Source organism: Talaromyces amestolkiae (genome assembly GCF_001896365.1).
Source record: "Talaromyces amestolkiae strain CIB chromosome Unknown scaffold33.1, whole genome shotgun sequence".
In the NCBI taxonomy this organism is placed as follows: Eukaryota; Fungi; Ascomycota; class Eurotiomycetes; order Eurotiales; family Trichocomaceae; genus Talaromyces; species Talaromyces amestolkiae.
In genome coordinates this window covers 1-70,256 of record NW_024468069.1, presented here as the reverse complement: position 1 = coordinate 70,256, position 70,256 = coordinate 1, and the positions used below count along the sequence as shown (strand labels likewise).

The 70,256-nt window shown below is 45.2% G+C and overlaps 15 protein-coding genes across 15 annotated transcripts; 9 read left to right on the top strand and 6 right to left on the bottom strand.

Moving 5' to 3' along the window:
• Positions 1–3,367: 3,367 nt before the first annotated feature.
• Positions 3,368–3,907, bottom strand: BHQ10_010328 (uncharacterized protein; the record flags this gene model as incomplete). The annotated part of the gene is made up of 1 exon (XM_040872946.1): positions 3,368–3,907. The coding sequence occupies one exon, from the start codon at positions 3,905–3,907 to the stop codon at positions 3,368–3,370; it is 540 nt and encodes a 179-aa protein (XP_040738830.1).
• Positions 3,908–5,115: 1,208 nt separating this feature from the next.
• BHQ10_010327 (uncharacterized protein) lies at positions 5,116–5,958 on the top strand (the record flags this gene model as incomplete). Its single annotated transcript, XM_040872945.1, has 1 exon — positions 5,116–5,958. One exon carries the CDS (start codon positions 5,116–5,118, stop codon positions 5,956–5,958), a length of 843 nt encoding a protein of 280 aa, XP_040738829.1.
• Positions 5,959–7,134: 1,176 nt separating this feature from the next.
• Positions 7,135–8,452, top strand: BHQ10_010326 (uncharacterized protein; the record flags this gene model as incomplete). Its single annotated transcript, XM_040872944.1, has 4 exons — positions 7,135–7,227; positions 7,280–7,401; positions 7,464–8,005; positions 8,070–8,452. The coding sequence occupies 4 exons, from the start codon at positions 7,135–7,137 to the stop codon at positions 8,450–8,452; spliced, it is 1,140 nt and encodes a 379-aa protein (XP_040738828.1).
• Positions 8,453–13,344: 4,892 nt separating this feature from the next.
• Positions 13,345–15,111, top strand: BHQ10_010325 (uncharacterized protein; the record flags this gene model as incomplete). Its single annotated transcript, XM_040872943.1, has 6 exons — positions 13,345–13,402; positions 13,481–13,897; positions 14,092–14,322; positions 14,419–14,643; positions 14,722–14,894; positions 14,956–15,111. 6 exons carry the CDS (start codon positions 13,345–13,347, stop codon positions 15,109–15,111), a joined length of 1,260 nt encoding a protein of 419 aa, XP_040738827.1.
• Positions 15,112–20,288: 5,177 nt separating this feature from the next.
• BHQ10_010324 (uncharacterized protein) lies at positions 20,289–21,074 on the top strand (the record flags this gene model as incomplete). Its single annotated transcript, XM_040872942.1, has 2 exons — positions 20,289–20,654; positions 20,727–21,074. The coding sequence occupies 2 exons, from the start codon at positions 20,289–20,291 to the stop codon at positions 21,072–21,074; spliced, it is 714 nt and encodes a 237-aa protein (XP_040738826.1).
• Positions 21,075–27,116: 6,042 nt separating this feature from the next.
• Positions 27,117–30,267, top strand: BHQ10_010323 (uncharacterized protein; the record flags this gene model as incomplete). Its single annotated transcript, XM_040872941.1, has 6 exons — positions 27,117–27,491; positions 27,549–27,594; positions 27,664–27,780; positions 27,838–28,008; positions 28,064–29,418; positions 29,467–30,267. The coding sequence occupies 6 exons, from the start codon at positions 27,117–27,119 to the stop codon at positions 30,265–30,267; spliced, it is 2,865 nt and encodes a 954-aa protein (XP_040738825.1).
• Positions 30,268–33,546: 3,279 nt separating this feature from the next.
• Positions 33,547–34,593, bottom strand: BHQ10_010322 (uncharacterized protein; the record flags this gene model as incomplete). The annotated part of the gene is made up of 1 exon (XM_040872940.1): positions 33,547–34,593. One exon carries the CDS (start codon positions 34,591–34,593, stop codon positions 33,547–33,549), a length of 1,047 nt encoding a protein of 348 aa, XP_040738824.1.
• A 779-nt stretch (positions 34,594–35,372) lies between these two features.
• On the top strand, positions 35,373–35,856 carry BHQ10_010321 (uncharacterized protein; the record flags this gene model as incomplete). The annotated part of the gene is made up of 2 exons (XM_040872939.1): positions 35,373–35,419; positions 35,478–35,856. The coding sequence occupies 2 exons, from the start codon at positions 35,373–35,375 to the stop codon at positions 35,854–35,856; spliced, it is 426 nt and encodes a 141-aa protein (XP_040738823.1).
• Positions 35,857–36,465: 609 nt separating this feature from the next.
• BHQ10_010320 (uncharacterized protein) lies at positions 36,466–38,191 on the top strand (the record flags this gene model as incomplete). The annotated part of the gene is made up of 3 exons (XM_040872938.1): positions 36,466–37,161; positions 37,233–37,522; positions 37,582–38,191. 3 exons carry the CDS (start codon positions 36,466–36,468, stop codon positions 38,189–38,191), a joined length of 1,596 nt encoding a protein of 531 aa, XP_040738822.1.
• A 973-nt stretch (positions 38,192–39,164) lies between these two features.
• Positions 39,165–39,854, bottom strand: BHQ10_010319 (uncharacterized protein; the record flags this gene model as incomplete). The annotated part of the gene is made up of 1 exon (XM_040872936.1): positions 39,165–39,854. One exon carries the CDS (start codon positions 39,852–39,854, stop codon positions 39,165–39,167), a length of 690 nt encoding a protein of 229 aa, XP_040738821.1.
• Positions 39,855–48,595: 8,741 nt separating this feature from the next.
• On the bottom strand, positions 48,596–49,942 carry BHQ10_010318 (uncharacterized protein; the record flags this gene model as incomplete). The annotated part of the gene is made up of 1 exon (XM_040872935.1): positions 48,596–49,942. The coding sequence occupies one exon, from the start codon at positions 49,940–49,942 to the stop codon at positions 48,596–48,598; it is 1,347 nt and encodes a 448-aa protein (XP_040738820.1).
• A 1,617-nt stretch (positions 49,943–51,559) lies between these two features.
• On the bottom strand, positions 51,560–53,409 carry BHQ10_010317 (uncharacterized protein; the record flags this gene model as incomplete). Its single annotated transcript, XM_040872934.1, has 6 exons — positions 51,560–51,740; positions 51,792–51,955; positions 52,012–52,122; positions 52,185–52,511; positions 52,573–53,108; positions 53,199–53,409. The coding sequence occupies 6 exons, from the start codon at positions 53,407–53,409 to the stop codon at positions 51,560–51,562; spliced, it is 1,530 nt and encodes a 509-aa protein (XP_040738819.1).
• Positions 53,410–54,017: 608 nt separating this feature from the next.
• On the top strand, positions 54,018–54,898 carry BHQ10_010316 (uncharacterized protein; the record flags this gene model as incomplete). The annotated part of the gene is made up of 2 exons (XM_040872933.1): positions 54,018–54,156; positions 54,216–54,898. 2 exons carry the CDS (start codon positions 54,018–54,020, stop codon positions 54,896–54,898), a joined length of 822 nt encoding a protein of 273 aa, XP_040738818.1.
• A 1,105-nt stretch (positions 54,899–56,003) lies between these two features.
• Positions 56,004–64,706, top strand: BHQ10_010315 (uncharacterized protein; the record flags this gene model as incomplete). The annotated part of the gene is made up of 15 exons (XM_040872932.1): positions 56,004–56,364; positions 56,420–56,525; positions 56,581–56,743; positions 56,804–57,044; positions 57,101–57,208; positions 57,263–57,504; positions 57,569–58,262; positions 58,361–58,515; positions 58,582–59,991; positions 60,070–61,394; positions 61,462–61,547; positions 61,603–63,087; positions 63,143–63,411; positions 63,479–63,799; positions 63,858–64,706. 15 exons carry the CDS (start codon positions 56,004–56,006, stop codon positions 64,704–64,706), a joined length of 7,815 nt encoding a protein of 2,604 aa, XP_040738817.1.
• A 633-nt stretch (positions 64,707–65,339) lies between these two features.
• Positions 65,340–66,512, bottom strand: BHQ10_010314 (uncharacterized protein; the record flags this gene model as incomplete). The annotated part of the gene is made up of 3 exons (XM_040872931.1): positions 65,340–65,879; positions 65,934–65,985; positions 66,055–66,512. The coding sequence occupies 3 exons, from the start codon at positions 66,510–66,512 to the stop codon at positions 65,340–65,342; spliced, it is 1,050 nt and encodes a 349-aa protein (XP_040738816.1).
• Between the last annotated feature and the right edge of the window lie 3,744 nt (positions 66,513–70,256).

Genomic DNA, 70,256 nt, shown 5'->3' with positions numbered 1-70,256 from the left:
ATGAATCATTGGTGGTAAAGCGCCGTCCCTAGCCATCATCTTTGGGTAACACTTTAGAACCTGCGTCATGAACCGGGCCGAGGCTTCGTTCACGGAGACTGTTCTATTCGGAGGTTTGAATAACGGGTTGACCCATCTACTGCGAATGGGTGAAAGCTTATCTTTACCGCCTAGAAAGATTAGTTTTGAAAGGGGTTTTGATTCGATGATGGGAGTACCAGAATCTCTTTGCCTCCAAGGGCAATAAATTAGCATCTGCGAAGATGGGTCCGAAAGAGTCGTGGTCTCTGAGGGGAGAGGAAGGGGTGATAAAAAAAATGGCGCCTGAAGTTGATACGASGAGCCATAAATCTCTGACATGCCCAGGGAGGACAAGGTGGAAGGGAAAGAAGTCCCTAATGAGACTAATGAGGTTTCTCCGAGCGCCGTAAGAGAATTGTCTGTTATCGTTTGCCTTCCATCCAAAATTAGTCGATATGTCCATGACTCTAATGCCTCCGACGATATTGCATCCCAATGCTCCGGTGCAATACCAGCCGACCGATCTGTAGAGACAGAGGAGGGATATCTACACTCCAAATTCTTCTCGCTACATCGCGAACAAGAAGGTTGTCGTAAGTCACAACGTGTCTTGTCACTTACACAATGGTAACAGGACTTCTGTCGTGGTGGTGTGGGCTGCTTTCGTCGGCAACGTCTAACGTGGCGTTTGTATGACGATTCTACCGTATCCAGTAAGCCTAGTTCTCGATACACGGACTGGAATACAACCTTGCTCGAAAGATTTTCGACAGATCGAACACTTAAAAGCTGACGGGTGGTCCGTAATCTCAGCCATAGAGGAATGTATCTAGAGTTTTATGTGACTGTGGTGGCCTGTTGTTAGTGAATTTGGGAAATTTGAACGAGGCAGAGTGCCTCGAAATAGGGTTTTCATGGCGCTTGCTCCTGGCCACGGAGTTCCGTGGTCACCTCTTTTAAAGATTCCGGAGTTCCGACAATATTGCCCAGTCCCTACCTAGCTCACCGCCTTCGCTGTGTTAGCAAAAGACACCTAGAGGGGCCGCTCAAGCCTGACCCACTAATTTTACACGTCACTGCTGAGGATGTATACGTACAGAATCTACGTAGTATACCTGTTCAGCGTCTCTTGTGGCCCATTTCATGACTGTATCGCTGCAGCCTAGTTCCCTAGTGAAAACTGTTACAGCTGAGAACCTGGCATGTTCACCGGGAGTGTGTACGCCGTCAGACAAGAGGACCGTGAATAGAGCTCCGAAATGAATAAATATGATCATTGACCTTGTTCATATTCATGAATTGATATCTCGGGGTGGACAATTTTCCGCACTAGCAAACMCCCGCCGCTATGTAGATATTTATCAACCGCCGCGGAAATAGCAGAATGCGATGCGAGTTTCTTCAGTTTATCTCATTTTAGCCATAATGGTATTAATTACTCCTAAACACAGATATAATACTCATTGTATGAGGTCTTTTCCTTATAACAACGAGAATCTCGGCCTAAGGACTCAGCGAAAAATATATCTGGAGTCCTCAAATTCAAAATAAATCTAGTCTATGGTATATATAATCATTGCATATAGTTTAGGTAGAGATAACCTAGGAAATGCTTTCTTACTTTGCAAGCATTGATTTCTGCTGAGATCTTCTAGAATGATTACTCTACCCATTTGTCATATAGCACGTAACAGTAGCACTAATACATTATGTGTATTGAAGTTTAACAGGTTGTTTACCTTCTTTGTTTACTTTATAGCTATGAATGGATTAGACTATTCAGATATGCCACGGACTAGCAATCTTCAGGTCCGAATCTGAATATTATTTAGTATATACATTGGGGGAATTGAGCTCTTTTAGGTTCCTAACCATCATTCCCAAATATCTGTCTCAAGTACTTTGCTTGATCTTGGAATAGTAGAAAGCGAATGCCCCCAACTATCCCTAACATTGACAGCTGCACGATATTATCTTCCTATTCCGTTTGTTGAAGTAGGTGTCGAGAGACTGTTCAGCAACACACGAGATGTTCTGGGTATTCGGAGGCATTATCTTACGTTATGTTACGGGCTAGTCCCGTCTGATACTCATTACAAGGGCATACCTGAACAGAAAATATGACATGAGAGAAGGAATGAGAAAGAAAGAAAAAGTTTCTTCACACGCATACACTCTTATATAGATGAGGGGTATCAGGAGCTTCCGACGGACTTTTCTGGGAATCCGGGATTGCTAGATATCGAGTATCTACTCGTAATTTACATGTGATCTAGGGATTGCTTCATGTTCGTGGTTGTCGGGGATCGGCGAAAGGCGCTATTGTCAACATCCGTGAGGGCTTCACCCGAACATGCTTATGAGGTCAGCCCATAAGACGTTGCCTGAATTCTGAGACGTTCAGATGGCTGATATTCCCTAAGGGGCAAGATGGTAAGAAATGCCGGAACTCGGCATAAAGACACTTAGAGACGGATTTCATCGATTTTAGCAGGTTTACTGTTTGTATATAGACTTTCTGTGATTTTTTCACATTTATTCTTAGGAGCAAGTTCAAACTTCAGATGCTTCCTTCACCATTTCCGAATATTCATGAATGATCATGAATTTAGTAAATATGAGTRSGAGCCATATCCATATTCGTTTCGGAGCTCTAACCGTTGATCCATATTACAGCATTGAATTTCTCTTGGGAATCTCTTCCGAGGGACACAATTCAATTATATTTTCAATTTCTGCTTCATTAAACTCGAAATTAGAAGCATTCTACTATATTAGGAAACATAATTTCCTTCACATAATGCGGAGTTCAAAACCATTCTGGAGGATCCTTCTCAACACCCTTCCAAAGCTCCTCATAAGCCTCCAGCAGCCGCTTATCCAAACGTCCCTTTTTGCAAAACTCGACATTACTCCTCAGTTGATGGAGCCTCGACGCCCCAAGAATAATCGCATCTCCCTCTCCTAAAGCTGAATGATGCATAATCCATCTCAAACTTACTTCCGTCGGCGTTACACCTGCAGCATCACATTTCTTACAAAATGCAACCATAGCAGTGTGAATAGCCGGCTTATCGAATGCTTTAACATAAAATGGAAAGCGGCCTAGTTCCCAGCGACCTCCAGAAAGTGTCCCTGCTTTGGTAGCCAGACTTACCTTTCCTGTTAGAAAACCTCCTGCGAGTGGGCTGCGAGAAATCAGCACTGCAATCAATGAATCAAGGGTGCAGCGGACCTGTAAGCATGGATTCGGATATTATGCTCTTTCAAGAATGGAAAAAGTTCTGTTTCAGGCGCTCTCCTGATGGCGTTGTAATGACCTTGCCAGACGGTGGGTTTAACGTAATTATGTCTCTTGCAAACTAGCAACCATTCTCTCACTTGCTCGTAGGAGTGATTGCATAAGCCAAGCTACAAAATTGTTAGATGCCCAAAAGGTAATGGTGAGCTGGGGATGCACCTCTTTGAAAAGTCCCGCTCGGTAATGGTTATCAAAAGCCCGAGCACTCTCCTCGACGGGAGTGTTTGGGTCTGGAAAATGCGCATACAGAATGTTGCATTGCTTCACATCCAGTAATTCCAAACTTTTCTTCAAGCTCGAATCAATGGCAACCCCGGACAACCCACCGCTGATGGCTGTCCGCTCGATTTTTGTGTCAATCACAAATCCCTTCCCAGCTGCACGGCTCTCACCCAACAATCGTTCACTGACCCGTGGACTTCCCGGTGGAGATGACGCCGCCGAGTCCAATTCCGTGATCTGTAGCTCCTTCAATACATCGAGAAGTTCGGAAGTTTGCTCGCTAGTGGTCCAGGCGTGAGTTATGGTACCCTCCCCGATACCTCCAGCACCAAAAATGAGTTGAACTTGCGGATGAGTTGTCATAGTTTGTAGTTGCAGCTTTTGGTGATTGCTGAATGATAGGATGGCGGGGCTGATCCGGTGAACATAAATCAAGATGACAGAGAGTGGCAGAGATGTAACCTTGCACTCCATGCTTGACTGCCGGAGATGGAATTTCCTGACTTAATATACTCCCGCTTTCTAGTGGCTATGCCGATCGATCGTAACTTCGACTGACGGAATTACTCACGTTTCGGACGAAGTCTATTCGACTCGCATAAGGTCGCGGCGTAACTATCCAGCCGATTTACTTCCTAACAAACGCATCCCTGCTTTATTGTATTTTGTCTCTCCTGCTAAAGTAGTTTGATGTAAATCGAGGAACTCAGGTTCTATTCCATGATCCTCATCCGAGCTGGGCGCCCCGGAACTCCATGTCCGCAAAATCCGACAATACTTAGCGGGAAAATCTAGGCACATCTCTTCATATCGAGTTGCTGTTTTTTTTTTCGGCCGACGGCTTCTGCATGTTAGAAGATTGAATTATCAAAGCCGTTCGATTTCTATTATGTGAAACAGCGCACCCGCAAGGTGAAGCCAGCTGGTCCCAGCTCCGAGGACAGACGAAGTACGTAAACTGTGGATGACTTCATCCTGTCTGGGACCGCCAGTGCCTTGGAGTTCTTGGTTTAAGGAGGCACATGTGGCGTACCAACGTCGACCCCCACAATTCGAAGTGTCGGAGTCCACCATGGTAGTAGTGGATCTAAGACTAACAGTTTCACACGTAGTCCCATACCAGCATTATTCGTAGACATCGAAGATGGATTCCAAGTTTCCTTCATTAAGAGAATTGGGCTGATTTAGCTGGTTCAATTTACGCACAAGAAATTGAAGAAGTGTCGCGTCATGCTTCCGGAGAGGCTATGTAACCAGAAAGATCAGATGTGCATATCAACGTACATTAGAGCCTATGGGTAATCGCAAATGGCCCTCCCTCGTTCGTGGTCCCGGAGTACCGTGGTCAACACTTCGATTTGGGAATCGCAACGATGCCGCTGGCGCCTTTGGCTTGCAGTCTTCGCTACCTCTGCAAATGAGGATAGGCAGCTTAAGTACAGCTATTCTCAGGACCGCCTCGAGTCATTAATTTCATGCATGCCCCAATTGCTCTGCTCGAAGCCATTCAGAGATAGCTAGCTCATCACGACGTCAACCCAGGGTGTTATTCATCTCTTTCCCACAACCAAATGACCTCCCCTCTCAAAGACCTGGATGAGTCGAAGCTCTCTGCGACCTACAGCAGCGGCAGTAACATTCATATTCTGGTGGTTGACAGCATGTCAAAGCTTCCTCCAGAAGCTAACGGCGCCGTCGTTGTTGGCGGTTCGAATGCCGCGATATACGCGACGTTCATTTCGGCTAAAGCCGGCGCCCGGGCCGCTATTCATCATGATTGCGGCATCGGTCGAGATGGAGCAGGGGTCAGAGGCTTGCTTTGGGCGGAAAGACACGGCATGGCTACGGCGGCTGTCGCGACTGACAGCGCCCGCGTCGGCGACGGTGCAGACATGTACCAACGCGGGGTCATCAGCAGTGTCAACAGAATTGCGGCCATGTGTGGTGTAGAGAATGGTCAAACCGTCGCACAAGCAGCGGAGCTTTTGAAAACCGCGCCTTGGCCTCACGCAGATGTGCAGCCGCCGGTCGAGGGACGCACCTTTATTCACGGCGTCCTCTGCATAGACTCCCTCTTACTTGGAAATCCAGAAGATTCAGGTTTGGTCGTGGCGAGCGGTAGTCATGGCGGTGCAATTGCGGCCAGAATGACGAGTTCATTTAGGCCACGCCTCGCTTTCTTCAATGATGCCGGATTCGGCGCTGATCGTGCGGGGGTAGCCTGCCTTCCTATTCTCGATTCTGAGGGCATTGCCGCCGCTACGGTTGCCGCAAGCTCGGCGTGTATTGGTGACGGTAAGTCAACTCTGACACAGGGTATTGTCTCGGCCGTGAATGAAACAGCCTACAGACTCGGCGCAAGAGTCGGGGAGACGGCCCTTAAAGTGGCACACACTGTGGTGGAGGTAGCCTGAATAGTTCTCTCAGAACAATCCAAATTGAAGCTGGAATGATATCATCGGCCAAGGCCGATTGATCCCTCTGTGTTAACGTACTTGATAAGTCATTGGCCATACAGAGTAGGATGGACACGCCCCACCAAAGCCACCTCTACACTACATCAACTTAAACTAACATTGGTAAATCAATCTATTGAGGGAGTAACCCGATTTGGGCACGTATAAGCTATTTATATAGGCGATTTACGTATACGTATTCTAGACGTCTGCGTTGCAGAGCGCATAAAAACCTGGCAGTCTTGACTAGATATTGAACTATACAGTCTGTAGTGTTCGAAGAGCCAGCCTTTTCGAAGTCCGTCGAACCGTCGCCGTTGCCTGCACAAGAAGCCAGACCGTCCGATGAGCGCAGGCAAGACGATGCGACTCCTAGATATTATCACCATCATGGATAGAAATTGCCAATTAGCGCGATATCAATCAATTCAAGCATTTATACCCTTTCGGATAAGTAACACACGCCATATTAACACATTCCTAATCATTTTCCAGGAGTTGATAGAATATATAAATGTGACAGGATTACTTTACCGCTATCTCGAATGTGGTGACGCAGCGCATAAATACCCTCACCTGCTCTCTGGATAGCGAGCATGCCCCGCGATCCGATATAGCTGAGAATTTCCTTTACTAGACTAGCGAGCACGGCTTAACATAACATTCCTGTATGGCAGCCTATGCCGGATATTTTCTCTCTTTTATTTACAATGTAGACGCACAATACAATACATCACGCGTTCACACTCAATTTCTAAATATGGTTAGCATAGACCCTAATACGACGTAGGGACGGCAATGGCTAGGCCAGTATATGGAGACAATCCTGTAAGGCACTAGAAACAAAAAGCCGTAACGCGGTCTCAGCCGACTCGCCCTGGTGGTGGGCCCGAGACACTTCTCAAAGGGGAAAGATAAGCCAAATTAGAATGAAACATGTCATAGCTTGTGTCTCAATTAACTCCCAATCAGTGATTTCTTATTTTAATTACATCCTTCAAACTGACCAAATGCTACACCGAAGGTCCTCCGAGCAGTACTCCGTACTAATTATAAATTGAATGACTCTCCTCGGTTTTTTAATATCACAAATAGCGCGATTAAAATTATGATTAGCACTTGGAATATACCAAAATGTCGCCTTTGTCTCTGCTTCTAGTCCCTTTCTTCGGCTCCGCATGCCTTGCGAGCGTTTGGAATTTTGATATCAGTATTAGAAATACCTACGTATGCACTGCAACTCCTTAATCTCGCGTGCACGACTGACAGGTATTGATAGAGGACTGTTCAGTTGGATCTAGGAACCCCAGCAACTGCTTATGACCTTCTCTTCGACACTGGTTCTGCTAGCCTATGGGTTCTGAGTGGTAACTGTACCGATCAGTGTCCGAATGCAAGCGGGTAAGTGAACACATTAATATGACGCGATCTAACAGGAGTAGAACGTTGACTATATGAATTAGATTACCACGGACTACATATAATCTTACATCCACCGGTGAGGCGTTCTACAACACTACGGACTCCATTGTTTATGATGGAGGCAAAGTCTTTGGCTATCTCGTCTCAGATATTGCTGGAGTCCCTGGTACCAACGTTTCCTTTTGCCAGAAATTCGCTTCTATCACATCTAGTACTTGGGCTGCGCTTGGAGCAGACGGATTCTTGGGTCTGGCATCAAGCACAATTGCGTTTCCTAACACCACTGCGCCGTTTGAGAATGCAATGCAGTTTGGCCTCCTGGAACAACCCCGGTTTGCCATATATCAGGGCACCGGGATTTCCACGATAGCAAACCCAAGTCCTGAAAATAATGGCGTCTTGACGATGGGTGGGAGTCATGAAGACGTCTACGCACATGGCGAGGTTGAGTTTGTTCCCATCAACACGCCATTCCAGGTCTACAAAGCACAATTCCAGGGCTTGAGTGGGAACAACCACTTTGCTAATCAAAATGAGCAACATGGATCACTAAAATGGGAGGGTGACGTAGTTTTCGATACAGGTAAAGCTCATGTCACAGCTCTATTTGCTTGCGACTATAAGCTAACGTGTGGTGGGTATGATAGGTTCGGATCTCATTAACCTACCAGAGAGTCAAATTGCGGCAGTATACAACATGACTCCATGGTCTTACGACCAACTTTTGACTGGATACCGACCACTGTGTTCCGATTTCAATGACACATGGTCCCTCTCTTTTACCTTCGGCACTGATGACATTCAAAAAACTTTCACAGTTACGGGTGATCAATTGACGACTCCTGGGTATGTGGACGATGATCACTGCTTCCCACCATTCAACCCATGGGGTAGCAACAATATCATTCTCGGAGCACGGTGGATGAGCAATTTTTATTCCGTCTTCGATTTAGGATCGTTTGAGCCGTCGGAATATGATCTTCGCATTGGGTTTGCGCCATTGAAGAAGGAGTACCAGCCCATATTCTAGGAATCTCACCATTCGAATAGAAGGTGATATTAGGTATCTTGCATAGTATGATCTCGCTGTACCCTATTTTGACTATGTTGGGTTGACAATATCGCTCTTGTACCGATGTCCCGGACTAGACCCAGGCTCAGTGTAGAAGCAGTTTAGATAGTCAGAACAAGGGAGAATAGAAATATTGTACAATGATGGGGAACTTTATCAAAGAATCATATCTGTGATTTCCAGCTTTCACGGTAAAGAATCATACGCACTGCATTTGGTCAATCATTGGAACGTCTTTTCTTTGGGTCGGTATGCTCGTGGCAACCGTGTGCCCTGCGATTGGCCTTTTTCATTTCAATAACGTGATACTAACATTCTGGACCAGTTGTGCACGTTAATCTACCCCGTAGATGCATATACAATGTACACAGTCTCGGCGGATCCCGCTAGCATCGTCTTCCGTTCTCCGTTCGAAGTGATCCTACCGCTCGCAAAAAATAAGATGTAGGCCAACCTAGGTAGGTCTACGTACCGGATTTCCTTGGTAGGGTTGGGATTTTCGTTCTTAGTTACTGCCGCTGTTGTGAGAAAACTCACACCACACTCACCAATAAATCTCAATCCAGACCTTTACTGATAAGCTATAGTCTAACGTAGTGATTGGTTATTACTGTAAAGAGCCTCCCGATGAAGAGCCGGATTCCAAGGACCATGAACAGTAATAGGTAAATCAGTTGTAGGCTTGGAGATTGATGGATTCTATGAGGAGCGTTGCCAACGTTCTTGTTTTCCATTCTTCTATCTAGTGGAAACTATCTCAAGCGTACTGGTATGCCCCACGGATAAATTTCGGTCCGAATATCATATGGCCTCAACAATTAGATTGTGGGGTCTATTGCACGCTTTTGATTCCTCGCAACTTCTCTGCAACGATCATAAATACCTTTAGCAGCACATTCGGCCTCCAGTTGAATACAAGAAGGGTGATCACACTCAACTTTCTAGAAATATGGATCATGACGATCTCCTCCAACATACACGAACAAAGACTGGATGTCTGACTTGCCGGCAACGAAAGAAGAAATGCGATGAGAGGAAGCCGACTTGCCAGAATTGCGAGCGTAAGAATGTACCTTGTGGTGGCTATAAACTGCCAATGAAATGGAAAGCTTTTGTTTCAGGCGAGCGCCCAACACAAATAAGTCGACATACTCAGCCATCACGGAAGGAACCACCACTGGCTTCGCATGAAGAACTGCTACACGCTCATCAGCCAGGGTCGCACGTACGTGGTCGCCGSGAGCCTATCTACTCCGACATGAATCATGATGATTTCCCGAACCCCGCGGATTCACGATCCAACAACAATTCTTACGACTCCTGTGAGATTAGTCATGACGAACTTAATCATTTACCCAGCATATCAGATGTCGTCCCGACTACCTGCATTCGCAGATCTAATCGTCTAGTCAGCCCTTTAAACATAAGACTACCCGCTCTGGTTACCGGTATAGAAAGCGCTCTGGACAGGCGTCTGTTACATCACTTCACTTATGTTGTCTCCAGTATATTGGTAGTCGTGCCCGATGTTGCCAATAATCCATTCAACCGTCTCGTCTTACCAATGGCATTGAACGATAGGGAACACTGGGGACTTTTGGACCTGATAATGAGTTTTTCAGCCAGCCATCTAGGTAGAATGTTGAGGATTTCCGCCAACAATGAATATACCGAAGAGATAAGAGACGTTGAAAAAGCGAAATGGGCTCGCTATGGTTATGCCATAAATCAACATTCCAAAAATCTAGCTTCCTTGATGGATTCGTTCTCTCACATACAGGAACGTTGTCCCGTGGACAACGATACTTGCGTCGACTACGCCATCACCACAACGATGCTCTTGTGTCAATGGTGCACATGTGAAGGTGGTGACCAATCACCATGGAGGCTACATCTGAATGCATGCAGGGAGCTCGTCAGGATAAAATTAAAAGGTATCAACGAATCTACATGTCATTTGACAGACACGTCTCGATTGCTCTTGGAATGGTTCTACTTTCACGATACCATTGCTACCCTTACGTTCCCTGACCGAGGCTGTTGCATTGACCTCCATAAAGGAACAATAGAGGCGTTTGGTGCTTCTGTGCCTATTGATGCTTTCTCAAATACAATCAGTAAGGGGAGAGAAGATAAATTACTGTGGATAGGTGTCAATGACGGTCTTCTTGCTATTGTGTCACGCATCTTGAATCTCCACTCCGAAAATATCACTTCACGAGAACCTACTGATACTATCACTGATACAGCAAGGGAGCGAAGCAATTCATCTATACTGCCGCAGAACAGAGTTCATGATCATTTTGGTCCTGATTATGTTTACACCGATCAGCTTGGTTGTGAAGTTTCGAGCTTCATCTTCGGAATGTCATCAGCCGCGTTCAAAGTAGACTCTTTCCTCGATGCTCTTGCCATCGAAGATGCCCTACAAAGCTGGAATTTTCAATACAAAACTTCACAAGAAAGCCTCGTCGGTGAAAGCTACCGCTGGGCCGCGTTTCTTCTGTTGCATTTCACTGTCTATCCTATGTGTTCCCTGTATGATGCCAAAGTGGAAACAACTGTGCGGACGTTACTATGTTATCTTGATAGCATTTCGTCCACGGATAGTGCTCTGACCTGCGCGTTACTGCCACTATTCATTTGTGCGGTGACTTTGCATAGGCCAATGGAACGCCAGATGGTTATTGATAAGGTTGCTGACTATAGTCGATGGTCTGGCCTGGCTCATGTCGAAGATGTCAAGAAGTTTCTCATCGCTTGGTGGAAGCAGATGGATCATCAGGGAACTGACATTCAATCTTCTGGTGATGATGCCGGCTTCCAAAATCCTGGCCAAAGCTGGTGGGCCTGGATTGACTTTATGAAAAGCAGAAAGCTTCAACTCATTTTGGTTTGAGCGAAGGGTCGTACCTTACATGATCTGCTTACTTTCTACGATATTTTTACTATAAAATGTAGCATCTGGATATGCTCTAGGTCGTTGAGGAACGTCGTATGATTCAGAGCTCTCATTATTATAAGTAGTCCTCGATTACTGGAGATCATTCCACTTTTGATTTTTTGCGTACAGTGATTCTGTCAACGATGTCTTCTTACAAAACCCTTGCTGAATAGGCTCCTAGCTTGAAATAAGCCAATTTACTGAACGATAAAATGGTTATTTCTGTATCCCAACCAGAAAGTAGTACTAACTCTTTTTCTGATGTGCGAAATGAAAATCATCATGGTCGAGAAACTATGAAAGTAAACAAGGAAGCTTACTGCGGCAGCGATAGATGTGAGAATCCATGGTTAGAGGCGCCTATCGCCTACACGATGTCTATATTCTTTCACTAATGTGTGAACTCCAGGCTCAGTTTTCTCAATCCCTCAACTCTATAATCCGCTAAACCTAATCTGGAACTAACGGCGATATCTATACGAGAACGGAGATCCTGTGATTCCATGACATACTACCGGATTAACACTCCTCTAGGTTACATTGATTGGCGTTTTTAATTCTTATTGCGAGATGTCGCTAGTGTATCCTGGCTGGAAATTGGTGAATCATCAAGCTTTCCAAATTTTCTCTAACCGTAAATGGCTATTATTGCCGCGCTACTAGAGCGTTTTTCTTCAGCGGACTTTTCCTTTTCGAGATACGTAAGAGCAAAACAATAAGACAATGTAGACACCTATAATTGCGCTTCTTGACTCCAACATCAAGCCCAGCTGTTGTTGTTGCCTAGGCACATGTAATCTCAGCATAACCACAAACCACAAATGATAAGAATCCGCATATGGGAACTTCAGACGCGGTGTGACGATTTGGGGCCGTTCCTAACCTACAAAGCCTTGTCATCACCGAGGAGATTCAGAGTCATCTCGGCATAGGTGATTGGATGACAAGATCAGCTCAGTTGCCGGCATTGTCTCTTCCAGGGTATCTCAAAATCCTGTGTCAAAAACTCCAGAAAACTGAATGGGTTGACGATTTAAGGTTCAAGACCAACAGTGATCGCGTAGCAAACAGGGCAGTCTTGGAACCAATGCTTGAGAACATTATCAAAACAAAAAGGACCTAGGAATAGCTCGATATACTCCAAGGTAGTGGGATACCCTATGCACCCATCAATGATGTTCAAAATAAATTGGTACGGCAGCCTAGTAATTCAGTTTGTATCATTTTCAGCTCGTTTTACTTTTTCTTTTCTTCTAGTGGCGCATAGTCCTAGAGGAAGTGAGTCTAAGCACCCAGATCAACGTTGTATTAGTAGAGCAGTCGTTAACCCTAATAATTATTTCACCATTGGTGTTTAGCTTTGAGAGTCTTTTTATAGTGATAAGGAAAACTGGTCTGCATGCTCTTGAAAATCCCAATGCCAGCCGTAACCGAATAGACTGCTGGCTGTATGGTCCTAGGGTAACCGAATGCGAATGTTTCAAATCAACTGCTGGTAAGATCTAGATACCTTGTAAAATCAACTGATAAGAGTTTCTACAACATTCATTACGATCTAATAATATCAACTTGAAAAATCTGCTGGGCAAGATTTAGTTATCCCCACGGAATGATTCGTGACTCTACAAGGAATTGGGGCGGGTACTGTACCTACTTGGGTTGTGTCCAAAAATGGTATATTAGCTGCGCGAATGAATAGTTCCGGATTTGGGAGGTACATAGCCAATGCATAGCTGTTTGCTCCCTATCTTAGCAGACTCGGGAAAGAAGACTAGATGACAATGAGGAGATTGAAATTAAAGCTCTTTCGATTGGAAAGGAACCTCGTCGTAAACATTTCATTCAGACAATAGGTCCGATTTGCTTGCTCATTCAAGAGGTCCCTTAGAGCATTTTGACAGACATCATGGCTTTTTCAATTACACTGGTTACTCCAAATCAAACCACATATAAACAGCCCACTGGTAAGTACGACATTGTGCCTACAGAATTAAATCAGAAAGAGATCTTTGTAGCCGCATATTGACTGTCATATGTACAAGGCCTATTCATAAACAATGAATTCATCGCCTCAAAATCGCGCGAGATCCTGGAAACTATAAATCCATATGACGAGTCAGTGATCACCCATATCTCTGCAGCTGGAGAGGAAGATGTCGAACTCGCCATGCAAGCTGCTCGCGCGGCATTCACTCCTGGCAGTGAATGGAGAAGCATCAGCCCAGCAGAGCGCGGAAAGCTTCTGTGGAAAGTTGCGGACCTAGTTGAAAGAGATCAACACATTCTGGCTACCATTGACGCTTGGGATAATGGAAAGCCTTATCAGGTTGCTCTTGAGGAAGATGTTGGGGAGGTTATCGGCGTATTTAGGTACTACGCGGGATGGGCGGATAAAGTCCAAGGGAAAACAATCGATACGGGCAATGCGAAGCTGGCATATACGAAGCATGAACCTGTCGGTGAGTTGGCCAATTCTCCAAGTTCTACTTGCGTGAAAAGCCTTAGCCCTATGGTATCTGTGCGAAAATCTAATCTCAATCAGGTGTCTGTGGACAGATTATCCCGTGGAATTATCCAGTAATGGTTCGTTATTCCCTGTACATCATCCTTTGTTTAAATAATAAACGCTAATCTATATAAATATAACTAACAGATGCATCGTGGAGACTTGGGCCGGCACTAGCTGGCGCTGCTCTCGCATCCCACCTTGACGTTGATAAGATTGCTTTTACTGGCAGCACATTAACTGGTAAAGCTATTGCCAAGCTAGCCTCAGTCAACCTTAAGAACATCACTCTCGAGACCGGGGGTAAAAGCCCGCTGTTAGTCTTCAATGATGCAGATCTCGATCAAGCTGTCAAATGGTCGCATATTGGAATAATGAGTGAGTCGCAACCTTAGGAGCCAAGATCCCGAATTCTCTACTGTAAGACAACACAATTTTACAGTCCTAATGCTAATCAAATGATATTATGGATAGGCAACATGGGCCAGATTTGCACCGCATCATCCCGTATTTTTGTAAAAGAAGGGGTCTATGAAGATTTTGTTCGCCAGTTCAAAGATTACACTGTGCAGAATACGCGAATTGTTTCTCAATTTGATCCACAGGTGACTCATGGTCCGCAAGTGTCGAAGGTACAGCAAGGAAAGATCTTAGAATACGCCAAAAGTGCCATGTCAGATGGGGCACAGTTGATATTGGGTGGGTCAGCACCAGCTGATCAGAAAGGATTCTTTATCATGCCGACTATTTTTGGAAATATAACAAACGACATGACAGTTGCGAGGGAAGAAGTCTTTGGGCCCTTTGTCGTTGTCCAGTCATTCAAAACCGAATCAGAAGCCATTTCAAAGGCGAATGACTCAAAGTACGGGCTTGGAGCTGCAATTTTCACTCGGGACGTAGTCAAGGCACATAGGGTAGCTGGCCTCATTGAGTCCGGAATGGTCTGGGTAACTATACCCTTCTGTATTTCTATTATTAAACGCGCTAATACCCTTTCCTTGGTTGCAGATCAATAGCTCACAGGATTCACACTATGCCATTCCCTTTGGAGGCTACAAACAGAGTGGAGTTGGTAGAGAATTGGGAGAATATGCTCTATTGGCATATACCCAGGTCGAAGCTGTTCATGGTAATAACCCTTGCCATGTTCCCGTGAAACCTTGAGTCCATGAAGAGTAAGCTAACATTTTCCAACATCAGTGAATCTCGGATTGTGTCTGTGAATCTGCCACCGGAATCAATTGCACAGCATGCAGACATTGAGTCGTTGGCTGGCATTAGCAACTTATGAAATACATGAAAGTGGAAAGCTTCTTTATCTGCAAGAGGGCTTAGGTATATTAGACCACAAGCTCAAATAAGTATTTATCTGTTCTATACCAACATATGGAAGTTAAGTCCTTGAGGCTCATATAAATGAAATCTATTTGACATTTTTGTTCCGTAATTGATTAACTCGGTGTTACTCTTTTCTCATGTATTTCCGATCTCGGTGAAAATCCATGTGTCGACATCGAGCCAATGAGTCATTTCCATTTAGCGCTTCGGTGCTCTGTAGCTTATTTTATCTTGCGATTTATTTACGAGCAAATGGGATTCTGAATTGTGACTGAGTAGGTATCTAGAATTGATATATGTAAGTGTGTGTTTGTATTGATGTATGTCAACGTCGGTGTGTCTATTTAGAAAACGAGAACATATCCTTCCCCTAGAACATGCTAATACATCTATAGCAGATGCTGTTGATTCAAAGGGATTGAGAAACTCCTATCCAGCATCATATTGTTTTCGTGAGCCCAGCGGTCGTCCTTAAAATCTGTTCGTAGATTTACAATTTTGGAAGCACAATCACGGTAAAATAGCCTCCACCTCAATTTCCACCACCATTCCCTCTAAACCAAGTTTTGTAATTTCACAAGATGTCCATATAGGTCGGTGGTTAGGCATAGATTGCCTAAATGATGAAATAACATAGCCAGATGTTTCCTCGATGTTGGTATGGAGTGACCACACCGCATAGACATTACTCCAGCCTAGCTTTGGGCTAACCGCCTGCAGAGCCTTGAATATATTCAAGAATGCCAGCTCAACCTGTTTTGCAGGGTCCTTAGGAATTTCGCCATTACAGTCCCAACCACCTTGGCCCGAAGTTCTGACAGTATTTCCTATTACAACCGTTTGAGAGTAATGAAGAGAAATTGATTGGCTCTCGACTTCGAGGTAGTCGTAGAACTTTGGGTTAGACATAATGATTCGATTCGTTGATAAAATAGCCCGAAGATATTCCGCTATAAGGGTCGGAGAACAATCACAGGACACGGAGTTCGAATGTGGACTATTTTAACGACTGAATAATGAACACCGAAAATTGCGAATGGTGAAACACTTGTCTTCTTGAATATTAGAAGATTTCGTCGATAAAATATACGTATGGTCATACTAGACTATCTGTATAGAGCAATAATTGGCGCAATCATATCTACATATCAGGAATGTTTTATTGGAAAGGATTTTAGTTCCATTACTATCATCTGACAGACTTATATGACCACTAAACTACCACCCCATTAACGGGACTTCGTTTTTGGTCATATGGTAATATTGTGGGAATCTTACCATCGAAACAACCAACAATAATGACCTCGGCATCTTACAATTATGATGAGTATTGGGTTGAAACGAAGCTAGAACAAAGGAGGAAAAAGAAGCCTGCCTGATTACTCCATAGGATTTGCAGTAAATTCAGCTTAATATAGCCGGACTCCAATGCTGCTATGTACAGGTGAAGCCATCTATTTATGCCTCATGGTGGCTCGTTTTGAAGTCTGAGACCGTTTAGTCGAGTCTCATAGATGTTATTCCAACAATCTAATCAATAGTTCATGGGAGCCTCCAACGAATTCCAGCGTTCTTCGCAGTACCATCAAGTGGCAGCAACAATGATCAATCTGCACACCTCCGGAAATTGCCATCCAGGCCAAATCCTCGTCGAAGGTTGTCAACATTGCTGCATGTAGTGTGATGAATATAGTAATTTCAATATAAATTAATAAAATTCGAATTCAAAGGGAAGGACCAATACAGTACATGTTTGGTGCTCTGCGTATCCCGATTGATAGCTTGAAGCTGCGGAATCGTAACATGCTTGGAGATGAGCATGCACTCTTGCTTTACTGTTACAACCGATTTGGATTACGTCTTCCCCATGGAATAACCTACTATGTAATTTGATTTTTGATTTTTTGGCAACGGGGCTAGGGCTTTGTTGCGTATTCTCAAGCAACGTGTGGCAATAGCGAGGAGAGCGCGCGGTTCTTTTTGCCGAAAGAGGGAAATAGTGGAACGCTGTGCTTACATTGCCGAGTTTGATAGCCATACGAAAAAGCGAACCGGGATCAACACGAGAAATTTGCTTTTTAACACATCTTATGGAACCACATACTGGTAGTAGACCGCGGGCAAATGTTTTCCGATGAATATTTTTTATACCCCACAGATATGGGCCAGATAACAGGATGGGCTGATCCAGCGTAAATTTTCCCACTGTGAAGGGTTCTGTAGCCTTCATTAACAAATAAAAATTAACTGGATTTATGCGAAAAATGAAGTATTTGTCTTTTTTGCACTTATTAGACTGCTTCTTTTAAGTATCTAGCAACTGCTGCCCGCTCATTGTTCGTTTTCAGGAAGCTACAAAGAAGGGGAGACTAAGTACGACTTTGGGGTTTTTCAAGATGCAACCCATTATGTTTCATCTTTCAGAAACTATTGAATTCCGCATATACGCTTCGATCTTGTTTGTTTCCATACCTCTGTTGTTTCTTTACTTTCGTACAAGGTCGCGACAATGGGATGCGTTCAATACCCCCGTTCCACAGCCGCTTCATGACTTCAATGTACAACAACAGAAACCTATGATGTACCGGCCTTTCCGTCATGGGCCAAATTACGTTACCATGGGCATTCGGAAAATGAGCTGGGATAATTGGATTGAGATGGATTGTAATTTTATGCGTTATCATGATCTGAAAGTCTCCGAGCTTAACAAAGACCTTAATGCTCACGTGAAATATGTCAACAACAAAGTCACGATAAAGGCTTGTTTCGAGTTACTGGAGCAACTGACAAAATATCTTACGCACCGATACCCTACGGTATATAAATTGAATGGGAAAATTCTCCATAACACGCTCACCGGGGAGAAATTTCAATGTCCAGCAGGTACGCAGTCTCCGTTAAGCCAATTCTTCTTACCACATACTCACAAAATATGAGAAAGAAAATCCAAAAGAAGCCTTGACTACATCCGCAAAGCTTGTCCAGGACGATCTGATTATTATGGTCAAAAACGACGGTGAGTGAACTTCGCTAGTTTCGTAGCATTGTTCCTTCTAACATAACAAAGAAAATAATAGCTAACCTTACAATGTTTCTTGGTAAGATGGACAATATCATATAGACGCCGCGGCAGTTTGTCTCCCCGGATTTTGGCGTCTCACAGAAAAATTCAGGATGTCCCTAGATACCCTTCATCTCGAGGCTGGCGTACCATATTACGCCCAAAAACTCCAAAAGTCCATGAATCGCTTTTTTGATACCTTAAAATATGAAAACCCGGTGTCTCGTAACAACGTGAGTTAAACAAACCCCTCCCTCCCCCGTGTTTATGTCCAATATTCTATCAGGAGGACTGATTTTGACATAGTACTTTGTTCAACTTGATGACGGCTTGCATTGGTCTCATCGGATGGGAGATCAACAGAGCACGCAGGTCGCATGTAATATACCACTCTTATTTTATTTGGTGCAAGGCAGAACTGATCGGAAATCTTACCTTTAGCTTGGGCTACAGCGAACAGCAAGAATCTCAAGCTCGAGGACCTCCACTTTAGATCCGAGCGACAGACTTTGCGCCGACTTCCTCGATCCAACGCTATAGTTTTCACGGTTAGAACGTACTTCGAACCGATTACAGTCATAGCAAAGGAGCCACATGTACCAGGAAGACTCGCCGAGGCAATCAGAAACTGGGACGAGGCTATGTCAGCTTATAAAGGCAAGGAGCATTGGGAACAGATACTTCTACCTTACCTGGATGAACAACACCAGCTGCAATTAGCAAGCGGAATTTTGGAAAAACCTGAGAAGGATTTTCCCTTTTGAAAAGACAGGTACCACAATGAGATAAAGCGATGTGTCTTGTACAGCCAGGGCATGTGACGGATTGGGCTTACTAGTGATGATTAGGGCTTTGGGGAAGTATGAGAGAATTTTGCCAGTTCACTATTCGCAGCTAAAATGCCGAAGGATTGTATATATGACTGTCGATATCATATGTCTAAGATGACAAGAATAAATGCATCACGCTGAATCTTTTGTCTATATCAAAACTTCATAACGCCTTCCCGGGTTGGTCATTGTTATTATTATTCTTCTTCTTCCTCCATTTTATAGAGCGTTTTTCAGTTATAGACTATGCCCGCTTTGCCTATTCTGTAACGACCCAAGCAGTCTAGTCAGACAGCCTAGAGCTGTACAAAGCTCATCGAAGCTATTCACGGAATTCTTGTTCCTTGATGAGCACGCGTCGATACGCTGGAGTTAGTGAATCGGATTTATAGTAAGCCGGAGTTACTTAGTTGGAGTTACTCAGTGGATCCTAAGCTAATATGGATAACAATGACACTTGTATATATGAAATACAGACATGAAATAGCAGGGCGAGATAATTTTCAGTACATTGATATTCCATACCTTGTATACTCAGCTCTTGTGATCCTCTTGAATCTCTATCCGCATACGTATCCCACGTAATGTTGTCACACCTATTCCCAAAAGAGAATAGGCAGAGCGTGCATAGTCCATGACTGAAAAGCGCTCTATACAATGGAAGAAGAAGAAGAATAATAATAATAATTATTATTATTATTATGAGTTTGTAGAAACGTGTATATTGATAATTGCGATGAAATTTTGAGATGGTGGCTGGTTGACCGGTGTGGCCAGTTGACGAGTGAAATACGTTAAACCCTCTGTACTACACAAGGTGCTAGGGCTTACGAGATAGTACCATAATCTTGTAATTCATAGTATCTTGGGTACCCTCTATGACCGTCTTAGTAGTAGGAGCAGTACTGACCTCCGTAGCCAGCTTTAAATTACCTATTTAGGAATATTCAGGCGACTGGAGATGGGGTTTGGGGACGTGCGCGATTCTTTCCCCCGACGATATTATATAAACAGTATCTAAACATCGGACGATAGAACCATCGGAACTTGGTTTATGGGTTCTAGCTGCGTGTTCCAAATAATTAAAAGTCGCAAACTTTCCTCTCGTCAATATGTCTCAATCTCTCAAGATTGCTATCCTGCAAAACGATCACAGGTCCGAAGGTTACTGGAACGACATCAGAGAAGCGTTCTGCGATGTTATAGGTACTGCCGCCCCAGACTCGCAGATCAACTTCTTTGATCCTATCGAGCTTCAAGTCTACCCGGAATTGTCGGACAATTATGACCTGATTATTTTGAGCGGTGGTAACGCTGAACACGATGGCAACGTTCCATGGGTCTTAAAGATGCAGGCTTTTATAAGAACTGTTGCGCAAAATCATCCGCGTCAAAAATTGGTTGGCATCTGCTGGGGACATCAGGCCATCCACAAGTCATTAGGTGGGACGGTTGGCTATAGGAAAGAAGGGGCAGAGGTAAGTTAGCTATATTATATGATAATGATGCACGGAATATCATTCCTCTGATTCTCCTTTTTTGGCACTTAGGTACAAACGCACATCAAACTAACTCCGGAAGGGAGTAAATTCTTTCAGTTTGCAGAAGCTAGGGGAGCCTTAGTTGTGAATGTTATGCATCTGGAGTATGTCTATGAGCCGGGGTCGAACTTTATTCCACTAGCTGAGGATCACCAGTCCTTTATCTCAACGAACAATAGTATTCTCACATTCCAGGCACATCCGGAAATAGGGGCAGAATTTGCAGAACGGATCATCAGAAAGGACTTTAAGAGACGCCTTAGTCAGTCAGACTTTGAACATGCGCTCGAGGAACTAGACTGCCCATTGGATAATGAGAAAATCTGGAAACGAATTCTGCAATGGGCTAGGAATTAGATAAAATGAATCATTTCAAAAACCTGCTAAAAACAGAAGATTTTCTCCGATCGTCTCAAACATAAATATGCCGATTGGGACACAAACCGAGCACTAGCTATTGGCACTTATTACATGCCCATACCCTTTTGACGAGCATGATATTCCCTTATACGTCGAGCCAGAAACTACGTCTCTCTCGGGCGTTAAGCAGAGACAACCAGTATCGCCAAAGCAATATTCACTACAGCTGAATAAGGCTCCTCTCCTGAGAAGAACTATCGCCGTCATTCCTCGTTGGTGTGTCTACGTGGATTTGAGAGGACAATTCAAATAAGCAGCCGTCAACAACGACAAGAAGGTGGTGAAATGGGAAGCTGTACTCCTATCCTACTCCAGCCGATCATGCCATAAGGTCCACATGGAGTTTTAGCCAACCCAGGTAATAGTCCTCGCGGAAGAGTGTCGTCTATTACAAAGTGAATTCATCCAGGTGCTCCTTTTCACTTGAACGCTAGCTATAGATATTCTCGGGTCCCCGTTCCGTGAATACTTGTATTGCCTTTTGCCCCTAGAGCGGTGACGACAATGGCTCTGGCGATTTCCATTCGCTGAGTAGTATGAAGTGCTACAGCTAGCTAAGAAAAGGTGATAGTCTTCCCTTGGGAGGTAGTCGGCCTCAGATGATTTGCCATATTTCATGAGGCTAGATCTGAATCGATAAAGAATGTTTTCGGTTAGGCCGACATCTTGGTGAATGGCTTCGTGCCGTTTTTACCTTCAATGTATCGGTCACGGGGACGCGAAGAAGAATGGCATAGATTTCAATAACTCTCCCTTGAACCAAGGACTGGGAGGACGAGTACCTATCATATTACTTAAGAGATAGTTCAGAAGCGCGCCTCTTGCAAAATCAGTGTGTAAAGAGAGAGCCGCAATGGCTGCAAGTCAGACTGCCTTCGTCCGCGGACATATCTTCGGAATAGCATGTAGAATMATACGCACATCCAGAGATTGTGCTAAAAATCTGCTCTCGGTATATTCTCAGCGATCGCTTCAAGATCTCCGAACGTACAATCTAAGATTATGCTTTCATCCCTAGTTTGAACAAAGATATCCACAATATTTACTCCGGTTCCGGAAAAGCGCCGTGAGGATCAAAGTGGTGAAAAGAGCAGGGATTAGCCAATATGGCGCACGCCTCGTTTCGTAATTGGAAGAGTAAAATCTTATCACCAGAAGACCAGATGGCAGGCCTGTCATTTTCATGGTAGCTTGATGATAACCATGGGATAAGGCGGGGTAGGAAATCTCGGGGTCATGTATCGCTGCAGAGCGCCGCCGGGGCATGTTGAGAGAATCAAAGCGACTGTGGGACTAGCTTCGATACTATCGAAGGCAGACATGGACAAGGTCTACGTTGAGTTACTGCGCTTGGAAAATAATTTAAGGGACTCGACTCCTCCCCCTTGCGCAGCCGGCCGGACCTTCCCGCTCGATCTTCCGCCTAGAGACACAAAGCCCATGCCAAAGAGCGCCGCCCATTGAGGTCTATAGACAGTCCCGTGGGCATGGCCCCATGGGACTTGCAGATGTCTATATAGCATCCCCAGAGTTAGGTCCTAATGTGGATGTGAATTTGTAGGAGTAGTGGGGCAGTGTTCTGCACTGCTGTGGGATCTATAGGCTAGGACTTTCAAATAATATAGTTTTCAAGATCATAGGTCTAGCCGTGATGGTGGCGGACATCTCGGAAATGCCTCTAGTAATGTACAGTACTTACAATAACCATGGCTGGTCTCCGCCGATCCTTACTAGCATCCTCAGAAGACTAGCACCATTCTCCAGACTTAATAAAAGACCCTTCGCCTCTTTTGGGTCAGAGATTTTAGATCTTAAAATGGAATCTCAGTACCGCCTCTTTTAGCGTATCTTTTATATAGATAGAGGAATAGCAGTCTCCTTCGGCCTTCACGCTGCCCTCCCGAATGAGGGCTACGACACTCCTCTTCTTAGTATTGCCACAGCCGAGTTTTAGTACTGCATCAGATAAATACTCTTGTAATGCTTCAGGTCGTGCGCTAGATCATGACTATGTGCGAGCCTTAGTCTCAGATCTTCTCACCGGTCCATTCTGAATCGTTTCGCACCACAGCTCCCGATTGTCAGACCAGGCTTCTGATGATGAAGCGATTTCCCGCGCAGGCCAAAAACTGGTACACGCAAGGTGTCTGCTTGCCGGACTAGACACCCAGAAGCCGGTGCAGAACAGTGTGACCTTGCTCAAAGTCAGCTTTCACAGTATTTTGATCCTGCTGTATTACCCTTTGCAGACCAACGCAGATCTCTACCCAGATCTGATCGAGCTGCAGAAGATAGGCGCAGGTTTGTTCTGAGTACCTACGTATGTTTTCAAGTGGGCCATCTTGCGCTGAATTATGCGACCATGTCTCAAATCTGCGTTGTGTGCCGAATTCTGCTACGTTACCACTCTAAGAACCGAGCCTCAGCCAACCATAGTGAACTGAAGGAATCCATAGTTTGCAGCATAAAAATGCTCGACGGCTTTGCGTCAATTTGGACGCAACATACCAAGCGTTGCCGACTGTTTCTTGGTCGCTTTCTCAATTGCTTGAGAAAGGCACACTCAGATACTCCCGAAGCGACACGTCTTCTGCAGAATATATATATCTAGGTAATCAGCTACCCGAAACCGACAGCATACAAGCTATAATAAAAGATTTTGAGTCGGTCACGTAACTAGCATTGGGCGCCTCAGGTATATTAAACTCGATAGACTAGGCCTTCAGCTTGCTCATTTGTAACTCGAAGCAGATATTTTATGAATGACATGAACCAAGCGAATATCCCGCTGATTTCGGCCATGATGGTGGATTTTTCTACACCCACTCCGCTACATTCGTTACCATCCTTAAAGGTGCCTCCGTATCATTTCCATCGAGATTGGTAAACTCAAATGCTTGAATTCCCGCAATGTTCCAACTGCTGCCTGTGATTTGGATTAGGACGGATCACAGGTACAGGGTCAAAAATAGCATCCTCAAATACAACAAAGGGTACACACACTTGTCTTCTGGAATGTCACTCTGGTCTTCAATTATAAACTGCAGGATTCTGCTATGAGAAACTAAAACGACCCGAGCACCGTGTCCATGGCTCTTTACCAGATCCCTCAGGAAGAGGCGTACTTATCGACCGCGGGCCTCGAGCTTCGCGTTCGTGGGCTCGTACTCGCTACCAAGTAACTTGTCATCCCAGCCCTCAGTCACCAGTCTAAGATCCACTTCATCAAAAAACTCGGCCTGGACTGTTAAAGAATCGAAAATCAAGTTGCAAGGCTGCGCTGAAGCCTCCTGCACCGCCGGCAACGCGACTATTGTCGCCCCTTCTCAAAAACCGGTGCGAACGAGATCAGGCATGTTTGTAAGTTTCGGCGTAGAGGCGAGGACACTAGGTGATCTGATCGTGGGCAGTGAATCTTTGTTATAGCTCTCTGCATCGGTCTTCATCTAAAGGCGTCAAATCCGGATCACGCAGCTCGTGATTCTCCTCATTGAGGTTATGATAGCCTTGACCATGCTCATGTTGACCAGATTTGGCAGCCGACTATATGTGTAGGGATAAACTCTTAAAAGCAGAGAAACATACCGGACACATGATTCTCATACTTCAGATATCGTCTGCAACGAAAAATGAACTTCGTAAGGCTCAGCCGCTAGCTGAGCATAACAACAAGCCCGGTGAAGAAAACGCACGACGGGTCGGAATAGTTGAGATACACCAACTAGCAGTGTCGGCTCCGGCCCGCTCCCTTTTACCCATAAAGGAGTTACTGATTAGCCTGCTATCACCCTTGTTGTTGAGGCCCAAGCAGGCTAGGGGATAATTCTTTCACTCTTCAATGAGACCAATTCATACATAAATCATACCTCATTTATATCAGCCTAGGTACAACGTGAAGAGCTCATTACTCGGTTCATTATACTTTCCATCTTTATGTTAAAAATCTACGTGCAGATCTGTGTTACCGTATTCAAGCAATTCGCGACTGTGACAGTATGCTTCCGGAGACTTGGCTTTTTTTTCAACGGCATGATGTCAACAATAAGCATAGAACTAGAGTAAAATCCCGACGCAAATGCATCTAGATTTTTTGTACTACAACCTAGCCTATTATCGTACTTTCGACTGCATGCATCTGTGTGACATCTTCTGTGTGACATGACCTGTCGCCGCCCACAACTTCCTCTAGAACAAGACAAAAAAGCCCCGTGCTACAATTGCATTAGACCAAGATAAGATTGCATCATATGTTCTTCAACAGTACCATAAATCAAATTCTGTGCTTTAATCAGGCGGAAAAATGCCACGGAAACATGATCGGTCTCCCTTATGCGAGCGCTCAATGCAGCTCTCGCACCAGACAAGACGAACCTCTACTTACTCTAGAATCCAATCTTCTCGGCATCTGGTTTGAAATATATTCATTCTGGTCATATTGTGCCATTTCAGCTTTATCAAAGTCGAATTTGAGATACACCGAGTCTAGAATTCTGCAAGCGATAATAGGGAATAGAATGGGAAGTAACTACAATTACCATATGCATTGAGCGTGAACAGGATCGTCAAGGGCGTGTATGGGTTATATTACACTATCTACTCTGTCTGTGGTATATCAGCGATCACTCGCGTAGACCGCGTACATCATCAATGCAGCATTTCATCTTACCGCTTTGGAACCCGCATATACGCCAGCCTGCCTCCCTATGAGATCGGTCCTGGCTTGTTTGACCTTTTCGTTATCTACTGGAATATCCATTCTTAGTTCGATGGACATGTACTTACATACTTGGTAATAATAGGAAAGAGATCGATGCAATATCAGGTAGCTTCGCATATGTGGGAGCCCTCATCTTAATCTTTAAATGGCGAAATAGGTCTAACACATACCAAGACATTCAAAAGGAGAACGAAGGCAAGGAATTCCATATTGAAGGCGAGTCAATCATCAATTCTTCTGCAGAGTGCATTCGCATAACATGATGTTACATCGCATCAAAGAAGGCAATGGAACCTGGAAACCTGATGGTTAGCGAAACAAAGATCTTCGCGTAGCGCTTTACCTCGACTGATGTCGGCCCAAAGATCACAAAATGGTACAGGATCGATAACCATCAAATGAGACTATGATCGGACCAATACCACTCTACAGAGAGTGTCTCGAATTCCACCCAACAAACAATATAAATATCTCAAGCCCTCATTCCAGTCACAGGTTCGGATGATCAACTTTCTGCCTGGCTAGAGATAACCACTTCATTTGATGCTTGAATATTCAATAATAAGCTGTATCACTTCAAAATGTCACCAGCCCCTTCCTCACAGTGGGCACAGGTGTGCCAAGACAATGGTACTGTGCAGTACGTTCAAATACCTGTACCGCGTGCTGGAGCAGATGAACTCCTAGTAAGGGTCGAGTATACGGGGGTCTGCCATAGCGATCTCAGGCTTCAAAAAGGTCTTTCTTTGCCTTCACCTGTACATTCCGTGGCGGTATCTCTGACGTAAGCTCACAGGTGGGTGGCCGCTAAAGCTACCAGCGGGCCATGTAGGTATGTCTAAAACTTCTTATCATACCGTTTTATAGTACAAGCTTTGTATCCTAACAATGAGAAGGTGGTCATGAAGGCGTAGGCACAATCATACTTGCAGGTCAACGTGTTACAGATTTCAGGGTTGGGGATCGTGTTGGTATCAAGGTACATGTTGCCTAGCCATATCTATAATAGCTTCTGACTTCAATAGCTATTGCATGACTCTTGTGGAAACTGTGAGTATTGTGAGTATGGAGATCAGCAAGCCTGCCAGGACGCATCCCTCGTCGGTGTCCATGCCAGTGGCACGTTTCAGCAATTCTGCGTTTGTAAAACAGCCCAAGTGGTTCGGATTCCACTAGGTTTAGACTTGGCTGAAACTGCACCGGTAAGGTGATTGCCTTGTATACATAGCATTTACATCTTTGCTAAGAAAGCATATGAGATCATGTGTGCTGGCTTAACAGCGTTTAAAGCTGTGAAAGAAACCGACGCAAAACCCGGAGAAATTGTTGATGAGTCACCGTTCAATGAAATACCTCATTATCTTCTCTGGCGATTTTATGCAGCAATAGCTGGTGCTGGAGGCGGAGTAGGAATTATGGCTTGCCAATATGCCAAAGCTCGCGGCTATCGCGTGCTGGCCATATCCCAGGGAGCTGAAAAACGTAAATTATGCCTTGAAGAGCTGGGTGTGGATTACTTTGTCGACTACCATAAATCAGAAGATCTTGTCAAGGAGGTGAAAGATCTGACCAATGGCGGACCGCATGCTGTCATTGTGACCTCAGCTTCAGATACACTATTGCGTTCTGCTCTTCAGGTAAAGATGGTCCTTGGAAATAGGCATTTGGAGTACATGGTACTAATCGATTGGCAGTACGTTCGAAGAATGGGGACTGTGGTTCCAGTTGGACTGCCTCCGGGTGACCCAACTGCCATAGACGTGTTTGACATTGTGGCTCGAATGATAAGGGTCAAAGGCTCCTGAATAGGCAATGCGGCAGACCTGAATGAAGCGCTCGAAGTCTTTCAAACAAAGCAATTGAGAGTTCCACATAAGCTTATGAGCTTAGAAGATCTTCCACTTGTTTATGAAATGCTTGAGAAAGGTGAGAGATAAATTATCACTTTCGAAGTCTTGTGCTGATGTCAATCGCATTTCATAGGGGATTTAGTCGGCCGAGTGGTACTTAAGATTCCACACGAGTCTTCGAGTTATTTAGAGAGACGATCACTGCACCCATTCGCGGCCTTTCATCCAGATAAGTGGAATACCGCAACTTATCTGGCACAGCGACTAGAAACAATGGGCGTCAAGCATTTTTTTACTGTTCCAGGTTTGTCGTTTATAACGGAGTTGGAAAGTTCAGGTTTGGCTAATGTACACTCCAGGTGATTACAATCTAGGTCTACTCGATGAACTTTTAAAAAACCAGAATCTTCAAATGATCAATTGCTGCAATGAGCTAAATGCTGGTTATGCGGCCGATGGTTACGCTCGTGTAGCTCCATCCGGAATTGCTGTGGTAGTTGTGACACATATGGTAGGGAGCCTGTCCATCATCAATGCTGTTGCAGGAGCCTATTCGGAGAACCTCAAGGTCATAATCGTCAATGGGTCTCTCAAGTCTGGGGACTATCAATCAGGCAAACTATTACATCACACGCTGGGCAAGATTGACAAAGAGGAGTCCTTGAGAATCTACAAAGAAGTAACATGTGCAAGTGTTCGCTTACGACCCGCGCCAGATATTGGCGAACAGCTAGACATTGTACTGCGGCAGTGCATCAAAAGGTCGCTTCCTGTTTATATTGAGATTCCTATGGATGTCGTACAGGTGGCCTGCCTGCCACCAGGAGTTTTTGAAACAAATATGCTTTCTCCTGTCAGTGGTCGATCTAAAATGGCTGCTGAAATTATCGAAAAATCTTTCACATCAGCCAGAAGCCCCGTCATTCTGATCGGAGGTATGACCCGAGTCTATCTCCAACAAGATATCGTATCTTCACTCGCCAGTAAGCTCGGTTGCGCTGTTTTCTGCCTTCCAGATGGCAAATCACAGATCCCTGATTCACACCCGCAGTTTTGTGGTGTGTTCTGGTCAAAGGCTTCTCATCCGGAGGTGGTGGCTACCGTCATGGACTCTGATTTATGGGTTGTGATCGGTGGACGTTGGTCAGATCTACACACAGTAGGATCTGCACTTGATATCGATGGGGAGAAAAGTAGAATTATTGATATTCAAAGTGATTACGTTCGCATGCCCGATGGTAATATCATCGACGGAACCTCACTCCCAGAAGTGATTGAGCAAGTTATCGCTTTCAATATCACTCCGAAAGTTGCGCCACTCAAGCATTTTCAATCAATCAAGGACACCACAGCAAATGGTACAGCCATTCCATCATCTGAGTCACAAATCAGGTTGCAGCACGTCTTGTCAGGTATTGAAAACATACTACGGAGAAACGACAATCTGTTTGCAGATACTGGAGAAAGCTGGTTCAATGCAATGACCATGACTCTCCCGGACGGAGTATACTTTCATATGCAGATGATATATGCCTCAATTGGTTGGAGTCTACCAGCTGTTTTAGGCTCTCAACTCGCCCAGACCCGGGGACGTTCTGTTCTGATGATCGGTGACGGTGCCCTTCAAATGACCGTTCAGGAATTGAGCACTTTGATAAGGATTCGGTCCAATGCCATCATATTTATATTCAACAATCTAGGCTACAGAGTTGAGGTAAGACTAACTCGATGAAGCAATTTACCTTGAACTAACTGGTAGCAGACGGCCATCCACGACGGACCTTACAATTACATCGCTAATTGGGACTACGCAGGTCTTGTGAACAAATTCTGCAGTAAAGTCCATACTTGTTCTCCATACAATCCTTACATGTCGGAGAAAGAAAAGCAAGAATTATTGAACCCAACGATGTTTTCAATGAGAATCGAGACATACGGTGATCTCATCCAGGCACTGAATAGAACCCAGACCGAAAACTCAAAACTAGCTATTTTGGAGTGCTGTATCTACCCAGAAGACTCGAATCCAATGCTCCTTAGATTCGGTTCTAATCTTCATTCAGCTAAAGCGCAGATCAAAGACCATGATCATGTTACTGCCAGACAGGTCAATGGAGTGCATGTGCCCAAGGCTCACCAGCCACGATCACCCAGCAGATCACGACTTGCACCCCTTTCTTCATCTCAACTTATGATTTTAGATCATGAAAATGTACTGGATTTAACTACTGATAGCGAGGACCGAGCATACATGACCACAGACCACATGCTAACTTGTTTGTGGTCAGCGAGTGGTGGATGGGAAGCGCCGAAAATAACTGAGTCTACATCAATCGTTCTTCCTCCGACAGCCCCTAGTCTAAATTACTGGATACAGTGTTTCGAAGGGATGAAGGTCTATCGTGGCTATGACGGAAAACTGCGTCTTTTCCGGCCAGAGTTGAATTGCGAGCGTCTGTTGAACAGCGCTCGCAGAATTGGTCTTCCTGAGTTCGATGTGAGCGAGCTCCAACAGCTGATTGAAACGTTTGTAGGTATTGAGAGCCCTAAATGGCTTCCTTAAGAGGATGCTGGCTCTTTCATGTATATCCGTCCTGTCTTTATAGCTACGGATGCTACACTTGGTATTCGATGCCCATCCAAAGCAATGCTCTACGTCGTTTGCATTCACGATCCACCCTTTTCGCATAATAGGGCAATGAGCCTTATTACAAGTCCAGAGGAAGTATGTCGTGCATGGCCTGGGGGGTCTGGAAACTTCAAAGTGGGTGGGAATTATGCTCCAACAATTCCAAGTTTTGAACAGGCCACAGCGGCTGGATACTCTCAGATCTTATGGCTTTTTGGTAACGACGGTCAAATAACTGAAGCCGGCGTGGGCAATTTCTTCGTCGTTTGGCTTACTGAAGATAATCGTTGCGAAATGTTAACACCGCCGCTTGATGATGGAACAATTTTGCCTGGTGTTACGCGCCAAAGCGTACTCGAACTCGCTACGTCTGAGATAGCTGCAAGGAACAAAGGAAATGGTGAGAGTTTATACGTGCAAGAAAGGAAGTTCACAATACGTGAGATAATCAAAGCATCAGAACAAGGCCGACTATTGGAAGCCTTCATAACTGGCACTGGGGTAAGTTTCCATGCATTTTCTGTCAGCTTCTCAAATAAACTTTAACACATCTTTGCAGTACTTTATTTGTCCTGTAACCAAGATTCACCACCGAGGATATGATATCATTCTACCCTTGGCGCCTGACAATCCATCAACGTACGCGAACATATTAAGACGCTTGCTCGAAGACATCATGTACGGACGCGTGGAGAACTCTTGGGCGAAAGTTGTACATGATGATTAGCACACGCACATACATGATTTATCGACGATCCTACTAGTGCTTCGGAATTGCTCTTGGGACATAAGAATATGAAGATCATACTGAAGTCAGTATGGTAAATAATGTCATAGTACTGTGGGGCAAAGAAGATTTCGGAGATCGTTCAGACCCTCTATACAAATTCATGGTTAGAAATCTTCATTAACACACGTCGAGTGTCAACAGCATCCTTACTAAATTACCTGTGGTGATGGATAGACTATTTGGGAGAAATATGAGACCTTTTATTACGTGAATATCAATAGATGTATTACATTATAGTTCAGAAGTTATGAGCGGGATATTCTAGATATCGATATTCCTGTTCTAGATCGTGTAAATGCTTACCTCGTCCTTGCAGTAGGCTACCGTGGTAGTGGTTTTGCCTGGAAACTTATTTCTAAGCGTAATTGTACTAATGAGCTCTTGTACACTTGTCTACTTTAGCCGATTCTCGCATCGTCGTTACTGGGTTACTTAATACAAGCTAATAGTGAGCTGTTATTCAGTAGTATTACGGACAATAGAATCAAATTCGAGATTCATATAAGATATAGATACTCGCTTCTATTCTAAATCATTTGGCTTAGGTTTGGTCTCACAATGGCGAGTTACCCTCTAGGCATCTGTGTTGTGTAAGCCCAATCTACAATCATAACCAGAGATCATCAGCAGTCCCGTTAACCATCCACGCCCAGATGCCCATAACAGTCCAGTAACCCATCGTTGTTCCAAACAGCGTCGCCTATAATATGTAAGACAAGTAAATGCACAACAAGGCTAGTGTTGTCATTTAAATCAGGCAACAAACTTACTAATATCAATGGTAGTCGCGTAACCCGTCCCAGCATAGATACATGACGTACAGTACAGGTACTTAGTACCATCTCCATCCTCAAGAGAACAACCGGAACATGACTTTGAATAGTCGCCACTGATATGATCTCTTAGAATGACAGCGATTTGGGCATCTAGAAATCGAACTTACTTGTTTCCTGCCTTCAATACACCGTCATGATTCCAAAAGCAGAGGTCTAAATCGAGCTCGGTATCAACCCAATGGCCACTTTCATCTTCGCAAGAGGCATCGATGAAAGTTCCGTCGAGTGCCGCATTAACAATACAGTCCGTCGAGAATCCTGCGCGAACTCCGGGGATCACTGAGCCAGCAAGGAAGGCTACGAGACAGGACCATAAGAGCTTCATTACTGCTGCACTTCTGAGGCAACTTTGCGTTGGCTGATTCAAGAATGAGAAGGGTGAAGATCTCGTACCTCCATCGACTGGGGAATCGGATGAACAACTATATGATGTTAGAAACTTTGAACTTTATAAGGAAAAAAAGCCATGGTAATTCGTCTCGGACATCGGCCGCCTTGGCAAAGCTTAGAATGTAGTCTCGTGCGCATAAAAAAAGCCTTGACCCCTTTTAAGTCTAAATTAATCTCATTTCCTGCCGCCTTCTCTCGACTCTGTCTGGCATGGAGCTAGGTACAAGGGACGCAGGGTGGCCGCCCCGAACCCGTGATTGGCGGTACCACAACCATCAAACCTATCTTCGCTGTTCCACGAATGAAGCAAAATCCTTTAGCGTCCGTTTTGTTTCGCTACGAATATGAAATACATTGAATTGATCAAGTGACACGGCTGAGTTTCTCGGATAAGCTTAGTGGCGAGCTTAGTGACGATACTTTAAGTTTAAGGTGCTGAATGTGGGTCGCCTTTGTATGTATACGAATAGTATCTAGCCAATATCGGTGGGTTAGCAAATCCACCATACCAGCCGCAATACGAGACGAAATCTGCTTCGAATATCGTCTTGCGGGCAACAGTCAACCAAGATAAAAGTGGCGGGTGCAGCAAAATCAAAAAAGACCAATAAACGTAAAGTTAAGACAATCGGGTGATTGTCACTGTGTTGTCGTAATACTAGACAAAGTCTAACAGAAGCCAGCAATATCTTTGTTACGATACGCTTACCCTTGGAACAATCAGAACTTACAAAGAAGGTATGAACGCTATGTACTAAATATAATGCAGTGTTGTAATGGAATTAACAAGCTTACTAAATTTGCAAAAGAACTATCATTGAAAAGTTTGCAGACGCTGAGCTAATCTCGGAATTACCATAATAGGCTATTATGAGATGATAGAAAACATATTGTCACACCCACGTCCTAGGTTCCACCGTGCGGCTGAGTGAGATCGAGATTCCCCATGGTGTAGGCTACAGTAACCTTATAACTGTGTCAGGTAGGGACAAGGTGCTAACCAATGAATAAGTGGCGTTGATGTTACAGTACAGAGTAGTATGGTATAATATAGCTAGCGAGGATGATCATGATGGATACTATGAGATTGATAGGATGCTCCAACATTAATTTATTCTCCAGATCAACACGTGCAATTACTATCACAATGCAAAGCTACGCCATGACTTTGCAAGGACAGACAATGATGTGTGTGGTTTACATATCAGCGACTCTGATTACAACTTTTCCATTAGCTTTTCTTGCCTCAACTTTGTCAAATGCCTGCTGAAAATCTCCAAAGTCTAGAACACTATCCACCTTTGTAACGCACTTTCCTTCTTTGGCAATCAACTCGGAAATCAGCTGCAGATGCTGACCGTTGGGCGCAACAAGCATCCATTTTGCTATTTCCAGAGTCTTAGTGGACGAGTCAGGCTTCTCTTTTTCAGGATCGCCGGTGATACTAAGGAGGACTCCTCCCTCTCTCACAGCCGACCAGCATGCTCCGAGCGTCTTCCCTCCAACGCAGTCAAAACAAAAATCCACTTCTCGTGTGGCCCGGTTTTTTGCAACCCAATCTTCAACACTTTCTTTCTTGTAGTCAATAGCTTCTGTAGCACCTAGCCCTTTAACATGTGCTGTATTGAGACTATCGCACAAGGCAACAATTCGCCCAGCGCCTGCCAGAGCAGCCAAATAGACTGCCCAGCCTCCAACAACCCCGGAAGCGCCAGTAATGAGAATGCTAACCTTCTGGTTGCTTTTTCGGGCTGCAGTATCTCCGAATATTGCCCTGGCATCTAAAATACCGTGCTGGAAGACGCCTTGCCATGCTGTCAAGGAGCTGAGCGCGGTTGACCCGGCCTCGATCCATCCCATATTCGAGGGCATGTGTGCTATCTGCGATAATCTCGCTAAGGAATACTGACGTAAATGTCCAGTTTGTTCCGGCTCGACCCGGAAGAAAACCCTGTCGCCGACCTTGAAACCTGAAGTCTGAGCGGCATCTCCCTGCGGAACTTGTACTATAACCCCAGCGGCTTCAGTACCGGGGACTCTTGGGCTACCTGCCGGAACAATATTGGGAAACCAAMCCTGCCAATGTAGTTCCCCAACACAGGGCGAGGTCGTATACACCTGGATCAGGCAGTCTTCTGGATGCGATGGCCTTGGCAGTGGCGCTTCTTCCATAGTCAAGGTTGTAGAATTAGGATCGAGTTGATGTACAATCTTCATAGTCTCAGGTAGAGTAAGAGATGGCATCCTGGCTGATGTGTGGAAGTCGTGCGCAACCAGTTCAGATCTCTTGAGAGCGTTTAAGAAGTTTCGACCAAGTATTCCGAACATAGGATTCGCCTGTGGAATGTATTAAGACACTTGAAAGCGAATATGCGAATTGGTGAAATTCTACATCATTTATTCATTTTGCGTCCTAACCCCAAAAATGTAGATTCTATATTCGTGCCACACTAGCACAGTATGGCCATCTGAGTGCCGCATTATTGCATGCGGAGTCCGAATAGCCTACTGTGGAGACCGATGACAAATCCCAATATGCTGGTGTATGTTAATGCCATCCGCAATCCTTGCTAGGTTATCCGTCGAGATGGATAGGCTAACCAAGAAAAGTGTAGAATTTTTAACGTATGTTTATTAAGTCATTTCAGACTGTACTTATTGAAAATGCCTGCATTATTATGACATGCCATATTTTTCTTAATCTGGTCCCTGCAGTAGGCGGCCGTGGTAGCGGGTTCTCCGAACAGGCTAGGAACTGATAGCCTATCCATTTGCTAGCGTGGTTGTACGAATAGTCTCCTTACGAATTCCCTCACATCGCGGTCGTTGCTGCGTTACTTAATACGGATCTTGCCTTGAAGGCCATAAGTGAGCTGTTATCGGGAGATGATGTTTTGCATATCCACATAATTCACCCCAGTATATATATTACAACCATACTGGACTCAAATTACCTCTCACTCTTACCTCTATCTCATCCACGGATAAACCTAACTTGTACACTCAGTTACCTGGTTCTCAACATGGCGCAAGGCACGATTGTAGAAGACCCTCCTAGCTACGACAGAAGGTATACTCACGAACCTATGAGCAATTCTCGCATTGACTCGCTAATCAGAGATATACAGCCGCCCGCTTCCGTCTGTCGAGCTTGCCTATCAATATCAATTACCAAACTGCCCCGGAAAGTCCTCCATCGGTTTGAAGGTCACCTTTCCTCCGAATGCTTCAACCCCTCCTCACCGGCACGCGGGAGCGTCAGTGTCCGTGCTGGTACTCGAAGGCACTGTGCTAAACAAAATGAACGAAGAGCCAACCCGGACATTCACAAAAGGAGGAAGCTTCTTCGAGGCTCCGAGATGTCACCATAAGGTCAGCGACAATTACAGCACAACGGAGTCAGCTGTGATTCTTGCGACACTGGTCGTTGACACCGAGGTTGTAGAAAGAGGAGGGATCGCAGCTCTGACAGTCTTTGATGAGGAGTACAGAGATATTCAATTTTAGACTTCTTTGCGTGAAGTGGGGTCTGTTGTTAAATCATGGTGGAGTTCCGGAAGATCCATCGGCGAACAGACGTTGCGCTGGGAAAGGTCTTTTTTTGCTGGAATCTGCATGCATCTGGCGGATAGTGTCAAATTTGTAGTCTTTCTCATTCAATCAACACTTGTAACTACCTGAAACTCTGAATATATGTCTCGCATATTTTTACTTAAGCACGTGATCCATCATAGGTCTAGTGGCTCACCCAGATTAGTCCTAGCGCACCGGGTATCACCCCATTTTTCATTTATTCAACCGCATCCGGAGTCGTTGAGCTCGTCAGACGTCCGACTCTAACCCCTCTTTCTACGCGTGGCATTCGCTACAGTATCTGCGTGAGAAATGGCCGAAAAACGGGTGCAAAGCACACGAGTGTCGCTAGCATGTATTCAATGTAGGGCAAAACACATTCGCTGTGATGCGACCAAGCCCGCCTGTTCCCGATGCCTGCGGGAGCGACAGGTTTGCAATTATCCGAATTCCAGGCGCGGTGGTCTTACTCGAGCCTTACTGGCCGCTCATAAAGCGCGGAGTAAAGAAATTGAGGGAAGTTCTAGCAGCTTACCAGGCCGGATGGTATATTCGAATTCACAAGCTCATCCCACCATTTCGGCCGCATCTTCTTCGCCGTCGAACACATCAAGCGCTATAGAGGCTGCCCCTCTACCTCTAGAATTACACCCCCCATTCTCAGTAATTGATATAGCGTCGACAGATCTTCATAATGACATGTTCATCGCGGTGTTTTACAAGTGCTTCCATCGTTATCACCCCTGCGTCCTGCCCCTGAAACGACTCCAGGAGTTTTTCGGCAATCCGTCCTTTCGCGATCAGCTTTTCCCGGTCATAACGGCTGCTCGGTTTATTGGCTCCATCTACGCACGATCCAATTTCACGGATCAACTTAAGGCACAAACAGAGAGCGCCATCGCCATGGCGCGCCAAAACCTATCGCCATCTCCCTTTCTCGCGCAAGCTTTGCTTCTATATTCCATATCGTTGTTTTGGTCACAAGAGGACAGCAATTCTCGGAAACAAATGGACTTGGCTCTGCAGACAGCATTTGACCTCGGTATGCATCGCCGCGGTTTCGCCGTCAGCTTTGCTCCGGATGATCCAATACTACAGGAATGTTTTCGGAGAACCTGGTGGCAGATTTACATCGTCGATGCCGCGTATGCCGCAATTGAGCGCTTGCCAACTTTTACGGCCAATAGTGTGATTAGCGATGTAGATTTGCCCTGCGAGGAGGATGAATACGAGAGCAGTGTAAGACATGTCTTTTCCATGCCAAGCATCTAGGTATATTATGACAATGGCTGATGGCATCTTTGAAATAGACAATACCTGAACCTTCACTTCTAGCTGAGTTTGACTTCCGTGAATTTGAGTCGGAAGGAAAAGTCTATTCTTCCTTCGCTTACCTCGTTGGAGTCGTCCGAGGTCTATCACAAACTTCGATGTCGGTACCTTGGCAAGGCGATGGAAACCCGAGCTCGGAGGGCGTTGCCGCAATTGACTCCGTCATTGATGGATGGCTCCTACTCCTGCCAGAATCCAAACAACAGGTTATGAACAGCAGTGGTGAAATTGACGAGCTGTTATATTTCGCCAACATGTGGGTCCATGCGTAAGAACGTCTCCGTACATGAAAATTTAACAGTTTACCTGCGCTAACTTTCTCTTCAGCGCATTAATCTCTTGTCATAGAGCATTATCGGACATTATTTTCAACCCTCTGGAAGTTCTCTCTAGCTGCGCTGGCTCGCCTCAGATTAATGCATTTCCAAGCGAGATAAAACAAGTCCACACCAAGAGGTGTATCTCATCTATCCAGCAGCAGGTTAGCCTCCTTACTCTCCCTAAGCGGCCATTTTGCCACAGCCCTTTTATTATTTGCATGGTCGTAGTCGGCACGTTACCTTACTTCTCGGCTTGCACCTGCCTTCTGCGAGGTAGCGAGCTTATTGTCGCGCGGGAACAGATTCGTGTAATTATAGGATGCTTAAAGGCGCTGGGCGACGTGTGGAAGAAAGGACGGAATCGTGTGCAGGAGCTACAGGCTATTGGCAAAGAGATTATAGGTGCTACAGAGGTTCGCAGTGTGAGAATGAGCGAGACGGCCGCTGCAAACGAGGCACAAAACAAATCTAATCAGACTCCTACTTTGCTGTCCTTCGATGACTCGGGTTTACTCTCATCCAACATAGATGCAAATGAGTTTGCTCAATTGTGGCCATGGATGAATCAGCAGCTGGATATCAATACATGGATTACCGATGAGTTCCCAGCGCAGTAACTAGAGATCACTAAAAAGTGCCCTACTCAATGTGGAGATATTCAGCATCACCTTGTTATCAGCCGTCGTTCACTTCTAAATCTTGATTCTGAGCACTTCGTAAATTATCTTTGGAGACTTGTTACTACTGTTACACTATTGTTTTTGAGAGATACAGTTTTAGTCCGCGAGCATGACTTTTGAATGAGGCTTTGGAATTTATAGGTTCTTATTGGTAGATTGAACCACAAAACCCTTCATAGCATTACTTGGTGTCGAATTAGCACTATAATTTCTACATGGAATTTCATACCTAGTTTAAACCTAAATTTGAAAACGGCTTCTTGATGTTCAATAAGGAAATAACTTGATAGTGAAAATGGTAATATGTGTCTTTGGGAAATGTACACAGATCTAGGATTTCTTATCAATCGAGAAAAAGTAGGACAACAATCGCTAATAAGACACTAGTAAATTAAAAAGAAAAGGCAAAACGTAATATGTGATGAGAGGCTAGTATAACCTAGTCAGTATATGACGAGACTGTTGTCCGTGGTGAAACCGTAGCGCCACCAAGCGACTGCTAAGGTACGTACTGATATACAGAATTGCTGTATCAACACTAACCAATATTATTGTCATCATCTTACGTTAGAATTGACGATTGTACTTGATCAGCACCATTTTGGAAGTGGTTTAGCGAGTAGTGGATCTAGAAACATAATTCATATTTGCAAAAAATGGTTGTTTTCAAAATAGGAGCAGACGAGTCCACTCCCAGCAATTGAAGTTCAGGGCTGCCCAGCATCCTGAATGAGTCGTCAGAACTGAATCACGGATAACATCAAAAATATATACAAAGAACAGTATAGGCAAGTCAAACAAAACAAGTGTCAATACACATCTCATACATGGTGAATCGATCCTATACCCTGGCATTACAAACAATTCTTATATGTAAGTAGACCTCCGAGATCTAATTCGAAACTAGTACCTAGGCGGTGCAGGTTCTGGCAGCGAGAACCCAGCCAGTCAGACGATTGGCGACATCTGAGGAATAGCAAGGAGTGCTACCGAGGCCATCGTCCAAATTTGTGTAGTCGATAGAGCCGCTATTGTAGAGTCGTGCAGCGGAATAGTAAACTCGTGGCGCAATATCGAGGCCGAGGTACGTCTGCACCTGCGCAATCAACTGCTCCAGGCCATTACCGGATGAGGTACCTTCAGTTCCATCCTCGATCATCTGGGTAATCTCGGATTGCGGGCATGGGTTTGTGCCGGCGCAGGTGCCAGTGCCATCATGGGACTGCATGAGGCCGGGGTTCACGACACCGTTGTTAGTGGTAGGTACACGGACACATCCCTCACTTTCCTGCATCACGATCGCCAGAATAAAACGTTCATCAACGCCACTAGCACTGGCGACACTCTCAATGGCGGTTTGGATGTATGAAATCTCAGTAGCAGAGTCGTCCGCGCCCCATCCATTCCATCCACAGGTTTCGCTCATGATAGCGGAATTCGCTTCCCAGAGTTGATCCCAGGTACCCCAGCTGTCGATTGACGGCCAGCCAGCATCAGTAGAGCCATCACCTGTATAGTAGGTGTAGGTGTCAGCGAAGGCTGTAGAGCCCGAGACGAGGGCTAGTAAAGCAGCCGAAGAGAGAAGAATTGAGTTGTACATAGTGAATGCTTGATTAGTTTTTCGTAATTGAAATGAACGACAATGAGAAATATAATGAACGTCGGGTGCTCTGTAGCGAAGCGATTTAATGCTCTGTCCAGAGGTATATTGAGAATAGATAGATAACATCAAGCCCTTTATATCTTTTTCTTGAGCTCTTTCCAGAGTATCAACCCCCTAGAATCGCAATATCGTCGTCAGCATCCACCTCGCTGACAGAACAAGGTCACAAACTTCATGTCAGACATTGTAACGTTTTATCCTGTGTTGTGCCCTAGGGTGATATGTCTCCTTAGACGTATTCACGACGCTTGTCCCATGATACTACTGCTCGATACTCCGGAACACCGGTACGTGCAACGAATAAATGACTCAGAAGTGCTTTATCGGCGAACGAAGCTGAATAAAGAAAAGGCTGCGCCTAATATCCTAGAACTTATATTGCTACGCTGTCGGGCTACTTCTTAAGGCAAGAGTTGAAGGTGGCGTTCAGTATACAACCCTAGTTAAATTAAGCAGGTAGTCACTCCAAAATTTTCACACTTAGCTGACTCTCCGTGTTCAGCCACATCTCTTGGACTCTCCGGCAGAATTTTGGCATGTGTGCTAGAGAAGGCAGGGTTTTCGTTAGAGCTGACAACACCTGATTATTCTTCAGCATAAAATTTAGAAGACGAGGTCAATTCCATCACGAAGTGAAGTGGCAGCCAAGCGATATGGTATACTCTTTGTGGACAGTAGAATTAGACTCAGGTTTCTTAGATTGCGCTGGATACAAGATAGGTATGTAGCGGGATGTAACTTTGTGACGCCACGAAACATTGACTAACTTTGCTCGGCATTTGAATTCATACATCATGAAATATACGCCACAATGAACATTGAGAAGCGGCATGTAATTGGCATTAGACTACAGCATGTTAGTCCCAATGGGTTAATGAAACCTGACAGTCAAGTCACGGATAATCGGAAAATGCACTGATAGGGGCCTCGCTTGAAGCGGTCGTTCCTACCTACGAACCTAAGAAACAGCGTAAACACACACCCGCTACCAAAAGACTCAAAATAGTAAGTGGTCAGGGTATCTGCGCAAACGTAAAAAAAGTCCCACCTTGGCGTATAGATTCTTGGATTATTACTGATTGAAGTAGCTTCCTTGAGCGTGGTCTGACTTCTACACCTAGGTGAACTATTGAGCCCGGTCATACCTTAGCTAGCGTAGCAGTCATCAATGAGATTGTAGAGTGGTATAAAAGCTGTCCTCTCAACCAAATCAAACCTAGCTTCTTCTTATAAAGCCTATTGTGTGTCGCGTGAATTTCCTTAATGTCTTCGTTCATAAGCGGAAAAAAAACTCCCTAATGTAACGGAAGGACCACGCATTCTCCGCCCCCAGGCTTGCGACACCACCACATGAAGCAAGCTACCTCGCGATCAAGTTAGCCTTAGCCTGCAGGAACGTAAACCATCCGCGTGTTTATTTTCCGAGATCGTTATCTCTTTTGAATAAGCTCGGTTATTAGAGCATCTTCTTCTAAGGTGTAGCGATCACGCCGCCAGCATGGTCTAACTTTGTCTTTAACTTCTACGCCACGACTTGAGGTGGTCAATAGAAGAGCACAATCATGTAAAGGTTACTGATTGTCATACTGTATTATTAAATCTCTTGTTCTGCCTGGATTGGCTGTCACTGAGGAGCCAGAAGCGAGACGCGCTGAATAAGCCGAAGGATCGATTTTTACAGTTTCTGACATCTGTTCTACCCTACACTCGACAGGACCTGGCCCCCACTACCTGTTATTACTAACCGGTAAGCATTTGTCGGCATTAATGCCGGATCTTCGATCTCCAAATTCATAACCGAAATTCATTCTTGAAACTCGAAAGTGGAGTACTGCACCACCACGTGTGATGTTGAAACTTATTGTGTCTCTAAGTCCTAGGAGCTGGTCCGAAAATATAGTTAATAAATTATTTGAGCAGATTTACTGTTTAGATACCTATAATTATGTTTAGCTCTATAAAGTCTCTACTTCTTATACAATCTTTAAGCGATATCATAGCTCAACCACCGGGGCTTGTGCAATTCCTACTTTGCTTGTATGTTGAAGACAGTGCTCATCGTGTGAATCTCAGCTTTCACCGGGGCTTTTCCGAACGGCAATAAAGGATTCCTGTATTTAGAAACGTCGTTTCGTTGCATCATTTTGGACACGGGCTTTGCAAAACCATCTCCCATTCCTGCCGGATGAATTGCCACGAAGCTTAAATGGAAATGGGATTTCTATCTTTTGTCTATATTTACTGGCATATCTCTTGTCCTCTATCTTTAACTCTGCTAGAAACGACATTCAAAAGAAGCGCAAACTATAACATGATTTGACTTCTCAAGATAAAGGTGACTCTACTTGCAGCCGCTACCACCAAAGGATAACATGATCTAGCTCACCAGGAAATACTAGATTTGATAGTCGTGGTGCAAAATAAATTGCTCGCAAATTTGAAACTAAGTATGAGCCATTCGATATCGCGAACGTAGAAACAGCAAGTAACTCTACTATATTCGGGAAGACCGTATTGATATTCTACTGCTGTGATCGAGGTTTTCAACCATAGGAAGCTCAATGAATCAGTGGATCACAATAAAGGCTTCTGACTACCGTCTATTTCTGTAGAGCCTGGGCAACGGCAAATTCCAACAAGCTCATTGCCGTGGTAATATAAGAGTGCAAGTTTTTATGAGCTACCATGTATTTTGAAATATATTACCTCCAGGTGTATAATTTAGGCTCTATCCCTAGATAACAAGAACCACATTTTATTTCTTCCTTTTGCTTGATTCCACAAAAGACGAGGTATTTCTGCTTATACACTTTCCTTTGACTTCTTCGCTCCCATTGTGAACGTGGTGACTCGAGGTTAACCCTCGGGAAGCGATCATCTTTCTCAAAGGCTAGAAAGTCGTAGCTTTCAACCATCCATCTAAGTACAACGGATACCCTCTTGTGCTTGGCATTAAGATACTCGACTTGTTAGACATTATGGAGTTCCGAAAAATCCGCCTTGCGGTCATACAGTTTCGAAGATTCATACAAGCGGTATGCGTATGGTGCTCGGTATAGCTAAGTTATCGCACTACGTACAACAGCTTCGTCGTAATCCAGTGTCTCATTTGCGTTCTCAGTCGGCAGTAAAATAGATGTGCCCAATAATCAGCTTTTGGTGGAGCCGTTTGATTTTCGTCCGTCGAGTTTTCCAATTGCATAAATTTCGGAAGAACTTCTAGAGTCTCTAAGAGGCCATAATCATGGACACTGAGCTCAATAACTTCCATTCGAAATGTATCGCCTGTAGGTGCGAGACATGCGACGTAGTATCCGCCTATGTTGAGAGAATGAAGCACGTTTGGTTCCCATAGCTTGATCAAGTTGTTCAGGCTACGATGGCCAGCTACATGCGGGTAATTTCTAATGAACATGCCACGTCGTTAGTGCGAACAAATTGATGCTTGCACATAGCAATTGGTGAAACGAGTTCCGCGTTTGGCAAACATGTCAATGCTTGGAGTTTTCACGTGCTGTGATGTGCATCAGTACCATCGTTTTTAAACAGGAAATAACAAAAGAAATGAATCTCGGGTTATTCCCAGAGCAGCCAAGAGCATCGTAACATGGCTGATTCGGCATGGAAATAATCAAATTGGCATTTTTATTAGACAAGCCATGTGGTACGGTCGGAATACGGTGCTGCGAGCTCATTTTTAGGTTGCTTGGATCTCGGACGAGAGCCAAGGTTACAAAGCTCAAAGCCGAGCCCACGATTAGCCTAAATCCCTAAGAACTACGAGCAAATAGAAGTTTCAGGTCCTTGTTGAAAAGTTCTGCTAGCTGTGAGAAAGACTCTGAGGTTGGTATAGTTATGTCTTTCAAGAATACTGCAGTGCTCTTAAGCCTGTGTGTCGAAGGTCGCCTTTCCAGTAGGGTTTTCTTTTTCAATTACCCTACCGGATGCTGGTTCCGCGTCGATGTTGGCTTCGGGCCGAAAGGCGGATCCGGAACGGAAGTCAGAGCTGCCCTCGGAACGCTCTCCAATTGGACGGTCCGCAGTGAGGGTAAGTTAAGCTGACAGCGCCAACTGGAACTTACCTACAGTTTTAACATATAATTGAGATCCTCCTATATTCCGACTTGGTCAATAAATCATGAGTTGTATTATATTAAAAAAGAAGCTCCGAATACCCCTATCATCAGGATGTTGTAAGGGCGTATCATCTGAGATCTAGCTTTACGATATGGACTCATCAATAAAATATATAACCGAGAGATCATCTTGAACATAGCAAACATAAGGCATGATAGTTCGACCCGTGGATGTTGACGGTCTCTGACCGATCGGATGCTATGAAGTTCACGCTTACAAGATCGACTCGATTGTATACATGTTATTAAAGCTTCTTTACCAACCGCATCACATCTTTGCGAGACTACATGTAAAACCTACTAGCAATACATAGCGGAATAAGATATACGGCTAACACAGTGTGTGCCTTAGAATCAGCAGATGTTGATGATTCTAATACCCAGGACAGCTACAATATATATAGTTGCTATCAATGCATAGTCCGAGTAAACTCGTCAACTAGACTTTGTCCTCATCGCGCAGTACTAAGTCTGGAACACCATCCTATACCGTCAATTATAATAACAACCAGACAGTCAAAAGAACCCTGTACTAAGGTTTATTTGTACGCATATCAAAATTGACAGCGTTATTTCAGATCGGTACATACTCTCGAGAAAATTGTTGACTCAAAGTCATCTAATCCCAATTGTGCCCCTCATCTCTTGCTCTCCAGACTCTGTTCCTGATGAATTTCAAGGTCTGAAGTGATGTACCCGGCTTCCGTACGCTCTAAATACCCTGGAAGATATTGATTGCCGCGATCCGATCATTTTAACTCTGGAGTTCACAACCGGCGATTAAGGCTAGGTTGAGAGCCGCAATTCTTCGCTAAGCCTGCTTAGATATATCACGACTTCTTTAGCCATATCTAAAGCTTGCTGGTCGTTCTCTATCGAGCTGCTAGCACTATGCAATAAGCGAAAAAGCATGAGTAAAGCAGTAGCTTGGTACGCATTGGTGTTGGCTATAAGCCGCTGCGACAATGCGGAAGGGGCACCGTCCGGCAAGCCTCATTGCAAGGATATTATGCGAGACCGCAGATGATTGGCCTTCTATGTAATTAGAGAAATATTGTCCGATCCGTAGGCGATGGTCTGGACGGGTTGTGCAGGATTGCGAGCATTTTCTGCGAGACCACACAAGTCTTCCAGTTATGGCATCAGCGTCGTGGTATAGCCCATAAATTGATCATGAGTCTGATCTTTCTGATCGAGACATTTTCGCGTTCTGATCGAATTTCGGCTTAGAAGACTCAACGACATGATCATGCCATGTCGGGCGAGGGCGTGAATGAATTACTTGGCTAATGAGCTTAGGATGAGACCAGATTCAATATATTTGTTTATGATCGATGTGGCGTAAGTAATTACAAGCGAAGATGCACGTTCATGAGGTTGATATCTCATGTCGATCCCCGACTTGATATTTTAGCTCAGCATGCATAAGACAAGTGTTCAGACCAATCACCTCCATCACACTCAGCGCCAAGGACATGATAACCATTTTCTCTAGCTCACGAGTCGGAGACTACCAGAGAGGTCAGAATTTTCGCTCGTTGGTGAGTGTCAACGGGAGCGAAGCGCCTTGGCTGTCTTCTTCGAGGTAGATCCAATAGAGCAAAGAGCTTCAGACGCCGCTTTGAGTTCTTCTTGAAATACCATCCAGGTCGAGGCATTAATCTAGTGCAAAAACTCTAGGTTGATGACTTGCTCGAAAGGATGTCGGTTAAACTATAGACTCATGGTTTTTGAGTCGTCCGTTGAAATGGCACCTTACTGTATCGTATTAAGTGATTGAGGCATGGGAGTAAAAGACGTCATTGACCCGCATGAGGTGGTTGAAACAATACCAATAGATATGGGCATTCCAAGTGCATCAAGCTGATTCAAAATAGGTTCGACGTCTCTCTGAACTTGTATTATGGAACTGATAGAGGAGGATTTGTTGACACTTTCTTCTATACCACTCTCCACACGTGCAGAGTCTGGCACCGAAGTCTGTGATTCAGATTCTGTCATGGAATTCTCTACTACTGATCGATTTTCTCTTGCATGCTCTAGGCGATAAAAAACGAACCTTGGTTTTCTCTCAGGTGGATCGGTGATTTGACTTGGGAGAGGGTTATATCCTCGACAGCCACCGCGTCGACGAGCACACGCACCGCATGATGGACGGACCTTGTCGCATCGAACTTTCGCTATTTTACAATTGATATTTACACACCCGCCTTTGGACCGGCGACGGAGGTCTACCCTCAGGGGATGTCACAGGCGTTTGATGCATATGAGTCTCCATTGAGGCGTACATGTTTGACATTGTCACAGTAACCTAGAAATGTTAAGCAGCTTTCTGACTGCGTTCTAACAGTCACGATATTTTTAGTTGTGACAAGTCATGGTAAGCGCACTGATTCTCCGGATGTTTGTTTGGGTCAAGGTCGTTGGACCGGGGCACACTCAATGAGAATCTCGTGGAGTTGCAAGCACGGGCTATCTGTTACTAACGACAATAAATAGGTGTTTAATCATGCCGATTGAAGCCAGGCCTTGATGCGATCGCTACGGATGTCGAAATACATCTCATCACTCCACATCATAGGGGAGAAGAACCGATTTAGTCCCGAAGTTCGCTATCAAAGAGAGTCCCCAGCAATAGATGGTCGTTTCCGGATTTTATACATAAAAGGAACTGAAAACCCAGATTCGACTGTTATCTCCGTGGTTGGTAATGAATGTAAAAGACCGTACCTTGTAGCTTGTGACTTGTAAGCCACGAGATGAACTACTGACATCTTGTCATTAAGACGTGGCAAATTTCCAAGGTTCTCAAAGTTCAAGCTCAAAGCTTGACCGTACAGTATAGAGCCACATGCACCATTCCAGTCATGAAGAAAATGCTTATATTGAATCTGGCTTTATCGGAGTCGCCAATGCCTCCGTATACGCGTCACATGACTCCACATATGAGACCAAACGACAAACGACGTCTCTGTCCTAATCGGGCGTCCGCTCCTTCCCTTTCTCCAACACCTCGATACCCCTCCTTCTCCCTCTCTCTCTCATCTCATCAATCCCCCTCTCTCAACCTCTTCATATCTCACTTCCCTCCCTCATATTCATCATCTCTCTTACTTTCTTTACCTCTTTTCAACTTCATCTCTCTCACGTTCTCACAATTCCTTCGCTCCATATACCATCGTGGTAACAGGCCGCTCCTCTCTCATATCATCGTGCCTCGCAAACACTTGGCGAAGCATTCCAGGCGCTAAGACCTCGTGTCTTCTGTGAGACGCGAATACCGCTAACAAGCTTCATAGATAACTTACAAGAGCGTACAACAGCCATGGCCAGCAATTCAACTTCGCATAAACGGCGCAAAGTGGAGGTGAGTGATTTAGGATATCTGATGTGTTCTACATGACAAAGTAACGCAAGAAGAATGCCCAGAAGCCATTTCGTCTCATGGACTTACCACCTGAAAATCCTATCATGACCTATCCATTCGCCGTCGTCAATCAGAGCCAAAGCGACTGATTTTCCGATTACTGTACACTGGTTCCGCCAGTCATTTCATGAGCATCCAAGCAGATTCGTACTGAAGTCATGCCAATATTCTATGGAGAGTATTCATTCGACATCCACATGGGGATTGATGTACTTGAACTCGATGATTATGATACTCCTACCAAGCAAAAGGACCATACAAAGTTGGAAGAATTTCTTCGAAATGTGCTCTTGCATGGCTGCGGCTAGCGGGTTTGGCTACATCAAAAGTTTGACAGTGAGATACAGCGAGTCAACGTGAGGAGATTTGTATAACTACATATTTAGTTTCATCTCAATGGTACCAGGTAGGGAAAAGAAAAAGCGTGACCAAGATCGTGATAATGACCTGGACCGGAGTGACTATCTAGAAGTGACAGAAGCGGTATTAACTAAATTACGATGAGTTGTGGGCAAAGATGAAAGTCGAGAATTATGCGATCGTGTTCCAGTCCCAGGCATCATTCGAGTCTTCACACACCTGCTCAGCACTGTCGGTACGCAAAGAGGCACGTCGAGCTATGGTGGGACCACGCTCACAAATATTCCGACAAGACCGCTTGCAATCAGCCTTTACTGAGGTGTGCCTGGAGTCATAACACCCCAGGAGCGAAATGAGGCAACAACAGAATAAAATTTAAGATTTAAGTACTTCTCTGTAACTTTGCGAAGGGATTGAGTCATAGCATGAAGGGTTGCGAGAAGCGCAAGCGTGTTAAATGGTATCGCGCTGACAGAGATATCGAAAAGCAGTCAATCTAAACCATTACAACGATTTTGCATCCATCCAAGTGGCCGCTCGACTTCAAACGTTGACTTTCCATCCCATGGTCTATGTATTATCTGTAGCCGTTGATTATACATGCTACTGCTTCTTCAAATTCATTCGATAACATTGGAACATTATTTATTTACCTAGGTAGAAAGAATATATACATTCAAGAGAGGAGATAAGCCATGGGAAAGTCTTGACACTGACATGAAAAAGACTCGTCGGATCTTGTCATACGTGACAAATCAGCGTGATGACTGAGAGTTTATGGAACGAAGACCATTCTCATTCACAGCCTCACGTCCACTCACCTGTGCTAACTTCATCTCTTCCTTTTCATCTCCCTTCAATCCGAACTCAGTAACAAGTTCGGTACGTAGAGGCACTTCCTTAAGGACAACAGCGAGGGGAACAGCTATTACAGCGAAGGCGATGAGAACCTGCCAGACCTCTTTGAGGCCTTTGGTATAGATATCGATAAGCTCTTGCTTTACCGCAGGTTGAACATTCAATGTAGAAATGAAATCGGCGGTAGCATGCTCGTAGGCACCTCCACTTTTCAGAATTGCGCGGATAGCTGGGTCACTGATGCTAGTCAGGAGATTGTCAATTCTCGAATTAAAGACGGCGGCAGGGATTGCTGCACCCCATATCGAGCCAAAGCTTCGAACAAAGCCCCAGGAGGCGGTGGCTACTGCAACATCAGCTTCCGCCAACGGAGCTTGAACGGCTGGAAGTGTCGCGGTCAAAGCGAGACCGCCTCCAACACCCGCGATTATCTGAAAGATGACCCATTTCGCGGTGGATGAAGACGCGTCTAGCAGAGTCAAGCAGCCTGCGCCAATAGCTAGGAGAGCGTAGCCGGCAATCATGGTAGGTTTATAATGACCAGTCTGTGCGACGATAAATCCGCCAACAATGCCGGCAGGCATCAAGGGAATGACAATCGCGAGGAGGTCAACACCAGACCTGATAGGGCTAGCTCCGAGAAGAACCTGAAAGTATATAGGAAGAAAGAAGCTCAGCCAGCTCATCTCAATACCGTGTAGGAAAGTGAGGATAAAAGACAAGAGCGATGTATTGTTGCTGTACACGCGAAGTGGCATCGTGGGATCTGCTGCAAAAAACTTCTGGTGAAACAAGAATGCCACCAAGCCTAAGATACCGATTAAAAGTGGCAATAGGACGTGCCATGACTTCCAACTGTATAATGTGCCACCCCAGGTTAGGCCGATCAGAACAGCCGTCACGGAGGCCATCAAAAGCATGTTTCCCAATAAATCGACTCTTGCTAGACGCGACCAAAGAGTACCCTCTCGTCTATAGTGTACGCGTAGAAAGAGTATAACCAGCACAAATGCCACCCCAGCAATGGGTAGATTAATGTAAAACACCCATCGCCAAGAGATTTTCGAAGCAATCGCGCCTCCGATTATGGGTCCAATGAATGTGCCCAGCGCGAAAGTTCCCATTATCATCGACATGTATTTCTGCCTCTCACGGAGAGGAACGAGATCCGCCACGATAATGTCGACCATAACAAATAGACCTCCTCCACCAAGGCCCTGGACAGCCCTTCCAGCAATGAGCATAGCGGTGTTACTGGCTCCTCCGCATAGCCCACTACCTAACGTAAACATAGCAATTGACACTATTAAAGGTATACGTCTGCCAAAAATATCTGAAGCCTGGCCATAGAGCGGTTGGACGGCCGCCATGGTCAAAAAATATGCGTTTACCACCCATATGTACAGGGCGCCTGACTGCAAATCCGCGACAATAGTGGGGAGTACGGTAGCTATGATAGAGGTATCGAGGCCGACGAGTAGGACGGAAAAACAAAGACCAGGAAAAACTGCCCAAAACCGCCAATCACGGTTTGGGCCGGCAGGCGATTGAGATTCTGAAGAAGATGTCATTCTCTGCCGTAGTTCGAACAGTATCGGACGGTAAATGTAGGGAAGAGTAATTGAGAGACTAAAAACACATTAGAAAGATGGGACCATGTGTAAGAAGTGTCGCTCGTCGAACAACTGTCTCGGGAAAAAACCGGGACGTGAGAGCTCCCTGTTCGGAGTGACAACCGTGATTAAGGCTAATGTCGAAATTTCTGCCCAGATGTTTCACCTACGGATTCAGTCACCGCCTACATCACATATTTTGTTCACCTGACTATTCGTATTCGCATGCAAAATGCTGCATTGGTTAAAGAGCTTGCTCGCCCGCCTACGGTTAGTGCCTGGTCGGAGGTCGGCACGCACGATCGACGCAGCGTTCCCCTTAAAGCTCCAAGGGCCAATGATTGCGTTCGCACCAGTGGATACGGTTTAGATTCGCCGCTCGGCTCTGTGACCGAGACTAGGCTTGAATGGGAGGGAAGGACTCAAAAGAGCCTGTCGTATTGCCCAGAATGGAAGTACGCAAAGGGTGGGCCTTAGGGCTGGGGCCATTTTGATCCTTCACACTGGCCACGTCAGACGGACCAGGCGGCCCGCTGTCAACCGCGCCACTGGACCTACTAGCTGTCATTTTCATGTAGCCTAATTCTGACCCCATACTCCGTATGGAGTAGAAAAGGGTCAATTATCGGCCTTGATCCGAATGACTATTTACGTATGCTAGCGAGAGCGGACTCGCAAAAGGCTGATGCATGACTCGAGACGCAGCAATCATCAGCTAGCGGCCGCCTTCTAACAAGACGTACACATCTTGACACTCGAGGGTAAATCGAGTCAACAAGTCATTTCTGGGGCTTGCTGACTTTTCCAATTTGCACTAACTAATGTATAGAACCACTTTGGGACGGCGTGTTGTATCGTTGTCGGCGTTAGTTTGGTGCCATCAATCATGGAAAAGTTTAAATTCATTTTTTCTAGAGGCATTTGCGCATTACCTCAATATGCGCAAAAAGTCCTATCGATCACAAGGCGTTTGTATTGGCGAGACCCTGTTTCCTACTGAATAGATCATATTTTGGGCTTGGGACTAGATCATGATAAATACACAATTCTGGTGTTCAATGTATCTAACCACATTTTGAGCCATTGAGAATCACGCCAAATACGGAGTTAGTTTCGTGTATGTAATTCAATTTGCGTTTTATATTTTGGTCTTCTAGATACTCAGTTTTAACAGACACGCTAAGACACCATCATCACAGCTACATGTCTAGAAGGCACGCCCAAATTCCATTGCAATAGTCATAGCATTTAAACTTCCTGAGCAGTCTTCCTAGAGCAGCGCACACGTAGTGGGTTTGCATTGTCTGGGTGATAACCAGAGAAATAATCGTCAAAAACAAGGTCTTTCGGTTGTGTTTGGTAAACTTCTAGGTCACCCAAGTTGCGAAACAGGACGGCTATAACAACGTAAATTTCGCAGTATGCCAGTCTTTAATATGTTAGCAATCTTTAACTAGCACTGATTATTATTGAGACTTACGGCATGCCAATGCACTGGCGGCTGTCTTTGCCGAAGGAGACCAAATATCGGCCCAGTTTGGCGGATTCGCTTGGGTTCACCCAGCGCTCCGGGTCAAATTTGTCGGGATCAGGAAATATCGTTGGAGAACGATGCATCATCCAAGTGGACATGCCCACGATACTCTGTATGATGATCAGTAACGCACGTCGTTTATACCTATCATGGAATGAGTACTAACGCCTGCTGGAAGGAAGTGGCCATTGAACTCTGCTCCACTGTCGGGAACTACACGAGGGAGTCTTCCAATCACTCCATATGACAACCGTAAACCCTCTTTGATGACTGCGGTCTAAATAGAAAAGTATTAGCTTTCAGCCGCCATTCTTTCAAAATTCGGTGGTCTCGGCTTACAAGGTATGGCAATTTCTCCAGGTCGGCCCAACCCATGGATGTCGTCTCGTCAGGATATGCAGCCAACAACTCCTCACGCAGCCGAAGATAGATATCTCTGTTGTTGAGAACATGAAACGTTGTTATTGAGAGGGCATTACCCGTTGCTGCGGCTGCTGCTACCATGATAGTCAAGGCTATATCTGTCATGTCATCGACACTAGGAGGAGTGGCTCCAGCCTGAACAGCTTCCGAGGTCAAGAGCTCATGGAAAATCGTTCTTCGGAGTGGTTTATCCTGCCCCAACTCAAGTTGCGTCTTGACTTGTCTCACTTTGTTACGTGTACTCTAAATAAGAATAAGTCAAACTCGTATCAATGAATGATTGCATTTTTCGGCTGGATTATACCTCTACCATTGTGTTGTACCTTCGAAATCTCGGTTCCATGCCAGAAACCCAAGTCGGCAGACTAATCGCTATGGTGTGAAGAGTAGAGGATTGCATGAAAAACCAAAACATCTTCAAAACTCCACGGATCATGTTCGCAAAGTCTCTTCCATAAGTCTCTACATTGAGAAGATTGTAAGAATCATGAAACGAGTAGTCACTCGCAACATCAACGCTTAAAGCAGAGAATAGATCATGAAGCTCAACGACGCCTTTCGCATCAAGATCATCTTTTAGCCGAGCTAATAGTGTGCGTGCCTTTTCCTGGACCACAGGCTCTAGGGCTAGTACTGCTCGTCGGGAAAAGAACGGGTTTAATTCTGCTCGCCGAGTAGCATGCAACTTATTGGGAACTGTAGTGAAAAATGCTGCGGGAGCTCCAAATACACGGTAATAGTTGGGTGACTTCCAGTATTTGCTACCCATATGGTAGATCTTGCTGTAATTCTCAGGGTCACTTAGTGAGACTTCATCTGGGTTAATTCGGACAACGGGGCCTATACTCCTGTCAGTCTCTGAGATTGTAGCTTACGGAGAAGGTAAAAAACAACATCATCGTGCCGATGGCAAAAGGATTAGGCTCTTACCGTATTTTTTGTGAAGCTGCTCGACTTTTTGATAGTATCGACTTTCATTCTTATGATATGAATAGTAAGTCTGGTAGAGTTGAGTAATGGCAGCTAATTTGGGTCCAGGGATTTTCGCGAGCGGATGGAAGGTCAATCTGTAGATAGCAACAGCCGTCACCCAGATAAATACTGCAAATGAAACGAAGATGTACACTGAGATGGACTCCATGATCAATTATGGTGCAGACAGAGTTTTGATCACGGTATTGATGCTCGGTCTCCTTACATTCAGCCCTTTTTGAGTATTTTCTTATTCAGGTCATTGAAAGGATGCATTTATTACATGAGCCCGCCAACTTGCGCGCCAATTTAAAGGAACAGTCGTATGATCTTACTAGCTGCACGTCGCGCTAGCCGAAAGCCTAATTACCAAGTCTGAATCATGAACGATACATGAATTCCTTGGGGCCAGAAGCGGACCGAGAGCCATGTGTAAGAAATCGTATGACGGATTACTGTGTGCACGAGATACATTTACTCAGAACAGGCCCGGAAATTGACCACAAGTGGAAACCATACAACCAACTTGTGGGAAATTCTAGCTTGTAACTATATCAATCATATTTAAGACATCAGCAAGGAATAGTAAATCCAATCTAAGAGTGTAAATTACGTACTACTGCCACAACAAACTGTGGGGGCGACGCACGATCGGAATGCAAGAGCCGTTCGTTCAGAGAGCTATCATATGGTAAGCTCTCAACGCCTGGGGAATTTCTGTTTTACAACTTTTGATTTATTGTCTACTATCATAATTTTATTTTCTTGCTGCCCGCCATGCGACTCCTTTGTCTCCACGGCCATGGAACAAATTCGCAGATTCTTGAGGCACAGTTGGAGCCACTACGAAGCCGCTTGCCAGGGCATTGGGAGTTTGAATTTCTAGACGGGGAGATGGATGCTCCTCCACCTGCAGGTATAGTGCGCTAACATTAAGGAAATCCGAAACTGATTCTGAAAAATGCATTACTCTAGGTATCAGTGAAATCTTCCCTGGACCTTATCTCTGTTATCATGGAGAACCTATTCCAGAGGATGTACAAGCCGCCTATGAAATGGTCTTGAGCGTCGTCCAAGAGGAGGGACCGTTCGACGGAGTGATAGGATTCTCCCAGGGAGCAGCAGTGGCATCGACGATGATTGCAGCTGAGGCAGAAAGAAACCCTGAGTCCGAGCCATTCAAGTTCGCCATTTTCTTTTCCGCAACGATGCCGTTCGACTTATCAGCTGGACAATTACATCTAACTCTCATTGGTGATGACCTGACAGCAGTTCACCAAGACTCTGATGGTGAGGATCTGAAAGACAATGACATCGACTGGCTCAAGGATTGTCGATCAGTAGGAGTGATTGAGGAGTTTGAATCCAGAAGACCTCGCATCGCTGGGGCATCGCAGGAACCACAGAGCATTGATGTTCTTCTGCGCTTTCACCCATCTACACACGGACAAAGAATTCACATTCCAACTGTTCACATCATTGGGCTCAATGACAGTATGGCGAACCAAGGAAGAGATTTGGCTGGAATCTGCGATCCAAAGCTTGCACAGATTGTCACTCATGATGGAGGGCATCAATTGCCTAGAGATGCAGGAACTGTAGGCAAGGTAGCGGAAGCCATCCAATGGGCTGTGGAGCGTACTATTTTTTGTAACTAGAAATCAAGAATAGAAGCTAACATCATATTTTGCTTATTAAAGATAGATAATAGTAAGAACTACACCGAACAATGGTAAGGGAGCATCGGAGGTCTTCTACTTAGTAAACGCTGTCGAATCTTCGGTACGTTGGGAATTTATCAAAGCGCCACTCACAAACACCGATCTTACCTAAAAACCCGTGTTATAGCCTAGTCATTCGATAACAAAATAATAAAGTTACAGCTACATCCTGCACTAAGTATCAGCCCAAGCCACGAGGCGACCGCATGATACTATAGTAGGAAACACCTCATGTCAGTGGACCGTTGGGGTTTTTAAAGCGAGGGTCCGCGCTGTATAATGGTGCTACCAGCATTACGTATAATACCTGCAATATAGAAGACTAGAAAAACTTTATCTGAAAGTAAATTAAAGCTGACTGTGCAGTGTGTATGGGGCGACCAGCCAATTGACATATCGGAGACACTACAACGGGGACTCGCGGGGGAGCGGAGTGCGCGAGGCCGACGCGACGTTCGGATGTTCGAGTTTTTTTTTTCATGTTAAGCGCCAACCAACATCCGACTGGTGTATCATCAATTGCCGAATTAAGAATAATGTCAGCTTCTCTCAGCCGATCTGTTGGGGTTCGTACGGCGTATAACGACCTATCACTGAATTACGAGGTCACTCGTCTTACTGAACTTACGATTTTTAGAGCGGTCAGGTAATGCTCAACTAACACCCAAAAAGAGTCTCATATGTGCGTAAATTCGAAATTCCTCTTAGGGGACAAAAAGCGGAGAATTCATAGACCATCTGTATTAGCCTGGTACTGGGTGCTGAGCTTCCTCGTATATCATCTTCAACGGCGCTGACAGCGTTTGTAATGACAAATTGAGGTAATTCTGAAACAGGCAGGGAGAGCTATGCCTGAGAGCATATACCCTACCCTATATAAAACTAGTTAATTGGTATAAGATATTCTCGAACAGCCTCCGAATACTACCAATTGTATTTTCTCTATAAGACTTCAGACCCCCCTACTAGATATAGGAAATTGCAAGCCAAGAACATTTATTCACACTTTACTTGGGCTCTAAATTCACTCAACTTGAATACCATGGCTGATTATGAAAGTATTCTTTCGAAACTCGCGGATGATGCCTCCATGCCGATTGCAGTAGTTGGTATAGGAGGCAGATTCCCGGGTGAGGCAACGAACCCTGAGAAGTTCTGGAATATGATCTACAATTCAAGACACGCTCTTACCGAAGTGCCCAAAGATCGATTTAACATCGATGCGTTCTATCATCCCTACGCTGAGCGTCAGGGAACAATGAACGTGAGGGGGGGTCACTATCTTACAGAGGATGTCGGGCTTTTTGATGCCCCATTCTTCTCGATCACTGCAAAAGAGGCCAATGCCATGGACCCTCAACAGAGGCTCGCGCTTGAGGTTGCGTACGAGAGTCTCGAAAATGGTATGTTGTAGCTCACACATTTCATTTTTTAAAACTCTGTGTTAATCCTCAATAGCTGGAATGCGCATGGAAGATGTATTAGGGTCATCTATGGCCTGTTATATGGCATCGTTCACCAGAGATTATGCAACTCTTCGAGGTCACGATGCTGAAGATATTCCGTAGGCAGCCGTTCTGATATGATGATGATGCACAATAACTGATTGGTGTCTATAGACGTTACGAGGGAACAGGAAACGGATCTGCCATGATATCCAATCGCATTTCATGGTTTTTTGACCTCAAGGGTCCTAGCTTGAGTTTGGACACAGCATGTTCTTCATCGCTGGTAGCTTTACATCTTGCATGCCAAAGTATCAGAACAGGAGAGACAAACACTGTAAGTCATACGTATCCCTCAGGGGTATCCTTCCACTGAAAAGAAAACGCATTCAAATAGGCTCTAGTGGGTGGAACGAATTTGATTCTGATGCCGGAGATGCAAACTGCAATGACTTCCTTAAACTTCTTGAGCCCAGACAGCAAGTCTCAGTCATTTGATCATAAAGCCAACGGTTATTCACGTGGTGAGGGTGCCGCTGTCATCGTCATCAAGTCTCTTGCCGATGCCATCCGGGATGGCAACACTATTAGAGGTGTAATTAGGGGTACTGCAGTGAACCAGGACGGCAAGACTCCAGGTACGCATCGTAACCTTGTCAGACTCCAGAAGACAAGCCAATTAACACAATTCAAGGTATCACCCTACCATCGGCGAAGGCTCAGGAAGAACTTATCAGAGCTACATATGCCAGCGCAGGCTTGGACTTTGATTCCACCGAGTACTTTGAAGCTCACGGAACAGGTAAAGGGGTCATGAGATGTAGTAACTGATAGATGCTGACATGGTTTATTTCAGGAACTGCGGCTGGTGATCCCCTAGAAGCGTCGGCCATTGCCGCTACTATCAGTGCATCTCGCCCTAAAGACAAGCCTCTACTTATAGGATCTGTGAAGACAAATATCGGTCATATGGAGGGAGCTAGTGGTTTGGCTGGACTCATCAAAGCTCTATTCGTTTTGGAAAAAGGCATAATCCCGCCCAATCTTTGGTTCGAGAAAGCAAACCCACGTATTCCAATGGAGAAATGGCGTCTCAAGGTCAGTCTTTTTTATCTAAATGGAATAATTGTCTTGTCGCTAACGAAACCTTGCTTGTTACTAGGTACCTACAAAACTTGAGATGTGGCCGACCAAAGGGCTTCGTCGCGCAAGTGTCAATTCCTTCGGTTATGGAGGTACAAATGCTCACTGCATTATTGATGATGCGCGCCATTATCTGGAGTCTCGTGCCCTGGATGGGGTACATAAGACTGTTGATTATCCCTCAAGTATAGACACCGAAGGAAGCACGGATAATAGCGAGGGAAGCAATGATGATAGTAGCAGCACAAACAGCGACTTTCAGCAGACGCCTCTAAGCGGATCCGAAATATCTGATCCACAGAAAGAAATTTCGCTTGAATCATTTGATCATCCAAAGCTCCTTGTCTGGACATCTCATGACCAGGTTGGCACTGACAGAACAGCAAAACAAATCATTGATTATATTCAGGCCAGCACTGATGACAATATCGTCTCTGATCTTGCTTTTACCTTTTCTGAGCATCGTAGCAGAATGCCTTGGAAGACATATACTGTGGCGTCATCGGCTACAGAGCTATCTACAAGCCTCAGCAAGCACATACCGAAGCCGGTGCGATCATCGCAGGTTCCAAATTTGTGTTTCATTTTCACTGGGCAAGGTGCACAGTGGTTTGCCATGGGTCGAGAATTGCTCGCGTACCCATTGTTTAAAGAGCGCCTTGAGACTGCATCTAACGCTTTCAAGGCCTTTGGTAGTTCTTGGTACCTTCTTGGTAATTTCTGCCTCTCTCTATCCCTCTTTTCAATTAGATCTTCATGTCCATCAAGACGGACAAGCCACTTGTACATCCCGGACTAATTGATTTAATAGATGAGTTGCTCTTGAGTGAAGAAGAGTCTCGCATCAACGAGTCTGCAATCAGCCAGCCGGCTTGTACAGCCCTACAGGTGGCCCTGGTTGATCTTTTGGCCGAATGGAACATCAAACCGTCCGTTGTGATCGGCCACTCAAGCGGAGAAATTGCCGTAAGATGGCTCCATCCATTTTTATATGATCATGAACAAATCTGATGTAATATTCTATACTCACAGGCAGCTTACGCCAAAGGGGCAATTTCCCGCGAGGATGCATGGACTATAGCGTATCACCGAGGTCATCTCTCTGGCAGCTTGAAGACGAAAGGTGCAATGCTAGCGGTAGGCCTCGGAGAAAACGATGTCCAGTCTTATCTCGACCAAGTCTCTCCAGATCATGGTCATGTTGTCGTGGCATGTATCAACAGTCCATCCAGCGTTACTTTGTCTGGAGATCTATCCGCAATTGCCGAGATCAAGACTCTTCTTGATGCTGACAATGTCTTTAATCGTAAACTAGCTGTCAATACAGCATATCACTCTCCACATATGCAAGCCTTGGCTGATGCATATACACAATCGCTTAGCGGTTTGAAGCCATCGAGGTCAGCAGAGAAGTCAAATGTCACCATGTTCTCGTCTGTCACGGGAGGAATCGTTGATGACGCGACACTCGCAACCCCGCAGTACTGGGTTTCGAATATGGTGAATCCCGTCAAATTCAATCATGCTGTTAAGGCAGGGTTAGAATTCAGCCCGAGCAAGAGACGCACGGCGGGTAACGCTCAGTACGTGAACCAATTCGTGGAGGTAGGACCGCACTCCGCTCTACAAGGGCCACTGAAACAGATCCTGGATGCCGGCCAAGGAAAGAAAAGATATGAAGTACCCTACGTGTCTATTCTCTCGAGGGGTAAAGATGCTGTTCGGTGTTGTCTTGATTCTCTTGGTAAATTATTTCAGCGGGGTTATCCTGTTGATGTATCCCGTATCAACGGAAGTCAGAATGATAATCAGAATCCTCGCTTGTTGACAAATCTGCCGCCATTTGCATGGAATCATTCTACGCGTTACTGGTACGAATCAGCTGTCTCCGCAGCATTTAGACACCGCAAACTACCCCGATACGACCTTGTTGGTGTATTGAACGAGCATTCAACAGACGTTGAACCTTTCTGGACTAATTACCTGCGTGTTTCCGAAGCACCGTGGATCGAGCACCACAAAGTCCAAGGAACGATATTATATCCTCTGGCTGGTATGATTGTTATGGCGATTGAAGGAGCTCGTCAGATTGCGGACCCTACGAAAGAAATTGCTGGATTCCAGGTACGAGATGTTTCGGTCGGCAAAGCTATGGTCCTTCATCCCGAACTTCCTACCGAAACGAAGCTCCAATTTAGACCATGGAGAGCTGGTAGCCGTCTGTCGGATTCATTTTGGCATGAGTTTACAATCTCATGCCGAACTCGCCAGGGAGTATGGACTCAACACTGTGCTGGTTTGGTAGCCGTCAAGTACGAGACGGAACAAAACCCAACGTTTGCAGATGAGGAGGCTGCTGCTGCTAAACGGCACCATGATGAGTATATTCGACTATCCACAGCTGGGTTCAATCCTGATGATCCTCGTCAAGTTTATGCTTCAGTAAGTTCTTCACTCTCCTGTCTACTCGTTTTTTGTCTCTGATCTATACATGAATACTGACTCAGAATTCCTCCACAGCTGGCCGAGCTTGGTCTACAATGGGGTCCTACCTTTACAGGCCTGGTCCATATTAGCTCTGGAGACTACGAAGCTCACTGCGAGCTCGAAATCCCAGATACCAAGAAGTATATGCCGGAAGCTTTCGAATATCCACACATTGTTCACCCAGCTGCTTTAGACGCATTTATTCAGATGGTTATTCCTGCGTCTACGCCAGCTGGTGTTCAGCTTCAAAAAGCCAAGATCCCTCGATTCATCGAAAGCTTGTATATCTCCAGTAAAATCAGCTCTACACCTGGAACTCGATTCTACGGCTACTCCAAGTCTAAGCCATACGGCTTCAACGAATCAATCGGTACCATCGTGGCATCGGACCGTGAATGGAAGGAGCCCATGGTCGTGATCGATGGCTGCAGAATTGTCACCCTAGAGAACATGGCCGATGGTATGAACACAGATGCAGCTGGAAGCTCTACGTTCTTGAGAAAGCTTGGTTCCCACCCTAAGTGGGATCTTGATCTCGAGCACTTTCATTTGGAAAAAGCTAGAAAGTTTTTCGCACCGTATGGTGAAAAAGTGGCAGATGCAGATTTGAACGTCATTCGCGATTTGGAGCTCGCATCTTTCATCTTCTGCAAGAGGATACTAAAGCAATTTTCTCCGTCTGACGCAAAAGCTTTTTCTCCTCATCACCAATTGTTCTATGAGTACATGCAGCACCGATATGAACTTGGAGAGCAAGGAAAGTTGGATTGTCAAGAGAAGGATGACATTGACTGGCTGAATACTACTCCATCCTTTGAAGAAGATCTTCTGTCAAGGGTATCGGAGGCTACAATTGATGGCAAGGTTCTCTGTCATCAGGGCTCACAATTTGACAAAATTCTTCGTGGGGAAATAGAGCCTCTTCAGGTCCTAATGCAGGATTCTCTTTTGACCCAATACTACCGAAATGCTCTAGGGACGGATAAGTGGAATCCCATCATTGCCAAATTTGTTCAACTCCTCTCTCACAAGAAGCCTCTCAGGATTCTTGAGGTCGGAGCGGGAACCGGAGGCACCACGTCCGTGATTTTATCAGCACTTGGCCAACGCGAGGATGCTGCTAATTGGCTTGAATCTTACACTTTCACGGACATTAGTAGCGGTTTCTTCGGTGCCGCTGCTGCCGACTTCCAAGAATGGTCGCCATTTCTAGAGTACAAGGTTCTTGACATTGTAAAGGATCCTATAGAACAAGGCTTGCCCTCTCACGCTTATGACTTGATCGTTGCAAATAACGTTTTGCACGCGACTTCATCGATCAGCGCATGTCTTGCTCACTGCAAAGAAATGCTGAAACCGTATGTGCCTTTTGATCGTGTTTTCGGTAACCCAAGCTTAGTATGATAACTAACGAAACTGATGCAGCGGTGGTGTCTTGCTTCTTGGAGAATTAACCACAACCCTTGCTAGGGTCCCCATGGTCTTTGGAACACTTTCGGGATGGTGGAGTGGTACGCAATATGTTTTTGTTGATTTTACAACTTGGCTAACTTAATAATTCTACAGGTGAGCAGGATGGCCGGAAATGGGGTCCTAGACTGTCCGAGAAACTGTGGGATAAGAATCTCCGCGAACAGGGATTCAGTGGTCTCGATATGTGCTTCAGGGACCACAGTACCGACGCTTACTCTATCTCCTTGATGCTTTCAACAGCCGATCCTATCCCCGAGGCTACACTTCCCAGTAACTTTACTATTGTCGTACCGGAAAGTGATGGAACACCTGCCCATAAATTGGCCGCCACACTATCAGCAGATCTCTCGGTGGCTGGGGCTAACACTCAACAAGTCTCCATATCCAATGTTTCTAACGTGGATTTAGCAGGTCAGACTTGTATTTCGTTAATTGAAGCAAATGAGCCATTGCTTCACACAACCGGTGAGAAAGATTTCGCGGCGGTCAAACACATATTACTCACCTCTGAACGAACTTTGTGGATTACCAACGGAGCTGCTATGGATAGTGAGTGTCCAGAAGGCAACCTTATTGCGGGACTAGGTCGTACTATTCGAAGTGAAATTCCATCTATGCAACTTACCACCCTAGACTTGGATCCAAACAGTCAGCTAGACTCCAAGACTCATATAACAGCGATTAGTCAAGTTCTTCGATCTATGACCAAGAACGATCTGGAATGGGAGTATGCACTGCGGCAAGAAAAGCTACACTCACTACGATTAGTGCCCGACAAGACCTTGAACGCGATGTTCGAGACAAGCAAGATGGAGCCACCAGCTGTCACGCTCCCTTTCAACCAGCCTGGTCGTGCACTTGCTTTAGCTGTCAAGACTCCCGGCATGCTAGATACGTTCCAATTTGTTGATGACAATGAATATTCAAAGCCTTTAGGTGCCAAAGAACTGGAAATAGAAGTCAAGGCTGTCGGCATGAACTTCCACGATGTCATGATCGCAATGGGTCAGATCGCTGATACTGATCTCGGTGTTGAGTGCAGTGGTATTGTCACCCGTGTTGGCGCGGATGTCACCAAATATAAGCCCGGCGATCGTGTTATTACCTTCCGTTTGGGTTGCTATCGCACGTTCCTGCGTAACCCGGAGGAGATGTTCCAGAAAATGCCAGATTCCATGTCCTTTGAGGTCGCGGCATCTATTCCTTGCATCTACAGTACCGTTTACTATTCGTTATTCGATGTCGCCCGTCTACAGCGTGGTGAGACAATCCTCATTCACGCAGCTGCAGGTGGTCTGGGTCAAGCTGCTATCATTCTTTCTCAACATATAGGGGCAAAGATTTTCGTGACCGTTTCATCTGAAGCGAAGAAACAGTTCTTGATTGATACATATGGCATTTCCAAGGACCATATTTTCAATAGTCGAGACCATAGCTTTGCTACCGGTGTTAAGCGCATGACCGGTGGACGAGGTGTTGATGTAGTACTCAACTCGTTGGCAGGAGAGGCATTGCGTCAGACATGGCTCTGTGTGGCACCATTCGGACGCTTTATCGAGCTTGGAAAGAAGGATATTGGTAAGTACATGAAAGAGTTTTATATACGATAGTCTGGCTGCTGACAATACCCTAGTTGGAAATACTGGTATTGACATGAGCCCATTCATGAACAACATCATATTTGCTGGTGTCAATATGTTGTCTGTATATCGCGACAATATTCCCCTGTTTGGACGCATTATTGCAGATGTGATGAAATGCCTAGCTGATGGCATCATTCGCCCCGTTCAGCCGCTGAAAGTCATGAACTTCTCTCAAATCGAGGAAGCCTTCCGTATCATGCAGACAGGAAAGCATATTGGTAAGATGGTGCTGAGCGCCCAGCCTGATGATCTAGTACCGGTATGTAATGAAAGCTCATCTCGTGTGACCTAATAAAATCAAACAAATCATGCTAACATTGCTATAGATTGTTCCTCAAACCATAAAGCCTTATTCATTCCCCGAGAATGCCACGTACATGATTCCTGGTGGGCTGGGTGGTCTCGGTCGCGCGATAGCCTACTGGATGGTGCAACAGGGTGCTCGACATATCGTCTTCACCTCTCGTTCTGGAGCAACAAAACCAGAAGCTCAAAAGCTTCTAGCAGAACTCCACAAAATGGGTGCAAAGACCATGGCATTTGCCTGCGACATCAGTAAGGTCTCCGAATTGCAAAAGGTTCTCACTGCTATAGACAAGGAGTTCCCGCCGATCAAGGGTGTCATAACCTGTGCTATGCAGCTTCAGGTAAATATCTACTACCTTATTTAATGCTATAGAACTACTTACTGACACTTTCGTCTAGGACGTTCTATTCGAGAACATGTCGGTCGATGACTTCCACGCCGCTGTTCGCCCCAAGGTTCAAGCTACCAGAAACCTCCACGACATGTTGCCCAAGGACATGGACTTTTTTGTTTGTCTATCATCAACAGGAGGCATCGTTGGTTCCCGAGGTCAAGGAAATTACAATGCTGGTAACACGTTCCAAGATGCTATCGCCAATCACCGCCGCGCCCACGGACAAAGTGCGACAAGTATCAATCTCGGTGTTGTTCTCGGTATTGGTATTACAGCTCAGAGAGGAGAGATTCTGTCATACCTTAAAACAGGTGCGATGATTGGTATCCACGAACAGGAGGTCTTGACAACTATCCAAGCTGCCATTGCCGGTCAACTTCCAGCCCAGGTTGTTGTTGGACTTGCAACCGGTGGTCTACTCAAGCAAAACGGCCACGATGATCCATTCTGGTTCAGTGAGCCCCGTTTCGGTCCACTGCGCATATACGATACGCAAGAACTCGGCGTGGCCAAAGGCGGTAGCTCAGACGATGAACAGCTTCAAACATTGCTTGGTGAGGCCAAGACTATGGCTGAGGCTACAGAGGCTGTATGCACTGCCCTCGTGCGCAAGCTTGCCAAGGCTATGATGATAGAGGTGGAGGACCTGGACTCTTCTCGTCCAGCAAACTCTTATGGAGTTGACAGTCTCGTGGCTGTTGAGGTACGTGCCTGGATCTTCAAGGAAGTCAAGAGCGATGTATCCGTCTTTGAGATTTTGAGCAACACGCCTTTGCTGTCATTGGCAGCCAAAATTGCGTCGAGGTCTACTCTTGTGTCTCCAAGTATTCGTGGAGACGTTAATGAAGCGTAAATATTGCTTTATGAGAATGGATGATATAAGCTGATTTTTGGAGCTCAATATGTGACATTCTTTGGGGACAGTAGAAGGATTCTGTATTAGAATAGATTGAAATGTTTTTTTTTCCTTTTAGGTATATAGAGGTCTTATGATCATCACTAATCGGTATTACCTTGTTACAATGTTGAACATCGATAGTAAGAAATTTAAAAGAGAAACCTTTCGAAGTAATGTCACGTGTGACCACTGTAGAGGCTCTCAATATTACAATACGAGTTATATAACAAGAAAACTTGTTATTGAATGGATACGTCTTTCTTGATCAGTCGTTTCTTTGCTTATTGCATATTAACATTGAAAATAAACATAAAGGAAGTCATAAGCCTTCGATCTAGAGGGCCATGACATACATTCAAGCAGTGCATTATAGATACGTTCGTGTTACTATCTGTGATATGTGCTTTCAAGTTTGACAACTAAGCTTCTTGATCATATTAATAGATGGCGGCAAGTGGCTGCGCAGAGGGAATTCCCCATGTGCCTCTTACGAATATTGGTGAACACTGTTAGGACTGAGTAAGTTAGATTGCCATATTCTAACTAAGCCATGTTAGTATCTACTACCTTATATTTGTAAATTTCCGTCTATGATTGTGATGTTAGATCATTGATGTTGTCGAAGATCGTACAGCTATCATCGTTCTCACACACAGTCGTTCGCTCCAAATTCTTAGCCACGGGGCCGGTAGGTCCGCTGGTGTAATGGCACTCCGTAGAAATACACCATTGACCAGTTTCCAGGTCATCAAGAACGTCGTCCGGGTACTGCTCGTCACCCCATTGCCCTTCCCAGCTAAGCCACGTGGCCGTCTCATCGGCCTCTTCGGAAGCACCTATGCCGGCGCCTGATGCAACACTGAATTCCGCAGTGTCAACATCGTACCAGTAGCCACGGTAATTCAGAGTCATGTCCCAAAGATATCCAGCATCGGTGTGGTCGGTAATCAAGCCCAAAGCAATAGTATACTCCTGTGAGCCGGCGGTCACATAGTTGGCATGCCCACCGTAAGCGACATATGTGATGGGACGGTCGCCGTCAAAAGTGACAACGTCCCAGTAGTAAGCAGAGCCAGCGCTGTGCTCCGAGCAGTAAATGGCGTAAGGTTCTCCATTTACAAAGCGAATCTGACGACTGATTAGGTCTGATATTCGAGAAAACGAAAGCAATTTCCAACGTACCATTACGTGCTCCCAATCACCAACATGGTCGTCAGTATTGACGCCTAAAACACTGTGAAGGCACAAATCAGTATTTGCGGTGTACACATACTGGATCGAACGCGATAAGCAGTAAACTCACGTCCCACCATAGTTGTAAGAATAGAAGTAAAAGTAAAAGACATCTGTAGTCGTGCTGTTCTTTTCGACGGCAATGATAGTACCTGGGGCTGTGCTGAGCCCAGTACTGTCGGGAATACCGTAGTCTGAAAGGGCCCAGGCAGGAGTGCTATTCAGAGGATTCAAGATGGGGCCGTCCGATGCTGTCAAGTAAACATCGGAAGCGTATGTACTAAGCGTGTCGAGTGTAACAGAGCCACTACCTCCGCTAGCCACATAGTTAACTTCAGGTTGAACGTTCTCAAGATGAGTTTTGATATCGGAAGGGAACCATTTTTCCCCACTGTACAGGTATGATAATGGCGCGTAGGTGATAGCGTAGTCAGGCAGTGCATCACGCTTTTGAAGCTTGGAATGAGGTACAGCGCTGGCAAGTCCAGCAAAAACCAGAAAGATTGACAACTGGTAAATGGAAACCATTTTGTAGATGTTTGTGGGGTTGATTCAATGCCCCGGTGCGAACTTCGAGTTTTGACAGGAGGATATCAGGCTCTTATATACTTGTTTCCATCTAAGGCCTTCAATAGATTTTCCCCTCTTACCAACGCGCAATGCTTTCAGCTTGATCTGCAGGAATTTATTTAGCCGTCCCCGAAGAGGAAAGATGCCCGGTTTAAGCACACATAGCTCGATGTTTAGCTTCAAATGCGTAGCTGCAGGCACTAATCAACACCACTGCGTGACATGAATCACATGCTACCGTCAACACTTTTCTTTTTCACCCATGACGAGTCAGCAGCTGTCGTTTGACTTGCCGCGCTAATTATACTCTACCCTTTATATTAACGCGATCGCAAATTGTCGATAAGGTTCTTACAAAAATACAACAGACTAAAATTACAAGTAGTAGGAAGCTCGGTATCAGGATGAATGAAAAATTCCTATACTAAATGCAAAAATGTATCGACGAAGCTCGATCATGTAGATGTACCCTGCCTGTCATCTAGTGGAGGGATTTAGCCAGTGGATTGTCAACGTTTCATCGGTCTACTCATTAGCACAGGCCCTAGATCCAGTCAGATCTTTCGATTTGACATCGTGATTCCAACAACCAGTTTAGTGCTGCCATGTGTTCGTTCGATAGGTTATTGTATAGCCGTGATCGGAATCAGGACCAACCTCCATAGTCACTGCGGATTGCAGCATAAATAAGCATCGGGTCTCGACTCAATGTGATGCGTTTAACGCGATGTGCCGGACCATTCGGCAACATCAAGCTTTATTAGTGCCTAAGTGCCTGCGGGGTATCTTATTGCAGGTGACGTACACACGATCTTGCATATCATTGTGCATAATATGTTTGCGTGCTGTACAGAGTACTAATACGTACGTACATATCAAGAAGCAGGCTCCTATTTTCAAGTCCCGAAGCGATGTAACGGGTGGCGTCATCGGCGCTGTCTCTGCGACTGATGTTTCTTTTTCCTTTCCATCTTGACTGCGATTTTGACTGCGATTGGCAAAAGCCCACGATTCCAATGCGTTAGACAAGACCTGGCGTTGACAGGTTTGGTCACTGGACGGTTCTGATCATGATTTGCAAGATCCCGGTACACTGTATACTCCAACGCGGCAGATGGTGGACGCGTTTCTGCGTAGCTACAATACGCAGCCTTAGTTTGGCAGTCTAGGAATTCAGAGTTCGTTCTTTCGGGCGCTTAAAGTCGAGCATGTGAGTCCACGCCTCAAAGGACATTCCCAATCCTGGTATGGGACTCGCGTGTCAACCTAATAGACCTCTGACATGAATGTCTGCGAATTATCGGGAGAGTTCGCTTTGGACTCCAACGGGAAGCTCTTGCGGCACGGAAAAGGCTTTCTCCGAAAGTTCAGCTCAAAACCCTGACCCTAAACCCGATCACGTTAGACTTAGACGAATGACTCTATTCGTCGATAGTCTTAGTGGGGTCTCATGATGGTAACTGAATTTTGATTGATTGGACCCAAATCTACGATATTAACCACCACCACCACCACCACCACCACCAATCCCGGTCCATCTTTCATCTGTACCCCCTTCATCATGTATGACTTGATGAGTTCCAACATGTGACTATACTCATGTCATCTGGTCGCGCCAAGACTTTTCGATATCACTTCCCCCGTCGCTGGCGCCGTACTCACTCGTCTTCGGTGCTATTTTCTTCCGGGGAATACCGTGCAATTCCCAATTAACTAGTAGTACATAGCGTGACTTGGTTTGGCTTGGCAAGGKGCCTAGATCTCTGACTAACATGGAAGACTTAGGCCACTTTGTATCGGCGTTTCATTCTCACCAAATCTTAACCACACAAAAATCGTTTGATCGGCTTTCCTCCTGAACAGTTTACTCGCCATGGAACATCAACCTGTGAGAATTCCCGCCGTGGAAATTGCTTGGTGTCCACTAACCTCTCTATAGGCTCACTCTTTGCTTGGGTGCCCCGTAGAAGTGTGCCATCTTGTTTTTTCATACCTGTCCCGAGCCGATTTCGTCAATCTTTGCCTTGTCCATAGCAGCTTGCGCACGCTTGCTGAACCATTTTTATATGCGAGTATCCAGCTTAAATGGGATCCAGATCGAAGACAGCGAGAACCGCAGCCTCATCTCATCACGTCGGTATTGCGCAGCCTGTTGCGTCGGCCGCAGTTGGCTACCTACGTCAGAGCAGTCTCTTTGGTCGGATCGTATTTTCATAATTCCACTACGAATGTAGGTCCTCTCAAAATCTCAGTCTCAGAGAACGAGCTCGATTTTATCCGCGCGTTCGTGATGAAGACCACTGTTGCATATCGCTGGTCATGGTTGGAGGAGCTACAGAATGGAGTAATGGATGCATTCGTTGCTATTCTACTATCTCAGCCGTTGCGTCTTGGGACTCTTTTAGTCAAGGGCTCCTTTCTCTGTGATAGTAAATTCATTGGCCTCGTCTTCCGCTCGATGATATTCGAACCCGATGCCTATCATCGTGGCCTACGACTCGATCTACGTCAACTGGAGATGGTTACTCTACAGACTTCTTGCCATCATTTCAGGCTACAGAACACCGCAAGGAATACAGCAGATCTTCTGCCTATTCTTTATCTACCATCTATTAGACAATTCTCAGCATCAATTGATAATCCAACCACATTCACATGGCCAGCAACCAGCCCGCCATCTCCTTCAAGACTTCACAGTTTGACCTTGTATGATATACGAGAACCCTTTCTGGGACAGCTACTTTCGGTTACCGATCATCTTCAATTTCTTCATTGGCAATGGTACTACTATCATCAAGCTTACGAGAGGCGATTTTGTACGCGTACTCTGGATTTGACCCAAATTACAGAATCGTTATCCCGAGTTCAAGATACACTGACTGACCTTGTTGTCTCGGCTATCAATCAATATGACCCTGAACCACTGTCACTGACTATCCGAGGCTCGATGCATGGATTGGTCGGTTTTAAAAAGTTGAAGAAGCTTACTTTGCCGTTCATATTTCTCGTGGGAACATGGTCTGCAGATCTGACCAAGAGAATAGATCGTTGCCTTCCTCCGACCCTTGAAAGTCTAACCATTACTGATGACCTATGCTCAAACGATGAGTGCGAATGGCATGAATACGACACCGATTTATTCACTGTACTCGAATTATGGTTGAAGACTTATCAAGCCACTACCCCTTGTATACGTGATGTAAATATCCCGATTAGTCACACAGACGAGAATACAACCCATGCTCAGAGGCTGGCTGAGCTTACAAAAGGAGTTGTGAGAGTCCAGCTTCTACTTTAATCGTCCCTGAACCGAATAAGCTGTTAGAGACTACGGCGGTGATAGAAACGTCCAGTACTTCTACTATTTTACATTGCATGGGGAGTGATATGCATGGTTTACCACCATAGTCATCAATAATTGTGATTGATATTTCTTGTGAAAAAAGATAGATCGCTCGCTTATAGATATTCACCCTTACTTGGCTGTATTCAAATTTACCATGTAATAAACTCTATTACACCCTATTTATTGGATGTTCACAATTGCAAATAATTGATATGGGGAGCGCTAAAGAATTGTATCCCCTTATCCTGTGTTTCCMACAACGCAGTCATTCATGGGCTCAAAAGTTCCTGAGGGAGCCACACAATTGCACTTGATCCTTACTGGCAAACCCCCCCCCCCCCTCCCCCCTCCCCTCC